This window comes from Mya arenaria, chromosome 9 (genome assembly GCF_026914265.1).
Source record: "Mya arenaria isolate MELC-2E11 chromosome 9, ASM2691426v1".
Taxonomy (NCBI): Eukaryota; Metazoa; Mollusca; class Bivalvia; order Myida; family Myidae; genus Mya; species Mya arenaria.
In genome coordinates, this window is record NC_069130.1 from 32,736,928 (window position 1) to 32,809,016 (window position 72,089).

General features: G+C 35.6%; 3 protein-coding genes across 5 annotated transcripts; 2 read left to right on the forward strand and 1 right to left on the reverse strand.

The window, feature by feature from the left end:
* Nucleotides 1-14,393: 14,393 nt before the first annotated feature.
* On the reverse strand, nt 14,394-36,135 carry LOC128202738 (uncharacterized). 3 transcript variants are annotated; one of them, XM_052903826.1, is made up of 8 exons: nt 35,803-36,135; nt 34,424-34,530; nt 34,098-34,209; nt 33,295-33,433; nt 26,499-26,636; nt 25,835-25,978; nt 15,496-15,600; nt 14,394-14,720 (listed from the first exon to the last, which is right to left on the reverse strand). In XM_052903826.1, exons 1-8 carry the CDS (start codon nt 35,917-35,919, stop codon nt 14,485-14,487), a joined length of 1,098 nt encoding a protein of 365 aa, XP_052759786.1. In that variant the 5' UTR covers nt 35,920-36,135; the 3' UTR covers nt 14,394-14,484. The 3 variants fall into 3 exon arrangements, with proteins under 3 accessions (XP_052759786.1, XP_052759785.1, XP_052759787.1); XM_052903825.1 differs by lacking the exons at nt 33,295-33,433; nt 34,098-34,209; nt 34,424-34,530; nt 35,803-36,135 and adding an exon at nt 31,151-32,027; XM_052903827.1 differs by lacking the exons at nt 14,394-14,720; nt 15,496-15,600; nt 33,295-33,433; ... (1 more) ...; nt 34,424-34,530; nt 35,803-36,135 and adding exons at nt 18,001-23,527; nt 31,151-32,026.
* On the forward strand, nt 17,361-24,476 carry LOC128202737 (uncharacterized). The gene is made up of 3 exons (XM_052903824.1): nt 17,361-21,433; nt 23,120-23,282; nt 24,331-24,476. The coding sequence occupies exon 1, from the start codon at nt 17,369-17,371 to the stop codon at nt 18,527-18,529; it is 1,161 nt and encodes a 386-aa protein (XP_052759784.1). The 5' UTR covers nt 17,361-17,368; the 3' UTR covers nt 18,530-21,433; nt 23,120-23,282; nt 24,331-24,476.
* Nucleotides 36,136-36,426: 291 nt separating the features above from the next.
* LOC128245343 (ATPase family AAA domain-containing protein 3-A-like) lies at nt 36,427-54,124 on the forward strand. The gene is made up of 15 exons (XM_052963469.1): nt 36,427-36,685; nt 38,745-38,821; nt 39,035-39,196; nt 39,989-40,058; nt 43,908-44,073; nt 44,627-44,696; nt 45,806-45,961; nt 47,137-47,193; nt 48,750-48,875; nt 49,411-49,535; nt 50,044-50,095; nt 51,058-51,128; nt 51,658-51,825; nt 52,391-52,499; nt 53,145-54,124. The coding sequence occupies exons 1-15, from the start codon at nt 36,490-36,492 to the stop codon at nt 53,361-53,363; spliced, it is 1,824 nt and encodes a 607-aa protein (XP_052819429.1). The 5' UTR covers nt 36,427-36,489; the 3' UTR covers nt 53,364-54,124.
* Nucleotides 54,125-72,089: the final 17,965 nt, after the last annotated feature.

Genomic DNA, 72,089 nt, shown 5'->3' on the forward strand with positions numbered 1-72,089 from the left:
TATCACAGATAGCTTCAAAGTATCAGTATTGCACCAGTTTGGCATATATCACAGATAGCTTCATACTATCAGTATTGCACCAGTTTGGCATCTATCACAGATAGCTTCAAAGTATCAGTATTGCCCCAGTTTGGCATCTATCACAGATAGCTTCATACTATCAGTATTGCACCAGTTTGGCATCTATCACATAAAGCTTTATAGTATCAGTATTGCACCAGTTTGGCATCTATCACAAATAGCTTCATAGTATCAGTATTGCACCAGTTTGGCATCTATCACAGATAGCTTCATAGTATCAGTATTGCACCAGTTTGGCATCTATCCCAGATAGCTTCATAGAATCAGTATTGTACCAGTGTGGCATCTATCACAGATAGCTTTATAGTATCAGTATTGCACCTGTTTCGCATTTATCACAGATAGCTTCATAGTATCAGTATTGCACCAGTTTGGCATCTATCACAGATAGCTTCATAGTGTGGCATCTATCACAGATAGTGTCATAGTATCAGTATTGCACCAGTTTGGCATCTATCACAAATAGCTTCATAGTATCAGTATTGCACCAGTTTGGCATCTATCACAGATATAGTTTCATAATATCAGTATTGCACCAGTTTGGCATCTATCACAGATAGCTTCATACTATCAATATTGCACCAGTTTGGCATCTATCACAGATAACTTCATAGTGTGGCATCTATCACAGATAGCTTCATAGTATCAGTATTGTACCAGTGTGGCATCTATCACAGATAGCTTCATAGTATCAGTATTGCACCAGTTTGGCATCTATCCCAGATAGCTTCATAGAATCAGTATTGTACCAGTGTGGCATCTATCACAGATAGCTCTATAGTATCAGTATTGTACCAGTTTGGCATCTATCACAGATAGCTCTATAGTATCAGTATTGCACCTGTTTCGCATTTATCACAGATAGCTTCATAGTATCAGTATTGCACCAGTTTGGCATCTATCACAGATAGCTTCATAGTGTGGCATCTATCACAGATAGTGTCATAGTATCAGTATTGTACCAGTTTGGCATCTATCACAGATAGCTTCATACTATCAATATTGCACCGGTTTGTCATCTATCACAGATAACTTCATAGTGTGGCATCTATCACAGATAGCTTCATAGTATCAGTATTGTACCAGTGTGGCATCTATCACAGATAGCTTCATAGTATCAGTATTGCACCAGTTTGGCATCTATCCTAGATAGCTTCATAGAATCAGTATTGTACCAGTTTGGCATCTATCACAGATAGCTTCATAGTATCAGTATTGCACCAGTTTGACATCTATCACAGATAGTTTCATAGTATCAGTATTTCACTAGTTTGGCATCTATCACAGATAGCTTCATAGTGTGGCATCTATCACAGATAGCTTCATAATATCAGTAGTGTACCAGTGTGGCATCTATCACAGATAGCTTTATACTATCAGTATTGCACCAGTTTGGCATCTATCACAGATAGCTTCATAGTATCAGTATTGCACCAGTGTGGCATCTATCACAGATAGCTTCATAGTATCAGTATTGCACCAGTGTGGCATCTATCACAGATAGCTTCATAGTATCAGTATTGCACCAGTGTGGCATCTATCACAGATAGCTTCATACTATCAGTATTGCACCAGTTTGGCATCTATCACAGATAGCTTCATAGTATCAGTATTGTACCAATTTGGCATCTATCACAGATAGCTTCATTATATCAGTATTGCACCAGTTTGGCATCTATCACAGATAGCTTCATAGTATCAGTATTGCACCAGTGTGGCATCTATCACAGATAGCTTCATAGTATCAGTATTGCACCAGTGTGGCATCTATCACAGATAGCTTCATAGTATCAGTATTGTACCAATTTGGCATCTATCACAGATAGCTTCATTATATCAGTATTGCACCAGTTTGGCATCTATCACAGATAGCTTCATAATATCAGTATTGCACCAGTTTGGCATCTATCACAGATAGCTTCATACTATCAATATTGCACCAGTTTGGCATCTATCACTGATAACTTCATAGTGTGGCATCTATCACAGATAGCTTCATAGTATTAGTATTGCACCAGTTTGGCATCTCTCACAGATAGCTTCATAGTATCAGTATTGCACCAGTTTGGCATCTATCACAGATAGCTTCATAGTATCAGTATTGCACCAGTGTGGCATCTATCACATATAGCTTCATAGTATCAGTATTGCACCAGTGTGGCATCTATCACAGATAGCTTCATAGTATCAGTATTGTACCAATGTGGCATCTATCACAGATAGCTTTATTATATCAGTATTGCACCAGTTTGGCATCTATCACAGATAGCTTCATAATATCAGTATTGCACCAGTTTGGCATCTATCACAGATAGCTTCATACTATCAATATTGCACCAGTTTGGCATCTATAACAGATAACTTCATAGTGTGGCATCTATCACAGATAGCTTCATTATATCAGTATTGCACCAGTTTGGCATCTATCACAGATAGCTTCATAATATCAGTATTGCACCAGTTTGGCATCTATCACAGATAGCTTCATACTATCAATATTGCACCAGTTTGGCATCTATCACTGATAACTTCATAGTGTGGCATCTATCACAGATAGCTTCATAGTATTAGTATTGCACCAGTTTGGCATCTCTCACAGATAGCTTCATAGTATCAGTATTGCACCAGTTTGGCATCTATCACAGATAGCTTCATAGTATCAGTATTGCACCAGTGTGGCATCTATCACATATAGCTTCATAGTATCAGTATTGCACCAGTGTGGCATCTATCACAGATAGCTTCATAGTATCAGTATTGTACCAATGTGGCATCTATCACAGATAGCTTTATTATATCAGTATTGCACCAGTTTGGCATCTATCACAGATAGCTTCATAATATCAGTATTGCACCAGTTTGGCATCTATCACAGATAGCTTCATACTATCAATATTGCACCAGTTTGGCATCTATAACAGATAACTTCATAGTTTGGCATCTATCACAGATAGCTTCATAGTATCAGTATGGCACCAGTTTGGCATCTCTCACAGATAGCTTCATAGTATCAGTGTTGCACCAGTTTGGCATCTATCACAGATAACTTTATAGTGTGGCATCTATCACAGATAGCTTCATAGTATCAGTATGGCACCAGTTTGGCATCTCTCACAGATAGCTTCATAGTATCAGTGTTGCACCAGTTTGGCATCTCTCACAGATAACTTCATAGTGTGGCATCTATCACAGATAGCTTCATTATATCAGTATTGCACCAGTTTGGCATCTATCACAGATAGCTTCATAGTATCAGTATTGCACCAGTTTGGCATCTATCACAGATAACTTTATAGTGTGGCATCTATCACAGATAGCTTCATAGTATCAGTATTGCACCAGTTTGGCATCTATCACAAATAGCTTCATAGTATCAGTATTGCACCAGTTTGGCATCTATCACAGATAGCTTCATAGTATCAGAATTGCACCAGTTTGGCATCTATCACAGATAACTTCATAGTGTGTCATCTATCACAGATAGCTTCATAGTATCAGTATTGCACCAGTTTGGCATCTATCACAGATAGCTTCATACTATCAGTATTGCACCAGTTTGGCATCTATCACAGATAGCTTCATAGTATCAATATTGCACCAGTTTGGCATCTATCACAGATAGCTTCATAGTGTGGCATCTATCACAGATAGCTTCCTAGTATCAGTATTGCACCAGTTTGGCATCTATCACAGATAGCTTCATAGTATCAGTATTGCACCAGTTTGGCATCTATCACAGATAACTTCCTAGTATCAGTATTGCACCAGTTTGGCATCTATCACAGATAGCTTCCTAGTATCAGTATTGCACCAGTGTGGCATCTATCACAGATAGCTTCATAGTATCAGTATTGCACCTGTTTGGCATCTATCACAGATAGCTTCATTATATCAGTATTGCACCAATGTGGCATCTATCACAGATAACTTCATAGTGTGGCATCTATCACAGATAGCTTCATAGTATCAGTATTGCACCAGTGTGGCATCTATCACAGATAGCTTCATAGTATCAGTATTGCACCAGTTTGGCATCTATCACAGATAGCTTCATAGTATCAGTATTGCACCAGTTTGGCATCTATCCCAGATAGCTTCATAGTATCAGTATTGCACCAGTTTGGCATCTATCACAGATAACTTCATAGTGTGGCATCTATCACAGATAACTTCATAGTATCAGTATTGCACCAGTTTGGCATCTATCATAGATAGCTTCATGATATCAGTATTGCACCAGTTTGGCATCTATCACAGATAGCTTCATAGTATCAGTATTGCACCAGTTTGGCATCTATCACAGATAGCTTCATAATATCAGTATTGCACCAGTTTGGCATCTATCACAGATAGCTTCATAGTATCAGTATTGCACCAGTTTGGCATCTATCACAGATAGCTTCATAGTATCAGTATTGCACCAGTTTGGCATCTATCACAGATAGCTTCATAGTATCAGAATTGCACCAGTTTGGCATCTATCACAGATAACTTCATAGTGTGGCATCTATCACAGATAGCTTCATAGTATCAGTATTGCACCAGTTTGGCATCTATCACAGATAGCTTCATACTATCAGTATTGCACCAGTTTGGCATCTATCACAGACAGCTTCATAGTATCAGTATTGCACCAGTTTGGCATCTATCACAGATAGCTTCATAATATCAGTATTGCACCAGTTTGGCATCTATCACAGATAACTTCATAGTGTGGCATCTATCACAGATAGCTTCATGGTATCAGTATTGCACCAGTTTGGCATCTATCACAGATAGCTTCATAGTATCAGTATTGCACCAGTTTGGCATCTGTCACAGATAGCTTCATAGTATCAGTATTGCACCAGTTTGGCATCTGTCACAGATAGCTTCATAATATCAGTATTGCACCAGTTTGACATCTATCACAGATAGCTTCATAGTATCAGTATTGCACCAGTTTGGCATCTATCACAGATAACTTCATAGTGTGGCATCTATCACATATAACTTCATAGTATCAGTATTGCACCAGTTTGGCATCTATCATAGATAGCTTCATGATATCAGTATTGCACCAGTTTGGCATCTATCACAGATAGCTTCATAGTATCAGTATTGCACCAGTTTGGCATCTATCACAGATAACTTCATAGTATGGCATCTATCACAGATAGCTTCATAATATCAGTATTGCACCAGTTTGGCATCTATCACAGATAGCTTCATACTATCAGTATTGCACCAGTTTGGCATATATCACAGATAGCTTCATAGTATCAGTATTGTACGTGTGTGGCATCTATCACAGATAGCTTCATAGTATCAGTATTGCACCAGTGTGGCATCTATCACAGATAGCTTCATAGTATTAGTATTGTACCAATGTGGCATCTATCACAGATAGCTTCATTATATCAGTATTGCACCAGTTTGGCATCTATCACAGATAGCTTCATAATATCAGTATTGCACCAGTTTGGCATCTATCACAGATAGCTGCATGCTATCAATATTGCACCAGTTTGTCATCTATCACAGATAACTTCATAGTGTGGCATCTATCACAGATAGCTTCATAGTATCAGTTTTGCACCAGTTTGGCATATATCACAGATAGCTTCATAGTGTGGCATCTATCACAGATAGCTTCATAATATCAATTTTGCACCAGTTTGGCATCTATCACAGATAGCTTCATAGTATCAGTATTGCACCAGTGTGGCATCTATCCCAGATAGCTTCATAGTATCAGTATTGCACCAGTGTGGCATCTATCACAGATAACTTCATAGTGTGGCATCTATCACAGATAGCTTCATAGTATCAGTATTGTACCAGTGTGGCATCTATCACAGATAGCTTCATAATATCAGTATTGCACCAGTGTGGCATCAATCACAGATAGCTTCATAGAATCAGTATTGTACCAGTTTGGCATCTATCACAGATAGCTTCATAGTATCAGTATTGCACCAGTTTGGCATCTATCACAGATAGCTTCATAGAATCAGTAGTGTACCAGTGTGGCATCTATCACAGATAGCTTCATAGTATCAGTATTGCACCAGTGTGGCATCTATCACAGATAGCTTCATAGAATCAGTATTGTACCAGTTTGGCATCTATCACAGATATATTCATAGAATCAGTATTGCACCAGTTTGGCATCTATCACAGATAGCTTCATAGTATCAGTATTGCACAAGTTTGGCATCTATCACAGATAACGGTACTAATTCAAATTCAAACTAATATATAACATACTGCAATATCGTAATAAGCCGCAGTTCTATATTACAGCCAGTGGGAAGGTTGTCTTAACGATAATCGAAAATTAAGACATTTAAGCTCAGGCTAATAAGTATGATATTGACACAGCGTTAACTTAGTAATCTGCACAATGAAGTTGCCAGGTTCAAATGGCAAAGACTTCTACCGTTGTTGTCAGTAGAAATTTTAAAAATGAACTGACACTGTTCGTTGCTATTGATGTTTAATATTTGTAAGAACAGCGTTTGACTTAAATCACATAACGCATCCCAAACTAGCTTTCTTTTAGCCTCATTAGCAGGGCAAAAACATAGTACGTATTCTGTAGCATTCTCCGTAAGCAAACCGCATTGGCTGCAGCGCATTACAAAGTGTTTTGAAATTAACTGTCCAGCAGCTTTAAGAAGTGAGGTGCACATTATCGTTCTTTTATTTTCGTTTCTCGCAACAGTCCAGAATTTTGAACAGTGGCCATCCGCAATGATATTTGGATTATCAGGCACCAGAGTGTTTAACAATGATGTTTTCACATATATCAGCACGTTTCTCTTCAGTATAATATTATGTTTCCAGGTCAACTTTGAAGGAAATGTCCCGCAAATAAGAAATTGTTCTAAAACATTATGCAGCACGTACTTGTTTAAAATTCTCACAATATCTTGTATAAAACCAAGGCGCTGTTGTTCGCCGTTTGAAAAGCGAACAAGACGATGGATAAAAATAACTTTCGCTAAGTAGTTATCCTGCAAACGACATAATTGGCCGAACATGAGCAGCTTTTTATGATCGATGTATGTAAACAATTTAACACATTTTGCATTTGGGAGGAATTAGAAATGTTTAATTCACTTGATTTGTCAGAGTTTACTAGAGTTTTACTGCATTCCAAAACAATAACAAGACGAGTGTTGATGTCAGGCATCAAAGACGCGGCAGAATGGGTTTTATTGAATATTAATATATATCTATTGATGTTCATGAAACATTTCCCTCATTCGGTATACAGTCTACATCGACAACCGTTAATGAGGACATGTGGTTGTGTTCGTAACTAAAAAAAGCCAATAATGTAACCAGAGCCATAGCGGTACATTGCATGCCATTGTATGGAGGAAACAAAGTTTGCCCTTGGTGAAAATGTCCTAAAACACCTCTTACCATAGTGAGTTTTCGCGCTTTCTTTCCCCGCAAAAAGATGGAGGAGGATGCTGTATCGTTGTGTCACGTGAAAAATACAGATACCCAATTGGCTCAATAAAGTCATGTAACAAGGAATGTCAAGGCCAACAAGCATAATATGGTGCATTTAACCGCATCCATGAAATGCTCAAAATGTTTGTAGTATTCTGCTTAACAACATAGGCTAAAGCATTGAAATTGAAGAGTTTCAAGTTGAACATTTCATTAGGGGTGTGGTACATTAATGAACACGACAGAATTAGGGTGCTTGTGCACTGTACTTTTTGTCATTGCCACCTATCCATATACCAAGTTTTATTTCAATACCATGAGTATTTTGAAAGTAATTGCTCTGGTCAAGAAAAAGAGGCAAAGGGCAATAATTCTGTAATTAGCTGAAATACAGCTATAGTCATTGTGCACTGCACTTCCTCTTGTTGTGCTTTACCATTGAATGATGTTTAATGAAATTCCAAAAAGTAGTTTTCTTGTTATGCTACAAACAGGAAAAAGAACAAAGGGATTAACTCTTGCAATTCGCTGAAATAGAGTTATTGTTCTTGTACACTGCAGTTCTAATCATTAAGGGGGAGGGGGCAAAGTCACCATGCTGGAATGACAACTTGATGGAAGAAAAAGTTTCCTGATTATATGAGGAATTCATCATGAAGAAGTGACATGAAATAACAATTTTTGTAGTACTTTAATAAACATTATCATTTCGTATGAAAGTTACAAACATAAATAGAACATAATTATTGAACTGTTATATAAAAAGAGAACATTGTTTACTAGATGAAATGCATTTATAACATAACATGCCTTGTTTTTAGCTGTTTAATATTACTAAAATATATGAAATTTGACAAATTGCATAAAAAACTGGTCAATGGAGTTATAAAGTTAACTTCTCCATTTACATGGTAAAGAAGAGTTGAAAATGGATGTTTTTAGTTGATAGTGATATTAACACAAAAATAGCATGTGTCTTATAGGACAATGGCAATTTTTTCAAATATGATAAAAATAATGCATACAAACTGAATAAGTATCAGACTATGCATGAAAGAAATAATACTGTTTCTATTTTTCACAAAGGATTTGAAATACAACAATGCACATATAAGCATAAATAGGCCAAATATGCACAAAATAATAGAAAACAATGTGTGAAAGTGATATTGAACAGTTAAAATAATTTCTTTGTGCATTAAATTAATATATACCAGAAAAGCAATACTAAATCAAGTCCAAAATGTATAATAACATGAAGAACACCCCTTTATGAATATCTTCATAACAAAGCAGAGTACATGTAAACAGTAATCATTTATATAATTAGTATCAAATGTGTCTACTTTAAAGTGTGTTTTCATTTGCATTAAATTATTATATACCAGAAAAGCAATTATAAAAATCCTTAAATGTATAAGAAACTGAAGACAACAAAGAATAACACCCATTTATGAATATCTCCAAAAACAAATCAGAGGTCACCTAAACAATAATAATTCATACAATTAGTATCAAATGTGTCTAGTTTTTGTGTGTCTGTTCATTATCTTTAAATGTGCATCTTTAAAGTGAAACTCTTATTTGAAATCAATACATATAACAGGGCTTCCATTAAGAATTTGAAACAGGAAGTATAAACTTCCTGTCCATCAATTTTGGAAGTTTTACACTGAAATGTGGAAGTTAAAATCTTCCGAATACAATATCTTTTTCCACTATTTTTCAATTAGAATGTTAAAAATCAAGTAATTTGTAACTTTAACTTGCCAAATTCAAAGACTTATATTATAATAAATCATTTTAACTTAAGACTGATTGAAATTGTGACCATAAAAGTAATATTGACACAAGGTTTGAATATTTTGAACTTCCAAGCTTTCTACTTTGGTGGTTTTCTTCAAACTTATGGAAGTTTTTGTACTTCCTAGAAGACAATTTTGAAAGTTTTAACCCATTTCTAAGGAGTAATATACTTCCAAACTTCCTTTAATGGAAGGCCGCCTGCATATAATTGTATTTATAACACACATCAAATTGACTGATTAAACAATAACTACTTACTAAATAATGCATTTACTGAAATATTGTTTACTGATTTATAACAAGCTTGTAACCCGGTTTTTAATCGCAGAAAGCATGACAAACATTAAATGATTGGTGATTGCTAAAAGATTTACTGTGGTCTACTATAGTATCACAAGGCAGAAATACCATGTTTTATGTTCATTCTTATTAGCAAATTGAACTCAAAATCCTTCATTAGAAACATTGTTGTTGACATCTATTAACCCATTTTGAAAAATCAAAACAATAATATTAATTGTGATAAGTCTTGTTTGGGAGTAAGAGTGCATCTTTAAAAATAGTGTGCGTTTTTTCAATTTGTATAAAATATGCACCAATTCAATATGACAAATGAGACAAAAAATTGAAGTTAGGAAATAGAAGTAGTAATTGTACATAATACAAAACAACAAAAAAAAATGACAAAGCTCAATATAACAGGAAATCTATATGAAAACAAAAATCATTAAAGGCCATAATTATTTAAATTGAATTAAGGTATTTAAGTAATACACACTTTAATAAAAGCTTTCACCGACAACATAGTTATTATCAATGTACACTATGGGACTTTTATCCAAATTTTGATATTTTACCGTGAATTAAAAAAGTTATTTAATTTTCATTACACCCAACCCCAAACTCCAAGGGCTACAAAGAGCGATAAGTAAATATTTTGTCTATATTTGAATCTTGTTTCACATTATCAGAGCTTATGAAATAAACACAACAGTTTCTGGTGAAATAAACTTCAGTTAACAGAAAACATAAGTTCAACCGAACAGCATTATTTATACACATGCAAAAAATCATTTTGATTGATCTTGTGAGTCTTCTGAACAGAGCAGTATTTCAATGTTTGAAAATATAAAGCAGTTTTATAAATTCTTAAAAAATAATCAATAATAAGACAACCTGCTGAAATCTCTTTAAATATTTTTCTATGATGTCTAATGAACAATTTAAAAGACAATTTATGATAGTTTACCGTTCAATTTTAAAGAAAATATACATATTGTAATGTAACCATACATTTTTATAGCTAATAAAATGCTTAAAAATCAACCCTTTTCTTGTAAAAATTGATAAAGCTTTATTGGACTTATTCATAAAATGTAATCAATTAAATAAATTAATTTTACGTATGATACTAACAAAAACAATGAATGTACATTCAAATTAAAATATGTAAAGAAACAAGAACACTATGTACATGTAGGCGGTAATGCCCCTCCAAAAATGTCAGAGTGAAAGTTCTCAACTAATTTGTCTTTTTAATATTATAACATGTAAACAGTCTCTGTAGGTAATCGATGTCTATTTGTTTTATTTTGTCAATGGTATTCTTACATTTAGAATTTTTCACAATAAGTCTTCACTCTTCAACATTTGAAGTTTGGTCTATTCCCATGCGTTTGTACTTGTAGTGTGTGCACAGATGATAATTACTCAATGCTGAATCAATGCTGATTTGGTTTTTATGCCCCTTCAGGTTCTTTACCCATCTAGAATGTTTAGTGCTGTAAAGGAAAAAAAAAGTACTTTAAAGGCCTTTCTAACTTATTAGTATAGATAAAAATACTGCCATACATATACAAAATAAAATAAACAGTTTAATATTTCTCGACATTATTTAAAAAAACAACAACAACAAGCTGATACATACATGTAGATAATATATAAAGAAAATTCCTAAATTTATCAATAAAATTCATCATCATCATCATCATCATCATCATCATCATCATCATCATCATCATCATCATCATCATCACCACCACCACCACCACCACCACCACCACCACAACTTTATTATTGAATACAGTGAGTTTATAAAACAACAAACACCAACTCAAATATGTTTTATATGAAATACTCACATCATCTCTATCAGATGTGACTGCCTTGTGGATGACATGGATGTCAAAGCTGTCTCAATGATCCAACATAGTATTTAATGCAGGCTGGAATTCTTCATAACCCCAATTTGTTGACTTAGTAATATTCAGTCATTTTCCTACCTGAAAGAAATTAGACTTCTGATTATCAACCGGCAGAAACTACAACTGTGAAAGACAAATGCACATGTATCAATTATACATTCTGCACTAATATCTGTTTTAGCCAAGAGTAAGGGTTGGTAGGCACAAATGTGTAGTTGTTGTGCATATGGTTGATAATGATTCACAACAGTACGGGGTTTTAACGAGACCTACACCAAGCAAATGAATGTCGCTAGTGTCAAAGCTGTCGTGGCTTCCAGCCCGAAACCATGTACGTCTTTTCTTACAGGTTTATTTTGAAAATGTGCAGTTTGTAAACAAATAATGGGTATGTTAATGTATTATGGTATGTTAAAATAGGTTACATACCAAAACACATCATTTTTAAACAAAATTCTAAGTCTAATATTTTTCTAAGATAAAACAATCAAATAAAAGATTACATACTCATATCATATACATAAATAATGTGCATAAGTACATTTAAAAATATGAAACATGTACATAATGCACCAGTCAATTGTAACCATGGCCCCCAGGTCCGGGGTTATGCCGGGGATAGCCAGGGAAACGGGCTGTGTTTTACCTTTCAGGTGGCCCTGCAGTGCCGTGTGAATGCGGTGGTTTTGTCTTCGAGCAAAATATAGCGGGGAATATGCCTTACCTAGGCTCCCTGGGGTGCGGGGGCATATGGCAGGGATTTGACCATCAGTTCGACCTTGCAGGACGAGGATTTTACCTGGGGTTGGCTGGACCGAAAGTCAAAGTCCCGGCTATTCCCCTGACCTGGGGGGGGGGGGGGGCGTGGTTACAATTGACTGGTGCATAAGTAGATGTAGCATGTATATTTATAATAATATATAATTATAGTACATGTATGTAAAAATATTAACACGCTGTCTTAACATTTAGCAAATAAAAATGATTTCAGAATTCCAAAGATAAATTAAAAAACAAACATTTTTGAACACATCAACGTACAAAACTACTCAAAGATACTTACATACATAGCCCTTTGATACGAATATCCCAGTTCCATGCCGATTGTTGACATTCGTTTTTTCGACAGAAAATCTTGTCTTACGCGTATAATTCACTTATAATCCATGTTTTACTGTAATGACTCAAATTGTTAGGTGTATCGTAATCAACTGTCAGTGTGCACTTTTAGTGTTTACTTATTTTAAACGTATATTCATGATAAAATCATCACCCGAGTTTCCAACTACTACGATGTAAAAATTCCATTATTGACCTATGAATAGCGGGGAAATACCTTCTGGTTCTAAAAATAGCAACATCCGGTATGTGTTACAACTCGGGGACAATCGTAATAAAATTTTACTAATGTCACCTTCAACACATTAACAAATAAAGTTAGGTGAACATTTAATTCCAATATTGATTAGATTAAAGAAAAAAGATTACCTCATGGTTTTTCAATGCAGTAAACATAACAAAACAACATAAAACATAATTATTCCCATTCACATAATTACCGGTCCACACATTTTACATTTCCGGCACATGATATTTCAGATAACCAATCGGAAAACATAAACGAATCGGGAACAGTTATTAAACTTATTTGTCGTTCTTCCGAAATAATGCTTTGAAGGAAAATTGAAGACTATCTATTCAACCATAAAAAGCATTTTTAACACTCATGCAATCGCCACCCATTTGCATTTTTTAATCATTATAAAATAATAGTAAAACCCAACTGTAAACCAACTTAAAAACCGCTACTACCACTAACTAAAAAAAATTCCCATTCCATAATAGGCGCGCACTTCAGTGCGGCGCCAACAATTGTTAACATTCTAAATAACACGGACATAGCCGAACTATGACGGTTTAATCAACTTTCTAGATCGTAGTTACTCGGTCGTCTCCGGCATGGGTAAATTATTTAGACTGGTACCTTGCATTATCACCGATAAAATTATTGGTGTCGGGTATCATTTCGGGCTGATCCTTTTCGGCCTACTTTTATTCATTAATGTTTGTTTTAAATCGTGTGAATACCGCTTTGAACTTTCATTTTATATCAGTTAAATTTAATTTGTGTTAATTTCGTTATTGCGACTTATATTTGTTAGTAAAATCGTGAGAATTAGCTTTGTACTTCCATTTTATATCACTTAAATTTAAAAAAGTCAATTAATGTCGTGTTAAGGCACTTATATTTGTTATCAAATGCATAATTTGAACTATTATTCACAATATGCCAGTAAATTCTCACATGCTTATTTACTACCACAGCGTGTATATAAATCGTTTTCACAGAAAGTAAATTTCTAAAATAACGAACTCGTATGACCGGCGACCACTCAATACAAAAACACAAAGAATAACTTTTTTTAATTTCCTTTTTTAAACATTAGGCTTATTCATTTTATATGACGTTTTGGAAGTTTTACACGCGTCAAAACAAATTTTAAGTAAAGTTGAATAAGAGTTGATATCATTAACAAATATTTTTTTCATAATTAAAACTTATCCGTATACACTTCCCCATTGACTATTGCAAACATGTATCCCTATAGACGCCGCGTCTAAATACAGGAAGTTATACACGAGCGACATCGATTTTACACAACCACTTTCGATTTTCGCCAACATGACATTGTCAGCGCCGGTTTATCGATTGTACTCGATAATCGTTTCACCACTACATATAAGTACATGCAATTCGAATGCAAAACCTTAACAATTAGCTGTAACTCATGCGTTTTCTTAACCATTAAAATGCATGAGAGTTTTTCTCTGTGCCGCGGTATAAAAATTCACTAGTCATAATAATAAAGGCAAGTAAATTATCAGTATACACAGGTAAAACACATAAAATGTCCAGATTGAATCTGAAAATAAACATGTAATCGTGTTATGTATCAACATGTTTGTCCAATATTTCTCCATCACAAAAACTGTCAAAGTAAGAAACACCATGTTCCTGGTAATCTCGTCTTGATTTACAAAACTCTGGAAAAGTACTCAAACTAGCTAGGACTGAGCCACCAAGCCAAGTGGATTTCTTGCGTTCCGGTGGCGCTACAACAGTAATGCCGGTGCCAGAAGTGACGCTTCGTCGTAGCGATGATGTTATTGTATCGACAACACCTGTAATTAAAACGGTTTCATCATTTTTCATCTGTTTGCAAGTGGAATCGAAATTTTAATTCATGTATATGAACAATCTATTAAATAAAGCCTATTGCTACCAGGAAACAACATGTTGAAATCAAGGCTTTACAAATGGGCATAGCGGAAGATTCGAGGGTCATAGATAAATGGCTATTTAAACGCTTTCATAACTTATATGAGCTATATTTAACGACGCAATTTCTTTATCGAGCAACGATTTAAAGGGACTAGTCACCAGATGGTCCCCAAATCGACAACTACAGAATTTCCTTAAAACAAGCCAAGAATTATCAGCACGAGCTAGTATGAGGCCGATAATACATATTTTTACATGATTAAAATAATGTTTTGTCGCTGTTCAGCTGAGTTCGCCCGTTTAAAAGTAGCGAATAATGGTTTCCCAGTTTATAGTGTGTATATTTAGCATGTGAAAGTCACGTGATTACTACAGATACATATACCGACACTATTGTTAAACCTAATGGGATTTACATGGTAGACAAACCAAGTAAATTTAAAAATGGCAAAATACGCAAAAACTGCGAAAGCGATTGATACATTAGTAAGTAAGATTCAATGCGTTGTTCTTAACGATAGTAGTTTTTGACAATATTCTTTTTTTTTTTGCAATAGCATCGTCTGGTGTCTAGTCCCTTTAATTTTAAATAAAAATGAACAAACTGAGGACTCAGCAAGAATACGCATACAACTAGCTATATAAACGTAAGATAGTATTTGTTTTAAGACATACCGAGTGGCATGCTTGCTCCACCGGAAACGATGACATTTTTTAACAGTTCTGGTCGAACGTCATGGTCACACGCGCTGATGACGTCATATAGAATTGATTTTATACCTGCATATTTATATATGAAATAAATAACTTATACATACATTCATAAATACGAACCAAAGTTATAAGTATGAATACTTGTTAAACTAATGAAAATATTTACTAGTCACACGATAACCCTGAACAAACAAATGTATGCGTATTTTACAACGTTTAATACTGGTGATTTTCGAAAGCGGTCGTAATACGATTGAAGTGTAATATCAAATCGTAGGAGTATCAAAACGTTTATAACATTCATTGAATCCATCATGAACAGATAGACAACGCAGGTCCAATATCAAGCCTTGTTGGTATAGTTTTGTTTATCAAAACTGGCTAAACATTATTCAATTTTAACGAAGGTACTCTATCATTGTGAATATAACCTGGTTAACAATTAAAATCGTAATTGTGCATGCCATTCGACCACGTTCATAGGTCCTTGACCGTTTGTTATAACATTGTTCTGTTCTATGCTCCAAACAGGCTAACACCCCCATGTGTACACTAAGTACACACCTTACGAGACCGATAACGCGACGCCCATGAAAAGTCTTGTTGCGTCGCAAGGTAAACGTACACACCAAACTTATCTCTAAAAAAGCGACCGTTCAATAAATTTTGTTTTCAATATAAGAAGGAATCTGAAGAGAACGACAATCAATAAATAAGTTCAGGGTTAGTTGTTTACAGTTCGCCTTTTATCATTTACAAGTTTGAATCGAACATCTACCTGTACGCCAATAGTACGGACGAGAATTGTGTAATGTACACCAATAGTATGGACGAGAATGGCGTAATGAACACCAATAATATGGACGAGAATGGCGTAATGTACACCTATAGGGTGGACGAGAATGGTGTCATGTACACCTAGAGTATGGACGAGAATGGTATAATGTACACATATAGTATGGACAAGAATGGTGTAACAAAAGATTAAGGTACGCACGAAAATGGTGTAATGTACACATAAAGTATGGACGAGAATGGTGTAATGTACACATATAGTATGGACGAGAATGGTGTTATGTACACCTATAGTATGGACGAGAATGGTGTTATGCACAAATATAGTATGAATGAGAATGGTGTAATGTACACCTTTATTGTGGACGAGAATGGTGTAATGTACACCTATAGTATGGACGAGAATGGTGTAATGTACACCTATAGTACGGACGAGAGTGGTGTAATGTACACCTAGAGTGCGGATGAGAATGGTGTTATGTACACATATAGTATTGACGAGAATGGTGTAATGTACACAAATAGTATGGACGAGAATGGTGATATGTACACATATAGTATGGACGAGAATGGTGTAATGTACACATATAGTATGAACGAGAATGGTGTTATGTACACACATAATATGAACGAGAATGGTGTTATGTAGACCTATAGTATGGACAAAAATGGTGTGGTGTACAGCTATAGTACGGACGAGAATGGTGTAATGTACTCATATAGCATGGACGAGAATGGTGTTATGAACGCATATAGTTTGGACGATAATGGTGTAATGTTCACATATAGTATGGACGAGAATGGTGTAATGTTCACATATAGTATGGACGATAATGGTGTAATGTTCACATATAGTATGGACGATAATGGTGTAATGTTCACATATAGTATGGACGAGAATGGTGTTTTGTACTCATATAGTATGAACGAGAATGGTGTTATGTACACATATAGTATGGACGAGAATGGTGTAATGTACACGTACAATATGGACAAGAATGGTGTTATGTACACATATAGTATGAACGAGAATGGTGTAATGTTCACATATAGCATGGACGATAATGGTGTAATGTTCACATATAGTATGGACGATAATGGCGTTATGTTCACATACAGTATGAACGAGAATGGTGTTATGTACACATATAGTATGGACGATAATGGTGTTATGTACACCTATATAATGGACGGGAATGGTGTAATGTACATATATAGTATGGACGATAATGGCGTTATGTTCACATACAGTATGAACGAGAATGGTGTTATGTACACATATAGTATGGACGATAATGGTGTTATGTACACCTATATAATGGACGGGAATGGTGTAATGTACACATATAGTATGGACGATAATGGTGTAATGTACACGTATAGTATGGACGAGAATGGTGTAATGTACACATATAGTATGGACGATAATGGTGTTATGTACACATATAACATGGACGAGAATGGTGTTATGTACACATATAGTATGGACGATAATGGTGTTATGTACACCTATAGTATGGACGAGAATTGTGTTATGTACACCTTTAGTATGGACGGTAATGGTGTAATGTACACGTATAGTATGGACGAGAATGGTGTAATGTACACATATAGTATGGACGATAATGGTGCTATGTACACATATAGTATGGACAATAATGGTGTTATGTACATACATGTATATAGTATGGTCGAGAATGGTGTTATGTACACCTATAGTATGGACGAGAATGGTGTTATGTACACATATAGTATGGACGAGAATGGTGTAATGCACACCTATAGTATGGACAAGAATGGTGTAATGTACACGTATAGTATGGACAAGAATGGTGTAATGTACACATATAATATGGATAGGAATGGTGTTATGTACACATATAGTATGAACGAGAATAGTGTAATGTTCACATATAGCATGGACGATAATGGTGTAATGTTCACATATAGTATGGACGATAATGGTGTTATGTTCACATATAGTATGAACGAGAATGGTGTTATGTACACATATAATATGAACGAGAATGGTGTTATGTACACCTATAACATAGACGAGAATGGTGTTATGAACACATATAGTATGGACGATAATGGTGTTATTCACACCTATAGTATGGACGAGAATGGTGTTATGTACACATATAGTATGGACGAGAATGGTGTAATGTCACATATAGTATGGACGAGAATGGTGTAATGTACACGTATAGTATGGACGAGAATGGTGTAATGTACACATATAATATGAATGGGAATGGTGTTATGTTCACATATAGTATGGACGAGAATGGTGTTATGTTCACATATAGTATGTACGAGAATGGTGTTCGTACACATATAGTATGGAGAAGAATGGTGTTTTGTACACATATAGTATGGACGAGAATGGTGTTATGTACACATATAGTATGGACGAGAATGGTGTTATGTACACATACAGTATGGACGAGAATGGTGTTATGTACACATATAGTATGGACGAGAATGGTGTTATGTACACATATAGTATGGACTAGAATGGTGTTATGTACACATATAGTATGGACGAGAATGGTGTTATGTACACATATAGTATGAACGAGAATGGTGTTATGTACGCATATAGTTTGGACGAGAATGATGTTATGTACACATATAGTATGGACGAGAATGGTGTTATGTACACATATAGTATGGACTTGAATGGTGTTTTGTACACATACAGTATGGACGAGAATGGTGTTATGTACCCATATAGTATGGACGAGAATGGTACAATGTACACCTATCGTTTGAAGGAGAATGTACATCTATCGTTTGGAGGAGAATGGTATAATGTACACATGTAATCTGGACGCGAATGGTGTAATATATACCAATAGCCTGGACAAAAATGGTGTTATGTTTGGACGGAAATGGAGAAATGGACATATAGCCTGGACGAGAATGGTGTAATGTACACCAGTAGCCTTGACAAAAATGGTGTAATGTAAAACTCAAGTATGGTCAGAAATGGAAAACTGGACATATAGTCTGGACGAGATTGGTTACGGATGGTGTAATGCACAACAATAGTCTGGACGAAAATGGTATTACATAATTATACTTATAGTTTGGTAAAGTATGGTAGAACAATGTGTACTGTACACCTATAGTCTGAACGAAAATGCTGTTACATACACTTATAGTCTGAACGAGAATGGTAGAATGGTGTTTGTAATGTACACCTACAGGCTGGGCGAGTATGATGCAGTACACACTTTTTGTCAGATCTAAAATTGTAGAATGGTGTAGTGTACACTTATAGCATAGACATAGATAAGAATGTTGTAATGTACACAAATGACAAAGATAAGAATGTTGTAATGTACACAGATGACAAAGATAAGAATGTTGTGATGTACACAAATGACAAAGATAAGAATGTTGTGATGTACACAAATGACAAAGATAAGAATGTTGTGATGTACACAAATGACAAAGATGAGAATGTTGTGATGTACACAAATGACAAAGATAAGAATGTTGTAATGTACACAAATGACAAGGATAAGAATGTTGTGATGTAAACAAATGACGAAGATAAGAATGTTGTGATGAACACAAATGACAAAGATTAAGATGTTGTGATGTACACAAATGACATATATTAGACTGATGTAATGTACATAAATAACATGGATAATAATGGCATAATGTACACAAATAACATGGATAAGAATGGCGTAATGTACACAAATAACATGGATAAAAATGGCGTAATGTACACAAATAGCATGGGTAAGAATGGCGTAATGTATATAAATAGCATGGATAAGAATGGCGTAATGTACATAAATAGCATGGATAAGAATGGCGTAATGTACACAAATAGCATGGGTAAGAATGGCGTAATGTATATAAATAGCATGGATAAGAATGGCGTAATGTACATAAATAGCATGGATAAGAATGGCGTAATGTACACAAATAGCATGGGTAAGAATGGCGTAATGTATATAAATAGCATGGATAAGAATGGCGTAATGTACATAAATAGCATGGATAAGAATGGCGTAATGTACACAAATAGCATGGGTAAGAATGGCGTAATGTATATAAATAGCATGGATAAGAATGGCGTAATGTACATAAATAGCATGGATAAGAATGGCGTAATGTACATAAATAGCATGGATAAGAATGTCTGTTTACTGTTTACAAACGAGTCTGTCTGTAATATGTCCACGATATGCGTTTTTGATCTTTTCATGCAGTTTTAGTTTGTCAAGTACAATTCGTCGCTGTCACAGCTAAGTCGCCCAGGTTATATTATGCGTGTGAAAGTAACGTGATTATTACTGATATAACTACTGACGCTATTTTTAAATTTACTGAAATTGATGTGGTAGACAAACCAATCAAAATTCAAATTTGAAAAATACGCAAACAATTGCGATAATAACTTGTGTCGCAAGCAATCTGATTTATCGGTAAGTAATTTTAATCCGTAATACACAACTATAAAAATATTATGTAATCTTGTGACAATTTTTTTCTTGCAAATGTATCATCTGGTGTCTTAGACTAAGTCCCTTTAAAGAATAAATGTTAACATCAAAGGATATTTCGATTTACATCTGTTTTAATGACAAAATTTTACTCTACGAACTACTGATTACTGATAACTGACTACTACGTTGTTCCAGAGCCCATAAATTAACGATTAGATTTTCACAAATGAATCAGTAGGCCTTGCTCTGTCATCGCTCGTCAAACAATATTCACGTTTACACAAACGGTAATCTGTGGTTTATAGATGACAGTGTCATAAGTGTATACACCAATGAGACGTTAAACACGATGAACGCATTAGCAACCGAACAAGGAAACGTCAATGGAACTCACATAGTATAACGTATACGTAAAATACGTACGTTGGAAAATTAACATATGCGCATGCGCAGATTGTTAATTATTATCGCAACAATATTATATAAAGACAACGGTGTCTAGTCTAAACAAGGACATTTGTATTATCACGTTAAAAACTAAGTGATTAAGTGCAGGACAATGGCATCTAAACTTCTCGTCGCACTTTTCGTTTGTACTCTCCTGGCTGTATCCATCACATCTGTTGAAGGTAATTCGATTGAATACAAATTCTCAAAACACACATCGGTTAGGCTTTCTATAGTCGGGATATTTTTACATAACGTAAGCAAATATCAACTTAAAGCAGTTTGCTATTTAACCTAAAAGAAATAGAAAATGTGTTTACAGGTATGAATTAATGAGTTTTGTGTAGTTTGTGATTGCTATTTATTGGAGTGTTTCTTTCAACATGCTTAACTGTTAAATACTGAGAATACTAGCATTTGAGAAACGCTCACAACTAACAAACGTTCAACGTTTATTATGAATATTGCGAGTACAAACTATTGTTAACGTGAACGTGAATGCTGGGACCGGTAGCAAGCCTTGCCATTAGAATGGGACTTACCATTTACCTCATCAATTGTCAATAATCAATGCTCAATAATTAACGTAATGACATCTGCGACACTAACTGAAGTAGTTGAACAGCTTGTGTACTGATCTCAATGTTTACATACTGATCTCCGTGTTTACATACTGATTTCCGTGTTTACATACTGATCTCCGTGTTTACATACTGATTTCCGTGTTTACATACTGATCGCCGTGTTTACATACTGATCTTAGTGTTAATAATCTGATCTCAGTGTTTACTTACTGATCTCAGTGTTAATAAACTGATCTCAGTGTTTACTTACTGATCTCAGTGCTTACATGCTGGTCTCAGTGTTTACTTACTGATCTCAGTGCTTACATGCTGGTCTCAGTGTTTACTTACTGATCTCAGTGTTAACATACTGATCTCAGTGTTAACATACTGATCTCAGTGTTTTGCGTTATCTCACAATTGATAAGTTTTGTCTCAATCAATATACTTGAATATGCCCCATTCGACGAAGATAAATTGTGGTTTGTTAAACGTTATTTTCACGCTCTTTTGAACACCCATGTTAGCTAACGTGTTAGTAATATTAAGATACTAACGTAATTTACAACCATAACAAAGCAATAATGAAACATTATTTTTACTGACCATATGTGTCACGCAATGCTTTTCAGTTGGTGTTTGTGTCTATCAGAGATGCAAACGAATGGTAACATTGGTATTCGAATATTCAGTACTTTTAGTGGTGTATTTATTGGTGTAAATGTTAGAAGTTGTAGTAAGGTATTATTAATGGCTATAAGTCAAGTATTAGCAGGAGCATTTTTACCATGCTTTGGCGTAGCCTGTATCCGCGACGTTCCCTGATTCCCCAAATTAGTCTCTGTTATTTCCCATTTTCAGAGAAAATCCCAACAAAAACAATTGAGTTTGAAAAACCCCGATGTATTTCAATACCACTGCAAGCATTGTAAAATTAGTTTGGCGAAAACTCCCGGCTGAATGACGTTACGACATTACCTTACAGGCTCTGAGATTGACCTTGACTTATATAACCATGGAAAACCAAGCCGACTCTGGAACTTGTAAAATAATAAAACGAAAACAAACGTGGATTTTAACTTATCTATTGTACAACAAAATTCATGCAATTCTTTACTATGTAGTTTATTGGCATTACAGTTTCTGGAAGCATATGACTTCTCTGTCATGTACAACACACACACACACAAACTATATCCGATTTGACAATGAACGGGAATGCTCGTTTAAGTCCAGACCTCAACATTTGAATAGAAAACGATTTTTGTACCATGACTTATAACGACAATCTAATGTGTTTTGTAGGAATATGTTACGAATACCATTGCGCGCGGCAATGTCACCACCGGCGCCCGTTTTACGACGAGTACGCCTTTAAGTACCTGTGGCCGAACGTGTGTGGAAAGGTTGCAGTAGAGAGGTTCAACATGAAGGCATGCTGTAGGACCTTTGGACGGTATTAACAGAGGTACGTTCATTATTCCTACTATTATTATTTTTTGTAGTATATACACGCATTGTCCGCTTACACAATAGACGAGTAACAATTAATATTGGAACAATGTGCAGCATTTAAGCTAAAGCTGTACGAATACATCACTTGCTGAAGATCACCAACCCGTCTATAATTGCGAACTTTATTTTGGCTATATAAACATCTACCAATCAAATCTGATATCATCATCAATGTGGAATATTGGGTTTTACCGTATTCTGCAATAAAAGAAGAAAGGGATGACATATGGTGTGGCTTAACGTGTGAACCCTTTAGTTGAAAGTACCACTGAAACCAATATCAAAAAAGGGATCGAAAACTTTAAAAACATTCGTGTTTTGTTGAAATGTTCCTGAAGGGATTTTTTATAGCATATTATGAACTAATTGGTCAAAAGTGTGTATAAGCATGGAAATATATATATATATAAGGCATATATATCTTCTTTGGAACTATTGCAATGTCTTGCCATGTCTGTTTACGTATTGTGATAAATATTGTATAACGTCAAGGCCAATGATTTTGCAACCTGGCGTTGCACTAATGTCAGAGTATGAAGAGAAATTTGAAAATAAAAAAAATAATGTCAATAAGAAATAAGAAAGAAGAGGGCAATTTAATTATTATTTAAATGCCATGGTGTATGTCGCTTTGTACTCCATTATGCTTTGGCAATGGATGTCATTTTACCATACTACATGTACTTTGAAGTTGCATGAAAGGTGACTTAATCGTCTGTTAAACACTAGATTTAACTTTCTATGTAAACAATCATTTATATTTATCAAAATGACGAAAACAGCTATAACAGATGACACTCGGCTGAGCATTGTATCAATATTAACTGTATTAAGGCATATTCATATCATCATGAGTGTTGAGGCTACTGACTCTACATGGCTAGGAACAAAACCTTGTATTAAATATATTTTTCTACTGTTATAAGCTTGTTTTTCTATAAAACAAACCTATGAGGTCGGAGATGTTTTCCGTAATACAGTGATTAATTACTCTGTTTCAGGTATATTTCAAACCAAAGCCACCAATCCATCATTGACGCACTTGTTATTCACATCGATACGTTGGCTAAGCCAATGACAACTTTATTGTTTTGTTTGTAAATGAAAGCTTTTGTTATTTAAACTGAAATAAAACAAAAAAACAGCCGCCATTGTGTTATACATGTATCGGTATTGTTAGGCAGTGTTATCCTTAATCTACTCACTAACAAAGATTTCCTTTACCTGCCTTTCATTATTCACTACCAAGGATAAGCAATATTGAGGGATTTATTTCAGCAAGCTTTGAAATAAACTAAAATTCAAGTGTGTAGTATTGTACCAGAAGAGATGTGTTGATAACAAAATTCACAGTTATTCTAAACTGGCAAGATAGAAATATGGTCATTCCCTGTGGTTGCAGCCGAGGGCAACACATAAATGTTAAGAGTTAATTTTTGGGGAAGTACGCACGCTCTATTTTCTGTAGATCGTCAAAATTACTCTCTTATTATATGTTAGAGTACATTTTGACAATCTACAGAATGGAGCTAGCGCAGCGAAGCCACAGGCCGAGAAAGCACGCGCTCTTTTCTGGAGATCGCCAAAATAAACTCTAACTTTTTTGGTGTTCGTACTTAATTAGCCGATAATAAAAAGTTAAACCATCAAGGCGTTCGTTTTATTTAATGTGAGTCGGTCGATTGTAAATGTCGCGGCTTTGTGAAAATGTTATAAAATTGATTGATGTTGGTGTAAAAAGTTGGAAAAAGCACCGAACAATGAATTTTATTGCACTTTTCGTTTAGAAACCAACAAATTGTTGATACTAAGCTTATTAGAATTACCTTAGTTTGTTTAAAGTACAGAACATTACTGGGACGACCTCGTAATGTTTTTTATTCATTATGATCTACAAAAGATTGCACATTTTTGTACTGAAAAAGAAGGATGGTAAATGCTTAATTCGTATTTGAATATTGTCACATGAAATCAAAATCTTTCATAAATCTGTTTACAAAAAATGAAGTTATAAATCGACCACAAACGCAGAGAGCCGAGATCCCCGTGATTTGTAGTGAGTCCGGACCCACTAGACGGTAAAATATTACTGAACAGAGTTCAATGAAATCTTTAAACAATTAAACATTATTTGTATTTGGGGGGGGGGGGGGGCATTTCTAATGATTTGAGCAAAGTGTTTAACTCACTTGATTTGTCAGAGTTTACTAGACTTTTACAGCATTTCAAACGATAAATTCCGGATGTTATACAAGAGCGACATAGATAACAACTTTCGATTGTCGCCGACATGACATTGTAATTCGCTGTAATTCACGCGTAATCTTAACCATTAAAATGAATGATTATTTCTTTTCTGCGCCGCGGAATAAAAATACACTAGCCAATATAATAACGTCAAGTAAATTATCAGTACACACAGGTAAAACACATAAAATGCACAGAACGAGTCTGAAAATAAACATGTTCTGTTCTATTCATAAATGTTAACAAAAGGGGATTTACCTTGGCAATGATAATGTGACATTGCACAAATATTTCTTATTTCTTCGTCCACCTCTACAGCTGTGCCATCAGGTAGCGTGTGTTGTGTACTCTCTCCATATATGCAAACTCTCTCTTTCAAGTATTCCATTTGTAACAGGCGTCCTGCAACATTGATTAACCAAAAGCCTATGACTACACATCGTACAATAGTGAGGAGAATGCTGTTATGCCTTTTTGGTACAACGGTATCACCAACACGACGACTGTGACGATAATGTACCTCCTATTAACCAGATATACACAATTTATAGAAGGGAGAGGGGACCAAGTTGAATTGGGCTTCTTGAATGCTTATAAATTCTTAACTACATTATACTGAAAACTGTTGACAAAAATGATATCTTGGTTCTTAAGAACATGCATATGGACGTCACCCGTATGCAAATGAACATTGATATGTTGAAAAAAGTTAATGTATTCTTGACACTTGCCAATTTAACTATATATATATATATATATATATATATATATATATATATATATATATATATATATATATATATATATATATATATATATATATATATATATATATATTATAAAACAGTCTCGGTTGCTTATATGTTACGGCCCGGGAAAAACTAATGGGCATTTAGAAATGGCACACAGCTAGTTGGCATACTCAACGAAGATGAATATGAGGTTCCACATCTCGCATCCACAGTTCGTGCCAGAGTTTCCGTGACATCATGTCCACCAACATTGATTCTCTGCATAGCCGTGGTGTTATTTGCATCGTCAAAGGTACTACAGATTTTACCTGAAATTAATCATGATGTAAATGCGGGCAATCTTTTGGAATATGCGAAAAATGGCAATCAAAATAAGTTTTCGTTACCGAGGACCATCGTGGGTCTAAATCACTCAACTGAGTATCTTTTATATCTTTTAAATGTCTAGATTGCTTCAAATTATTCCAAATGATATTGTGAAACTGAAGCTTTTTCTCCAGCAATGAGTTATTGTTTTACCAGTTGACAACACAAATAAAGCCTATTGCTACCAGGGAACGACATGATGAAATTAAGGATTTTCAAATGGGCATAATGGAAGATTCGCCGGTCGTAGTTGCATAGCTTGTTTAGCACTATCATAACTAATATGCTTTATACTTTACGACGCAAAATTGTTAGCGGGGGCCAAATTAAAGGGACAAGCTACCAGATGGTAAAAAAATCGGCAAATGCAGTATTTTCTCAAGACTAGCCGAAAACTGTCAATACAAGCTAATGTAAGACAGATAATACATGATTTTACAATAAATATTTAATAAAATACAATATTTTTTTTTAATATTTTGCCGCTGTATCAGCTTAGTTTACCCGTTTAAATTTAGCGCATGATAGTTTCCTATTGAATGCAAAAGTCACGTGACTCGTACAGATACATACGTATACCGACGCTAACTTTAAATTGACTGGAATTTACGTGGTAAACAACCCCAGTAAATTCCGAATTTGGAAAATACGCAAACACTGCAACAGATACCCGTATCGTAAGCGATGTGATACACCAGTAAGTTTCAATGCGTTGTTCACAACGATATCAATTTTATGCAGTTTTTGGATAATTTTCTTCCTTTCTTGCAATTGTATCAACTGGTTTCTCTTTTAAGTCAATGTCTTCAAAATTAAGACTGGGTCAATTCTTCAATGCTTGTAAGTTGGTCAAAAGGTCACGTTTAACATCATCAACTCACACTTTAACGAGTTTGCCAAACTACACATTGTCCAATTGACAATGTTTGAGCTAAAAACAATCGGTCAAAAGGTCATGACCAAGGTCATCCAAGGACAGAACTACAATATGTTTGCAAAACAGGACAGTTCCTGTGAAACTATTTTGAAATTGGAACAGATGTTTCAGACAAGATTTTATCTAGTACATACATCGATGTAAAAAGGGCTGTCTGCCTTTTCTAACTGATCAACTTGAAGTAAGCACTATTTGTAGAGAGTCACTCATTCATACCTTCTGTGACACGATTTTGAATAGTTTCAGACTTTTTTTTAAAGTTCTTTCCAAAAACATTTCCCAACATTTATAAAGGTTGTCATTTAAAGGTAATTATTTGATACAGTACTAGTAGTAGAGGGCGGTACCCTAGGTACTTTTTTTACTATATATTCAATAGAAAGCCGTCATTTTGTCTTGAGGAGTCATTTTTTTTACTATATATTCAATAGAAAGCCGCCATTTTGTCTTGAGGAGTCATTTTTTTTTACTATATATTCAATAGAAAGCCGCCATTTTGTCTTGAGGAGTCATTTTTTTTACTATATATTTAATAAATAGCCGCCATTTTGTCTTGAGGAGTCGATTACATTTTTATTATATATAAGATTTAAAAACGCAATTTTACTTTGAGGAGTCATTGTTCTACCTGCATAAACCAATATATGTAATATATAGCTGCCTTTATATATTTAGGAATCACTTTTTTAAGAGTATAGGTACAAGGGGACTTAAAGACCGCGCACACCTATAGTGGTAGTCTGCATACGTAATATTATTTCGAGAACTCGTGGGGTTTAGCATGTGTCCGTCAGAGCCCCCCGTTCAGTTTGTCATTCGATTCTTAACCAGATACTGCTTTGTTACAAGAACGCAACTTATCGTTGATTTAGAGATATATGATGTAATAATATGAACAATAGATAAGTTTTTTATTTTTATTTACAGATTTACAACATTCACATGTTCGCATGAAAATAGTATTATATTATTTCATACATAACACATTATAGAGCACAACAAAGCAAAGTCGATTCAATAACCGTAGGGGTATGACATGTATCCATCTTTGATTACTCTTTTATCGAACACCGGTCTATAATCTTTCTTTTGAGTTGTAGTTAATAGACGGGCGGCATCTCGATCGCGGACAATTTTAAATTGGTCAGTTACTGTAACTATATCGTCTTTGTCCTCCGTCACCATTCTCTTTATTGTATTAAAATTAATATCCAGACAGTTCTTATGGTTGAGAGTTATACCACGAACTTTACAGTGTGTTGTCTTTCCGTCCTTGTCAGGGCTAACCAACTGGAAGGCATAATTTTTAGGGCCTCCCGTTACAAACACCTTTATTGAATTCCCAGGTGTCTCGTCAGTCAAGTCACCTAATTAATCACCCAGGCTAGGTACCCATTCTCATGGATTTGTCGAAAAGACGATTGAATCCGTATACGCGTACAGGGCACGAGAACCAAGCCGATCAAGGTAGGAATATAGTTTTAAACGTGCCTGCGCCGTAGTATAGGCAGCTATGACGACATTTGTTTTCTCTGATATTTCAATGAACTTTTCCTTATAGTTCCATCTTATTTCTACCATGTCCTCAGATACAAAGTTCACGCCCGTCACATCCTCTCGGTCTGAAGTTAGCTGTCAAAGTATATGGAAGGGTCGTCGATGTATTCAACCTGAGACATGTTGGGCCTTTGACCAAATTTTCCCCAGAACGAATTCAACATGAGTTTGGCCAGAGCACGCATTCCGGGATTCTTTTTTATGTTGTTATAGTCCAACAGAATACCTTCTTTATCATAATATAACTGGGTGTACTTCTGTTTATCGTCCTCTGTTTTACACCAGTCAGGGCAACCACTGGCTTCCTGTTTAATATTCAGGAATGTATTAACGTACTGTGTGAATAGACCACCGGTTTTCGTTTCAGCGTCATATTGGGATATCTGATCAAAATGCCATATATATACTTCGTATACATTGAGTACACGATACCCCTTTTCAACAGACTTTTTCAATTCATCAGTAACCCATGTACCAATAAAACAACGCTCACTGTCTGTGTGTGTACATGGATCTTGTAGTTGCGTATCGGTACATGTCCTACATAAAGCAAACATTAACTTCCCATTCATTTTACAAGGTAATACGGGAACAAAGAGTCCTCTGGGGGGTAGGACCTTACATTTTATGAGACCTTCGTAGGTGTCGATACCTTTGAAATCTTCAGTGATTATGGTAGGATGACCTAATGGTATTTTCCCCGTTTTATTGATAAACGGGTACAGTGAAGTGACGTCATAGTAGTTGAGTGTTTCACCCCGACTTCGTTCCTTAAACAAGGTAAAGGCTTCTGTTCTTCCTCCGAAAAAGCATCCCTCGGTTGTAACTGCGTTACGTGTTCTAGGTCGTGTACAAAAGCAGCCATTTCCTGATTGTTTTTCATTTGCTGTTCAAATTCAGATTCCCAGATAGATTGGTACACGTAACCTCTGTCCTCTAGATATATTTGTTTGTCTAGTGTCTTTTGATAGAGATCACCCATGGTTAATTTACTGACAGGATGGAGTGTAGAACTGGCATACATTTTTGGATTTCCATGCCAAAAATCGCCATGAAATTCAAGAACCACGTTCTGACCATTTGCCTCATAATACCCGTCCACTTTGTATGGTCCAATGACTTTCTCTCCACCGTTTCGAGCGTGTTGAATACGTACATCCATTGTATGTGATTGGTATTTAAGCCACTGGAGAGCTTTTATAGATTGAACTTGTTCAGGATTGTAACCGTGCGATGGAATCAAACCTATAGTGTCCTGCTGCAGAAAATTAGTCCGGAAAACACGCTGACAAGCCGAAGCAATAGTAATACTTTTTTCAAAAGGATCCACGCCGGTAATATGTATAAAATCCTGCCTAAAACTCAAGGCACTCCGTCGTAATATGTCTACGTCTGATGTACAGTACTTGAGAAGTTCATATTGAAAATTGAAAGTATTGTGTTTGTTTTCGTTATACCATTGTAAGAATAAGGCTCTATCGTCAGTTTTCATAGCATCTAGGTTGTAATAGGTCAAGTCAGGTAAATGGTCCAAGACAATAGTCTGATGTTCCTTCTTATTGTAAAGGTGTGGAAAATATCCCTGGGCTAACTCAGAAAAGCCAAACATCTTTGGGAGTTTGGACAATGCCATTGGCAGAAAGTTTAGAGAATCGATCATCTTGACGTTGCTATTAGGCTCAAACAATGACATTATTTTAGCCCCATTGGGAATTACACTTGGTAATATTCCATTTGTGTACAAATATTTTAAATATAATAATATAATATCTTCTGAAAACAACCAGTCACAAAAAGCATCAATTGTATCAACACCTGAAAACACGAATTCATTCTGGCCACACAAATTACATACACTTGTGCTGGACACGTTTTCACTCCGAACACACTTTATGAGCTAACATAGATTTGGCATGTGTTCAAAAGAGTCACATGTTGTCTTTTTACAATGAATACACTTACCGTTTTCCCCAATTTTAAAACCGCTTTCGCATTCCACAATGTCTTCTTGGGTACACTCAAAATCGAAAAATATATATGTTTGTTTATTGTCTTCTTCTTGTTCATCTGATTCTTCAATTTTCTCTTCTGGCTTCATATAACACTGATGTTCCTTTTCAACAGTCTTTACATGTGCCACAGTATTTTCCACCGCATTTATGTTTTCCTTTACACATGGATCTGTTAATAGTTTAGAACAATGTACACAGCGATGGTAGGTTTTGCAGGTCAAATTTCCCTTGGCAGTTTGATTTTTGTGTAAAGTATAACACTCTTGTCCCTTAAAAAATCGATTACAGTAAGCGCAGTGAATCCAGTCATCCTTGCTAGACTCGTGTATTTTATAACAGGAATGACACACATTGTTACATTTATGTTTCTCCTTGTGATCGTATCCTTTTTGACATTCTGTACAAAAATAGCTCCTTCCTAGAAATGCTGGCATACTCGTGATGATGTCATAATGTTGGTCATGGTGATACAAGAATATCTTGTTGTCCGAGTCAGGTCCCTTGTAAATTATACCATTGGAATGGTTTTTGAAATCACGTACAGTTGGTAATTTGTTAACACGGCCTGGAACTTCTTGACTTCCTCAATTCCACAGGCTTCTCTTGACACGCTGGCATCACTGTGTAGTTATGCGGCCAGTAATCCTTGTATGCTGGAACCCTTACGTATACTCTCCCATTTTTCGTGTTTATCTATTCTAGCTTTCGCCGTGACAATGGCTCTTGCACAGCATAGCTCATCGGTGTTTTTTATACGTATTAAACACTGTCTCGACGGATATATGTTTACTCACCGAACGAGACGTGATGCAGGTCACCAGAAAAGCGTTTTATCGTAATATTTCATTTATTATATACCTGCCTATTTAATTATTCCTTTTTATTTTTCGCTTTCAATTTGATTTAAATTTACCACCATCTGTCAAATGCGCGTATGAATTCGAATGTGTTACGTAGTTTTGTGTAATGAAGTCAAGAGAGGCTACTACAGCGAAACGAAGTCAAAAGTTACAGAATTAACTTTATTGGGCAAAATAAGAACGAAATATTTTGTGTTTAAGCAAAATTAACTAATTGCTAATACGAAATTAAATGTCACAGCATAAAAACAACAACCACAATGGTACTTATTTTACGAGTATACGCTAATCGTCATTTCCTGTAGACGTATCCACAGGCATCTGAATCATTAATTGTTTGTCACTAAAATATTGTTTAAAACCATTTTGGGTACATACAGTGAGATAAACAACACATCTGAAAACACAGAAGAAACTTTTTTGTATATCAAAGACACTAAATATCTTCAGATGTGTTGTTTATCTCATTGTATGTACCCAAAATGGTTTTAAACAATATTTTAGGGACAAACAATGATTCAGATGCCTGTGGACGTATCGCGGCCATTTTTAACAAAGTAAATATTCGTGGGATATTTTGACGATCTTACTATGCAGAATTGAGGGAAGTTCGTGAGTCAGTCGCTATTTCTATCGATGACGCGAATAATGTCAAAATAATATGTATGCGAAGCTTCAAATGCACGTTCATTTGCATTTAATGCAGCCAGATAGCAGTCAGATAGTTTATCTAAGATTCTTACCACTTTTTCCATTATGTCAATACATATTTACTATGTTTTGAACTTATTATAAAAACATAATAAAATCAATATCATTTGTAAAGTGAACATACTCTATTTCCTTTACCTTGTTTACCTTGGGTAAACTTATAATATATTTCATATAAGAACCATCCTGACTATGTGCGATTACCTTATGTCTTGTAGTTTGATTTGTTTAAATGCATTTTATGTCACAATTTATTTATGTGAATCAATATCATTTGTAAAGTGAACATACTCTAGTTCCTTTACCTTTTTGAAATGGGGTAAACTTACAATGTATTTCATATAAGAACCATCCTGACTACATTGTATGTGCTATTACCTTATGTCTTTTATGTAGTTTGATTTGTTTAAATGCATTTTATGTCACAATTTATTTATGTGAATAAAAAACTATTCTGTTCTGTTTTTAACAGACTGGAAAGGACGGCCATGACCCGTGCTGGAATTTTCGATCCAATTATTACCGTTTTTGATGGCCACAGCATGCGTGACCGACCCTCCAATGTCCAAAACCGCACCTGTGAGGCGACCACTGCTGTATAAAGCCAGACACGCCGGAATCGCAAGATACAGAGCAGGGATGTTAAACTTTTCAAACATGAGCTGGAATAATCATGCGTTGTCAATTAAAACATTGATCAGCAACATATAAACATGCCAAAACATTCGAAAATACGAACAATATTTGTGAGCAATATAAGTATATACTTTTACAAGCGTAGCAAAGCATTTTGATAATGTATAAATTCATGACATTTTGCCACGCAATTATATTTGTTCTAGTCCTAGAATATAATACACTTTGTGTAACATGTATGGACAGAATAGAGATCAATCTACTTGAAATCATATACCAATTTATACGCTGAGCCATTATCAAGTACGATCCTGCTCTTAAGTCAGATTGGAATATAGAGACGGGCTGACGTAAGAATTAAACATAATATAATATACACTTTTGCCGCTGATTCTTGTCACAGTTAAGCAGTAAATTAAACAGAGGATATTTGTTTCGTTCCGAGTACTATCGCAATATATCTTACTGAGTTGGCTCCAAAAGTTATATATCAAGGGTGGCGTAGTAATGTACATGTACATGTAAAATTTTCAGTTAAGTTAAAGCGTGTAGGCTCGCCCATACTCGCACAAATCACTTTACTCGTGCTATCGTACTTGTCATTCTTATACGCGATACACAAAAAGAAGCCCACATGTACAATCAGGGTCTCACTACCTATTTTATAAACATTTTCAAAGGAGCACTTGCCTCAACAAGACTATGTCTGTTGCTCTGTTCATTGTTTGGAACCTCCGTCACAAGCATGGAACAGTCCGCGATACCACTCCGTAACTCCTTACTAAAGACGTAGTTCAAAAATCTGAAAGGTGACAAACACTTACGTTGTACGAATATTATACAACAAACAGCCCATGTCATAAAGTTCGCGGTGATTTAACTACAATGTACTTTTTAAAGGCGGTACATGAATACAAATAGAGAGAAGTTTTCCAGTGAATCCGTGTCGCATTCTTCCTTAAATTCATTTCAATTCCTTATGCAGTTCAAGTTAAATATGTGCACAAGTAGCATACCTTTCCATATGCTCCCAGTCGGTCACCGCTCCTCTAGACATAGGACATGACAGTTCATGTTCTTCACCGGATTGCAAGGCAGCGGTCCCAAAACATAGCTGATCAGGCTGTGACAGGGTGAAATATAGTTGTTTAAAATCACTGACAATTATAACACTTAATTATTGATATTACCTTTGGAATGTATTATAATTACCACTACGTATATGTTAAGAGTTTATTTTGGCGATCTACAGAATCTGGAGCAAGCGTAGCGAGGCCGCAGGCCTATAATGTTTAACTCGCGCTGTTACTTTTGTTTTTAAACGGATCGGCTTCATCACATCTGCCGGTGTACTTTTACTATAGCTTAGGAAATTTACTTTTTGAAAACGTTAAATTTCCGAACAGTAATTAGCTAGCATTGCACTCCTGTGTACACCAATAGATTCGCTGGACGTGTGCTGTTATAATCAATCAATGAAAAATATATGCGTAGATTTTAGTAGTTGTTAGATGACATGAAGTAACATTTTAATGATTAAGAATTGGCGTAGTGAGCGAAGTACGTCAGGTCATCTGTCTTAGAATACTATCTTATTGGCTGACACATTGCCAACGCAAGATCTAACGAAGGGCCGCGAAAGTTCAAAATTCTTCATGATAAAGCCTAGTGTAACGGTCCGCTGTAGGCGGCGGATGTTCGTTCATAATAGTATTCCGTATAAAACGGAAGTACGTTCGTAATACGTATGTAAACTTGGTTAGTAATATGCAAATTAGCAAAACCCGGTATCTGTTAGAAGTTAGTGTTTATAAAGACCAGTGGACCACTTCACGGTCGAGCATGCTTTTCCCTGATGGGATCTGTTGGTGTTTATTTGGTCTCACACGTTACACTAGTACTAATTAATTGGCTATCTGCAATGTCATTAACATGAATGTTAAAGAATCATGTAACATAACCATATATTTGGCGGTCGTTTTCGTCAAATGCCGTCTTAATAACTAAATCGATATTCTTTTGACGGTCTCATAGATATATCAGTTACATTTTGGGTGTGTAGAGTGTTTCTACCACTAAACCAATAGCCCACGGATCCGTCACTGGAAGTGACATCCATAAAGTCAAACACGTAATTATACTAGGGGGAGGACGTAATTTCGTTTCATGCAAACATTAAGTGAGAAAATTGTTTCATGGCAAACAAAATGGCGGATTTAGAATGAAAAAAAAACCGATTCTGGTACCAACTTTTACCTGGTAAGTGGAAGTTTTTCTTTAAATTTTGTATATATATTACTCAGCTCGATAGATCAGACCAGAGACTTTGACATTTCTCGGAATAGTTATTTATTAATTTACACCATGGACCAACAACTAAAACGACCACACGCACCTGTGCTTTGGCAACTAGTGTCCGTTCATACGCCTGTGCAGTTTTATCCCCTGCGTATCCAGCCTTGCACATCCACGTACCAAGATCAACAACCACTGGTTCGATATCACCGTCCATTTTACCGCACTCCCCAAATTACGCGTAAGCTATACAGATAGGTATTGTTTACAAACTAAAGTAAGTTTACGTCGCAGAAAAAAACTGATAACACACTTAATCCGACTGATAACGTAACGCATCGCCTTGAAAATAAACTGCAACGAAAAATAAATTAGTTATTATCATAAAATGATATACATTTAGCGATTTAAGTATAATTGTCAAATTGTTGTTGGTAAGAATATTCAACACTACCATAATGAAATATGTATTCGAGAATTGGCTAGTGTTGTGTACATCGAACTGTCAGTTTCTTTTAAATATCTTATCAGTGTCAGTTTCATTCATTCATTTGTTCCATTCATTTTGTTGAAAATGGTTAAAAGACGGCATCTAAAGGGGGATGAGGGTAAAACATTAAAAATAACAACAACAATTCTTCAAGTTAAGATTGCAGATTTGTGATTAAAGCTTCTGTACATTGACCTACCGGCATTGCGGTTTTTACGACGTGTAAAAATTTCAAACACCCACACGTGCGGGCAATGCAGAACTGTCAAAATTAAATATTTTCTTACGTAAATTAAAATGTCCTGGTTATTTGGATATAACAATGCCCCTTCAGGTGGTCAGATACCCCCGGGGATGATTCCCCCTGGACCACCAGGCGGCGGAGGAGACGGAGGTGATAAAGACAAGGGCAAATCGAGATCGGATGCCTACAGTTTTGATTCTGCAGCTTTGGAGAGGGCAGCAAAAGCTGCGCAAACATTGGAAAGATCACGTATGTAGTTAATGATTTACCTGGGTAGTATTTGTATTATGTATGTTCTGTTTAATTTATTCATAAGGAAAGGTATGCAAATTATTTTGAGCTTCTGTAAATCTTTTAAAATGTTGAAGGTCACAGATCAGCTGATTACATCAGATTCTTGTGGCAGTGAATAATGAGTGATATTATTCATTTGCAATGAAAATATAATTTGACAATATTAATTCTAAAAACTTGCTTTATGTTTAATGCATTATATCATCAGATACTTGCATTTTGCGAGCTTTAGATCGTGGTAATGTGCTTAAACAGTCTTGCACCAATGGTGCTACATGTATTTGCCTACATGTATAATTGGTGTTGAATATGTCTCCGAAGTCTGAGTCATATAGAATTGTGCAAGAGCATTTTTCCTAAACTATTCATAGAAATATATTTATAAAGTTGTAATAAATCACTACAAATCTGGTCAATTTCAGCTGCCATTATGTATTTCAAAAATAATCAAAGCTCCCCTAATGAATATTTACTAGTAGTACAGTACACGGACAGATATCACATGATCCACAAATTTGTTAATAAGATGACTAAAAATATGTATCCTATAATCTAAAAGTGAAATAACTAAAAAACAATTATCTATTATCCGGTTTTTGATACTTGCTGTTTCAATTAGTTCTGGTTTCAACCATTTCATCACACCACAGGGTCAAGGTCAATCTTGTTTTACAGGAGTAACTGAATCAAAGAAGTTGATTAACATGAAGTTAAATATAGGGATTTTCATCATTTTGGTATTTTAAATAGGTTTGCAAATGTTAAAGGGTACCTTTGATAAAATTTCTTTTACTCTATCATAGTGTTGTGCCGATGATTGATTATAATCGACAATTGATAGGAAAGGCCTACGTCGGCGGCAATCAATAGAGAAAACTCGATTATAGAAACAAGGGACGTAACTGCTTCCAACTAATTTTCTTTTCTTGGTTAATTCTAGTTCATATTGAAACGTTAAGGTGTTACTATGTTAAGTTATTAAGTCATATTCTTATCAAGCCAGTATATCACTAAAGTACCTTATTACAAATTTACTTTGTAATTTAACTGCTAAAGGATTGGTTCTCAACTTCTCATGTTTGTGGTTTAAAAGTGATTTTTAAAACATGTTCCCATTTACTTTTTACAATGTACAAATTCAGTTTGCTGAATTTTCTGAAAGGACATGTTCTTGTAAAATATATAGAATAATCAACTGCTTGTTGTACTTGTTACTGACTCATTATTAAAAATAAAACTAAATGTAGGACAAAAATCAGAGCCTGTTGTCTCATGTTCTGTAATAGTAACTTGTAAACACTAAAGGACAGTTGCGTTTTAAATAAATAATGTAATATATACAAAGAAATGTACAAACAATATTGCATAGGAACATTGGTGCTTTAAACTGGTGCATGTACTGTATCTGCATGCCTTAAATGACCAAAGATAATTAAATAATAATTAAATCGATTAATAATCGATCATTGATCGGTTTCATAAACCGATTATTGATATAGTAATTTTTCTGTCAGATTCCCGACACTACTCTTTCATTTAAATGAAATTAATCAAATTAATTTCTTTGAGATAATGATACACAAGGGCAAAGCATGTCAGCACTTTGGATTGCATGGCTACCTTGCAGGGTTTGATATTTATTGCTTATGCCCATTTTTTAAAGTTTCCATGTTTTAACATATGTTTAACTCATAAAAATAATCTGCCATAATGTTTTTAGGTTGAGTCAAGTCATAGCTATAAGTAAGCCTATTTAAAAAAAAAATTGATATCAAGCTTTAACTTATGCAATGAATGGAAACCAGAACTACATTTTAATTTGAGGATAAAAATAAACCCAACTAATTGAATGACAGACTATTGTGTCTGTAATGAAATAGTTTGGGCTTTGTAGTCTGCACACTGTATTTGATGGAAATCTTCATAAAAATTGAAGTTCATTTCTTATTGTCGCCTTAAAGTAGTAAAGTTGGTGTTGTCAACTGTCAAAAAGTAATGTTTCATTAAATTTCAGCTCATGCAAAAGATGCACTTCAACTTTCAAAGGCGCAGGAGCTCACATTGCAGCTTGAACACCAAGGCAAAATCAAGGTAGACATATATGCAATCTGTGAAATATTTCTTAACTTGTCTTTTTCTCAGGAATTGTGTCTTTGTGTCATCTTCTTTGACATAGGGTTGAAAATAATATATTAATGTTTCTCCTCCTTCAGTGACCCAAAAAACATAATTTTTGAATATGCAAAATATGACTGTTTAAATTCTGTTTGGCAGTTTAATAAAACAATTACATTACATTCACAGGAAACGGAGGCTCATATTGAACAGTTGAAAATGGAGCAGGCTCGGGTGATGCAGGAGGAGAAACGGAAGACGCTTCAGGAAGAGACGAAACAAAACCAGCAACGGTCACAGTACCAGGACCAGCTGGCGAGAAAACGATATGAGGATCAACTAGCTCAACAGGTTGGCAGCCATAGTTTTAGCTGTTTTATTGTTTAAAAAGAAAATATCTGAAGATTTGTCATTGGCTCAGTATCATTACACTTTGTTTCTTTTTCTATGTTTGGAAATGGACCTGGATTCCTGATTTTGGTTTGCATGCGTGGATGATGGAAATTGACTCAAACATTCCAATGATTTCAGGCTGTTAAAGTATGAAATATAAATAATTGCTCAGTTCATCTAACTAATAATTTACTGTCATTTATTTAATGCCTGTGTCAGTCTATTCTTTTTTGGACTGAACTTGGCTGCACTCCACTTTCCCCCACAACACAAAACCTTGCACAACATAATGCCAACAAAAGTGACTAAGCATAAGTTCATATAACTTCCTTCACAATTGTTAAAGTAAAAACTAAAAGTTATCTTTTGTGCCTGATGAATGTCAGATTTTTCATAAGTACAAACCGTTAAAAAGTCAGACTATCATCAAAAATGTATCACCTTAAAATTCATCTAGGTTTGCAAACACATAAATACCTATACATTTTATAGTGTAGAATCATTTTGATAAACGCTAGTAGAATCATGAAGATGATTTCATTGATTCTTTTTTTGAAAATCACCCATTGGTGCAATATATCCCCTTCCAAGTAAAATAAGGGCTGTGCCAGTATACATGACATACTTTAATCAGTAAGAAAATATTATGATAGCCATATATGGTTGGATAACTCAGTCCATTCTAGTCGTAACCTTTGACAAACAGTCTTGGACAACAATAGACCTGGCAAGTACTAATTTACTTTGCAGGCCCGATTGAATGAAGAAAACTTGAAAAAACAAGAAGAGTCCATACAGAAACAAGAACAAATGAAAAGATGTAAGTATGTCAGTATTCTCTCTCCAAGCTTATGTACATCAAGTATGTCAGTGTTCTCTCTCCAAGCTTATGTACATCAAGTATGTCAGTATTCTCTCTCCAAGCTTATGTACATCAATTATGGCAGTATTCTCTCTCCAAGCTTATGTACATCAAGTATGGCAGTATTCTCTCTCCAAGCTTATGTACATCAAGTATGGCAGTATTCTCTCTCCAAGCTTATGTACATCAAGTATGGCAGTATTCTCAGTCCAAGCTTATGTACATCAAGTATGGCAGTATTCTCAGTCCAAGCTTATGTACATCAAGTATGGCAGTATTCTCTCTCCAAGCTTATGTACATCAAGTATGGCAGTATTCTCTCTCCAAGCTTATGTACATCAAGTATGGCAGTATTCTCTCTCCAAGCTTATGTACATCAAGTATGGCAGTATTCTCAGTCCAAGCTTATGTACATCAAGTATGGCAGTATTCTCTCTCCAAGCTTATGTACATAAAGTATGGCAGTATTCTCTCTCCAAGCTTATGTACATCAAGTATGGCAGAATTCTCAGTCCAAGCTTATGTACATAAAGTATGGCAGTGTTCTCTCTCCAAGCTTATGTACATCAAGTATGGCAGTATTCTCTCTCCAAGCTTATGTACATCAAGTATGGCAGTATTCTCTCTCCAAGCTTATGTACATAAAGTATGTCAGTATTCTCTCTCCAAGCTTATGTACATCAAGTATGTCAGTATTCTCTCTCCAAGCTTATGTACATCAAGTATGGCAGTATTCTCTCTCCAAGCTTATGTACATCAAGTATGGCAGTATTCTCTCTCCAAGCTTATGTACATAAAGTATGGCAGTGTTCTCTCTCCAAGCTTATGTACATCAAGTATGGCAGTATTCTCAGTCCACGCTTATGTACATCAAGTATGGCAGTATTCTCTCTCCAAGCTTATGTACATCAAGTATGGCAGTATTCTCTCTCCAAGCTTATGTACATCAAGTATGGCAGTATTCTCTCTCCAAGCTTATGTACATCAAGTATGGCAGAATACTCAGTCCAAGCTTATGTACATAAAGTATGGCAGTGTTCTCTCTCCAAGCTTATGTACATCAAGTATGGCAGTATTCTCTCTCCAAGCTTATGTACATCAAGTATGGCAGTATTCTCTCTCCAAGCTTATGTACATAAAGTATGTCAGTATTCTCTCTCCAAGCTTATGTACATCAAGTATGGCAGTATTCTCTCTCCAAGCTTATGTACATCAAGTATGGCAGTATTCTCTCTCCAAGCTTATGTACATCAAGTATGGCAGTATTCTCTCTCCAAGCTTATGTACATCAAGTATGGCAGTATTCTCTCTCCAAGCTTATGTACATCAAGTATGGCAGTATTCTCTCTCCAAGCTTATGTACATCAAGTATGGCAGTATTCTCTCTCCAAGCTTATGTACATAAAGTATGGCAGTATTCTCTCTCCAAGCTTATGTACATTAAGTATGGCAGAATACTCAGTCCAAGCTTTTATACATCAAGTATGTCAGTATACTCTGTCCATGCTTTTATACATCAAGTATGTCAGTATACTCTGTCCAAGCTTTTATGTATACTCTGTCCAAGCTTTCATACATTAAGTATGTCAGTATACTCTGTCCAAGCTTTCATACATCAAGTATGTCAGTATACTCTGTCCAAGCTTTTATACATCAAGTATGTCAGTATACTCTGTCCAAGCTTTTATACATCAAGTATGTCAGTATACTCTGTCCAAGCTTTTATACATCAAGTATGTCAGTATACTCTGTCCAAGCTTTTATACATTAAGTATGTCAGTATACTCTGTCCAAGCTTTTATACATCAAGTATGTCAGTATACTCTGTCCATGCTTTTATACATTAAGTATGTCAGTATACTCTGTCCAAGCTTTTATGTATACTCTGTCCAAGCTTTCATACATTAAGTATGTCAGTATACTCTGTCCAAGCTTTCATACATCAAGTATGTCAGTATACTCTGTCCAAGCTTTTATACATCAAGTATGTCAGTATACTCTGTCCAAGCTTTTATACATCAAGTATGTCAGTATACTCTGTCCAAGCTTTTATACATCAAGTATGTCAGTATACTCTGTCCAAGCTTTTGTACATCAAGTATGTCAGTATACTCTGTCCAAGCTTTTGTACATCAAGTATGTCAGTATACTCTGTCCAAGCTTTTGTACATCAAGTATGTCAGTATACTCTGTCCAAGCTTATGTACATCAAGTATGTCAGTATACTCTGTCCAAGCTTTTATACATCAAGTATGTCAGTATACTCTGTCCAAGCTTTTATACATCAAGTATGTCAGTATACTCTGTCCAAGCTTTTATGTATACTCTGTCCAAGCTTTCATACATTAAGTATGTCAGTATACTCTGTCCAAGCTTTTATACATCAAGTATGTCAGTATACTCTGTCCAAGCTTTTATACATCAAGTATGTCAGTATACTCTGTCCAAGCTTTTATACATCAAGTATGTCAGTATACTCTGTCCAAGCTTTTATACATCAAGTATGTCAGTATACTCTGTCTAAGCTTTTATACATCAAGTATGTCAGTATACTCTGTCCAAGCTTTTATACATCAAGTATGTCAGTATACTCTGTCCAAGCTTTTATACATCAAGTATGTCAGTATACTCTGTCCAAGCTTTTATACATCAAGTATGTCAGTATACTCTGTCCAAGCTTTTATACATCAAGTATGTCAGTATACTCTGTCCAAGCTTTTATACATCAAGTATGTCAGTATACTCTGTCCAAGCTTTTATACATCAAGTATATCAGTATACTCTGTCCAAATTTGTATACATGAAGTATGGCAGTATGCGGTGGGTGTCTGTTTATATTATATTACGATGCCACTGTCCTACCCTTGGGGTGTCAATCCAAGGGCCTTATTAGGTTTCGCGTTGAAGTGCACCGACAAAATGTATCCCTTGGTAGAGCTTTCCTGGTAAAGCGATTAGTACATACAGTTGTGAGACACGGGATCTAACCTGTGACCCCTGGGTTGACAGTCCAGTGTGTTACCACTAGACCACAGATTTGCTACCATCATCGTCCATTATGGTGCAATCTAAATGAATTTACATTGTTAAATATTAACAAATTAGTTGTATTTTAAGATGTTCACAGTGACCAGTATAGATAGGATTCAAAATGCTTAATTATATTACTTGTTAGTAACAGCATAGTCTTTTAGTTCTGCAGTATTTGATAATAACTCTATTTTCCCGGGATCCAGGAGAGACACTACCAGTTGGAATCAAATGTCCCATCTTGAAGTCAGATGTCCCTCTTGTGTAATAAGAAATGCTTTCAGTACAAATCATGTGTATATGTAATTAATTGAGTTCGCATTGTTTCATGGTTTGCACAGTCATCAAAATTAGGCTTTTGGACGAATAAGCCCAAATTCTTATACTATTGTTTGACATCAAATTTTTTAACAAGCCCCGTTATATAAATTCAGTATTTGAGCAAGCTCGGAAGACATTTTACCAGTGCAGGGCCTGTGGGCTTGTATTAATTTCGACCACTGTTTGCATACCACTGTACTATAGCTATAGAATGATCATGTTTGTGTTTTTTAGACGATAAAAATCTAGTATATGCAGAAAGTAATGTCGTCCTGACGAGATACCGGACTTTAAGGTTCTGGTGTCCTTCAATAAGATTTGGTGTCCTTGGGACCTGGGACACTATTAATATTTGAACACTGCTTTTTGCTACATCCAAGTATTGTTACATATTACAAATAATTTCAATTCAATGGTTGAACAAGAATATAATGTCATGATATATTTCTGTTTTAGCAACTATGGACTACCAAGCAGAATTGAATCACAAAAATGACATGAAGCGTATAGAGGCCGAGTTGCGAGGCAAGGCGCAGGTTGAACGAGAAAATGCTGACCTCATCAGAGAGAAAATTAGGCTTAAAGCGCAGGAGAATAGACAAACCAGACTGGAATCAATCAAGTAAGCCTTTCAGTTGATAAATTTTACTAAATAAGTGCAGTTTGTAAATTGTGGATTATTTTAATGTGAAAAAAATGTGACAAAGCCCAAATTTGGATAACAAAATCGAAATGAAGCCCTTTTTCACAAAAAATGTATCATTTAATCCATTTATAGACAGTTTTAAATGCAATTGGGACAATCTTTTTTTAATACATGTAGCCAACGGGCACTGGCAGACCTTTAAACATTTCAGGTTTTACTACTAGCCTGCTTATAGCCAGATATTTGAACTAGACATCTTTTATGGGATATACTTTACACAGCTTTATAACAGTGATTCATATTCAAATCTGCCGGAGTTTATACATTGCGACTTGCAGTATTATATAAGCATGGGTCCTGAGTAAACACCTGAGAGTCTCAAGCAAAGTTTTGTGCACGTATTACTATGAAATACTCATCCTGCTGTATCACTGCACTATAAGGTCCTCCTACTTCTCCCAAGACTTGACAACATATTGGAGTCATAGAGTGATTTGATCTATTAAAGAGATTTTCTTCTACGTTACAGGACAGCCGGAGCTGTGTTGGGTGAAGGTTTTAGAGCTCTTATCTCTGACTGGGACAAGGTTACCGCCACTGTAAGGAGTCAAGATTATAAGTATCTCCCATGGCCGAGAGTGTAAGATGGATTCATCCCGACCCAAGTGTAGGGTGTTTTGCGGAAACGAGGGTTGGGATGATTCTATCTTACACGAGCGGCTATGGTAGATGCTTTTTCTCCCACCTCAGTTAAACAAAATTAAGTAAAAATGTATTTTTTGCTGGAACTCTTTTGTTCATAATGAAAATAATGCGTATGGATATTTGATAGATCGTGGTTGTCATGGATATGCGCGCAGTGATTCAGATTATGTTTATAGTCAACATGGGAGGTAACTCCAATGTGATGACCATTAAAAAGGAGTTCCATACGGGCATCTTAGCCCGTGGGCAAGATAAGAATTTCTAGCATGGTTAAATTATTGGATCTACTTATCTGAGGTGGGAGAAATATTTTACCGCCACTTAAGTAGTCAAGATATATTTTACCGCCACTGTAATTAGTTATGTTATATTTTTTACCGCCACTGTAAGTATTTAAGGCCACATAAAAAAAAAACCTACCTACCTTAAACCTACCTACCTTAACTGTTTTTAAAATGGATGTAACCCTACCAAACCATTTTTGTTTTTTGCCTGGGATCAGTGTGTGTATACTATGTAATAAATTAAATAATAAATGCTACGTCGGAAGGCAATATTTTGCTTTAAGTGAAGACTTTAAACAAAGATAACTTAAAGAGTTAAGTTTGTTAAACACTTCGAAAAACCTTTTCACAAAACTGCAGCCTGATGGAGCACTGTCAAAACATTGTTTTGGAAACAGGTTTGTCAAAGTGTTTGAATGAGGCAACTGATCACATAATCAAACTCAGGTAATGAAACAAAGTCGGGGGTCTTTAAGCGGCATAGACTGCCCTTTGTTTCATTTAAATGGTGAAGATGAAAAAGTTACCTTTGTTTAAAGTCTTCATTCGAAGCAAAATGCTTCCTCCGTACGTAATAAATCATGTGATATACACACACTGAGGATGTTGGAGTAGCTGCACGATTAACTGCAAGGCATGATCTGAAAAAAAAAAATGACAAGTTAGGTTTAATAACCTTTTTCTATCATTTAATATCTATTCTATTATGTATCTGATAGGTTGCTGGTCTAACAATGGCGGCTGCGGGTATTTATGGATCAAAATATGGTATTGGTGTGGCTGCAAGGTATACCGAGGCAAGATTGGGAAAACCATCACTGGTACGAGAAACATCGAGAATTACTGTGCTAGAAACATTGAAGCACCCCATACAGGTATAAATCTTTCCGTCACAACATATTTGAAGACTTGCAGTTACAAATGCAGACAAGAATTACATTTCCAACAGAATGATGAAGAAATTGTCATTATCTATATTATTGGGATATTGTCTGAATGTTTTAAGGGCTAATAGCATATGATTGTTAACCTGGTTTACACATAGTGAAACCTGGTTATTAGAATGGCAAACGTTGTTGTTTGGGCGGGCGGCGTCAAACTCTCGTATGAAACTGAATAACTTAAGTAAGGGATGACATATCTTGACTAAACTTGGTGTACAGGAAGAGTTTATAGATACCTTTCATGGGATTGCGTTTGGGGTCCCTAGGGTCAAGGTCACTGTTACTAAAAATAGAAAAAACAGTTGAAACTGAATAACTTTAGTAAGGGTAGACATATCTTGACCAAACTTGGTCTAAAGGAAGAGTTTATGGATACCTTTCATGGGATTGCATTTGGGTCCCTAGGGTCAAGGTCACTGTTACAAAAAATAGAAAAATGGTTCAAACTGAATATCTTTAATTAGGGTTGACATATCTTGACCAAACTTGGTCTACAGTAAGAGTTTATGGATACTTTCATGGGATTGCATTTTGGGGTCCCTAGATTCAAGGTCAAGGTCACTGTTACTAAAAATAGAAAAACAGTTGAAACTAAATAATTCTAGACAGGGTCTACATATCTTGACCAAACAAGGTATAAAGGAAGAGTTTATGGATACCTTTCATGGGATTGCGTTTGGGGTCCCTAGATTCAAGGTCAAGGTCACTGTTGCTAAAAATAGAAAAATGGTTGAAACTGAATAAGTTAAGTTAGGGTTGACATATTCTGACACAACTTGGTATAAAGGAAGAGTTTATGGATACCTTTCTATGGATTGCATTTGGGGTCCCTAGGGTCAAGGTCACTGTTACTAAAAATAGAAAAACAGACACAGGCTGAAGTTCTTCTGTCAATCATTAAATACATCGTTTCGTTGCATTGCGGCGTTTCTTGTTGATTTTATATGATACTTGAACATTGTTGAAATTGTACAAAACCTTTCTTTGAGCCAGGCAAAAGGACACCTCAAATATATATTCCTTTAATAATTTAACACTCGACTTGTATAAAGCCAAAATGAAGATGATGAAATCTCCTGGCAGTATTATTTGTTTCTACATTTCAGATAGGAAAGAAACTTTTTAAGAAGAATGAAGAGGTGTTAACGGGAATTATTCTTAAAGTAAGTACAGATGCAGATATTCTACTGTTATAATTCCTGTGTATTGATTATGGTGCTGTATGTTATAGCACGTTCACAGAAGGAAGCTCTTTAGTGTATTCAGCTATTTTAGCTATTTAAGGAACATTTGGAAATTTTACATAATTGCAAAAAAGTTACAATGTGCATTTCTGTAGAAATATCAGTAATCTCCTGTTATTCATTATTTTAAAAGCAACATTTGTCTGAAGCATTATTTTAAAATCAATTCAACAGTAATATTAAAACTTGCAACATTGACAACTTGACTAGAGTTGTTACACTTGGAACCGCGGTTACATGGTTATGAAGTAATGAAAGTGTTGTTTTTTTCCACTTTTAAAGGGAATGGTGGTGGGGCCCTTTGATAGGAGAAAACAAGCACCGTTTTGCCAAAAAGGGGAAAATACTAACATGATTTATAAAATGTTCAAATTGTTTTCAAACTTTTTATTCAACATATTGATATACTCATCAATGGCACTTTATTGCTATGTTTGCTAAATTTTAAGTGGTCAATCAAAAAAGAAAGAAAGTAGGGGATATATTTTACCTGGATTGGGGAAATTACATACTTTTTCAGGATGGGAATGGGGCAAATTTTGGACCCCAAAAAGGGCCAAAACAAGTACTGTAAAAGCCTCACTCAGAAACCATTGAAGGGATTATGAAAACAAATTGATAAAGTGAATTTGTGCAGCACTTGCACCAGTAGTTGCAAAGTTATTTCTCTTTGTACCTTGATTTTCAATTCAATTCCTGTTGAAAACTGGAAACTTAAAACATTGATAAGATGGCAACATTATCATGTGCACAGCACAAACATGATTATTCTTGGACCAAATATTGCAATTTTGTTTCCCCTTGTACCTTGATTTTTCTTTAAACAAGTGTTATCGAGTTTTATTCAGAGCCTGAAGCTCAAACACTACTTATTCAGTGTAACTAAGAATGTTGATAGATGACAACATTAAATTTTGCACAGAGTAAGAAAAATAAATCTTGGACCAGTTATTGCTGCTGTACATTGATTTTGTTTTCAATTAGACATAGGTGGCAATGGGAAATTTTTGAATGTGCATGAATTATGACTATTTGGCACTGTTGATTAGTTATAACCCCATATACTATTTGTCTAAATTCTTTGACATTCATTTGCTTTTGAGATCAGTACGCCAAAGGTCAAGGTTTTAGATAACATTAATTTCGGATTTTTTTTCTGGACAAATACTAGGGATAAATTGTTTGACTTAAAACCATATATGGAAAAACCATGGTATGTTGCCTTTGACCCCTATTGTTTATGAGGTCAGTAGGTAAGAATCGTCTTCACTTTTAAAAAGCTATGTGCAACCATTATAATTCACATGCTGTTGTTTTTAAGTTCCTTTATTTAATGACAAAGCAGCTCTTAAGGGGCATAATGTTTGACATCTCTTGCTTTTATTGCACATTTCAAATGCTTTCACTCAGGATCTTATATTAATAGGTTATAAAGGTTGATGTCTTATATTTAAATATTGTGGGGGGTTTTCCAGCCTACCTTAGAAGAGCGTCTTAGAGATATCGCCATAGCAACTAGACACACAAAGAAGAACAGTGGTTTCTATAGAAATCTGCTTATGTACGGTCCCCCTGGAACTGGTAAAACTATGTTTGCAAAGGTATGCAATGTGTGAGTTGTTCTATACTTTAAATTTAAGTAACTAGTACTGTTTAAATGAGAGCTTTTTTATTGAAAATCAATAAAAAAAGTTCTGTATTGGCTATTAATGGTAGAGATTTTGTCATATTTTGATTTAATTGATTACTGAAAATTTATATCCCTTTGGTCGATCTTTTCATGATCTTTAACCATTTCGGCCATTAGTAAAACTGGGTCAAATTCTTAACACCTTAGCAATAACTCCAGGGACCTCACTCAAATCTATAGATTAAGTTGTATTTTAAAGAATATGATCATATTCTATAAGTTATACTTGTAAGTTTGCTAAGTAATTCAATACGTTGTGTCACACGTATGTGTGAAGTATATTATCTGAGTATGCAAAAACTGCCTCAGTGTGTGTGGAATTATAATATATAAAAGTACAACCTGAATTACTTGTGATGTCAAACATTGCTAATTGTTGATGATTTCAATAAAAGGTACCCATGCAAAGATAGTGAATTGTTACAGGAGTCCATTCTTTTTTCTAGAACTTAGCTCGTCACTCTGGTATGGACTATGCCATTATGACCGGTGGTGATGTCGCCCCAATGGGTAAAGAAGGAGTTAGCGCCATGCATAAAGTCTTTGACTGGGCACAGACAAGCAGGAAAGGGTTAGTTCGTTTTGCGGTATATTACTATTTTTATTAAGAAATTAACTAATACCTCTGCAGTTGTAAACAGTGCTGATAAACCAAAGATTGGTAAATACTGGGTAATTAAGCGCCATGCATGAAGTCTTTTTCAGAGCACATTCATGCAGTATAAATTGATAACAAATATTCTATCACTCTGGCGTTAAAGTGGATTTCATGATAATCACTCTGGCAGAAAAGTGGATTTCATAATTAGTAAATATGTGTTAATTTTTCATTTGAAATGACATTTGTGTCACTGTGTTGTCATGACATCAAACGCCTTAAAGTTAAGAAAATAGTTCACTATTCAGGATGACTTGTTTTAAGTTTCAAAAATGGCTCACTGTCCAAAAGGGTGTAAAAGATGTAAGATTTTATTACAAAGCAAAGGGACTGTTAGAAATGAAATATATGAAATTCATTTCACCGTGATGAAGTACGGGATATGAGTATATTATTGAACACTGTATGAATTACTTTACAGAGTGTTGCTGTTTGTTGATGAAGCTGATGCCTTTCTCCGAAAAAGAAACCGGGTTAGTTGTTCCTTAGGATTTTTCAGATGGGAGTCCTTAACGGACCACACAGGTCCCTGTATTTAATTCTAGTTAAGCTGATTTGCAGGATTTTTTTCACTTTAAAAATCTAAATGTCTCGAATTTTCAGTATCCAAATTTTCGCATTTGGAGAAGGAGGTACATGTATACAAGAATTATGCTACAAATAAAGCAAATATCAACTCTTAAATGAACTACAGTTGAACACCGTTTACCCGAAATCTTAGGGACCCAAAAAATTATTTTGGAATAGCGATATTTCGGATTAACAATTTTCAGAAAATGACAGCGTTCGCGAATTATAGATGACATGAAATACTAAGTCATGAAGATTGCAATGTTGGTTACTCATTACCAAATACGATACATTCGGTTTGAGTGATCTTTCGTATACAAAAATATTTGTAGATATATTGTTTAATAAACGACAAATAGTTCGTTATAATACTTCTTTATTAAAACAACATAAAACATTTAAAACAAAATGACAGCACATGTACGCATTCGGAACATAGCACGGTTGTTCGGTAGCAGGTCGAGTAAGCAATGTGGCAATCGAATCTGATGAGATAGACATTTTCGACTGATAATCAGGTTATGTTAACCAGCAATTAAATACACACTGCATCACCCAAATGGATGGCTCATTTTCTGACATCGATGTTTGTAACATACGCGTGATCAATGTCATTCTTTAACAAGTGCTTCTTGTGGTTCATTCTCACCTCAAGCCGATGCCCTGAGTGCATTTGAAGTATGGTGTGAAAATTATGACATGATCAAGTTCGAAATAAGAAATGATAAATAGGTGTGAAATACCAAATCGGAACCATCATTTTTTACTTCGGAATAGCGATTTCGGATTAAAGATTACTTAACAGCCTTGAGATGATAAGCCGCCATATAGCACTATGTTAATCTATCATCCCTGTATATTTCAGGAGCTGATTAGTGAGGACATGAGGGCCACATTGAATGCCTTCCTGTACAGAACTGGGGAACAATCAAATAAGTAAGTTATGCACATTCTAACATCAGGGATCATGACATACAGCATATCCCAATCTTGGAATTCTTAGTTTAGTATTAGGGGATCAGAGCTAATGAATGGTAAAGGGACTTTACCTGTTTAAATTGTTTCCAAAGCTAACAACATATTTAATACTGTATCATATTCTGATTTGATTGTATGTGTTTTTTGAAACACTTACAAAGGGTTCTAAGCTCCTTTATCCTGCTTCAGGCATGAATCTCTCCAACTTAACAGGACCTAGGTTTTTCACAAGTTCACACTTTCACACAACATCCAGCCAACAAGTTATTAGCATATTTTAATCTAACATTCATTGTAAAAACAACAACAATAAACTATTTTAAGCGATTGACAATTATCGTCTGTTTAATACCCCAGGATAGTGGAACATTAATTTTGAATCAGTTTGACTGCGCCATCACAGACCATCTAGATGAGAGACAAAGTCAGATTCGTTAATCATTTAACAACTTCACAGTTTTGGTCATCTTTGTTATTTTTACTTCAGATTCATGCTGGTCCTTGCCAGTAACACGCCGGAGCAGTTTGACTGGGCAATCAATGACCGTCTGGATGAGATGGTAGAGTTCATCTTGCCGGATCGAGAAGAGAGGCAGCGTCTTGTCAGACACTACTTTGATAAATATGTTCTGCAGCCAGCATTTGAAGGCAAAGGGTAAGGGGTGGTGGTTTTCACACAAACTTCAGCTAGGCTTTTAAATATAATGATGAAACTTGTCATTTGTAACGAGTGGAGTTAAGGTCAAGGTACTATGAACTGATTTTTGCTCAGTAGTTTCTGCTCAATAACATGAGTTTGGAATATAATAATAACGCTTGGTATGTTTCGTGCTGATTTCCAGACCAGTTTGGGAAAAATATAGAAAAACGAAAACTATTTTCTTTGATGTAAACTTTGATTTCTTATAATTGCACCTCATTACTTCCGTAAACAATGCATAGGCATTTTGGTGTAAAGTTCAAACATTTTGATTTAAATTTTTAATTCTATGAAAAATAGAAGTGGTAATGCAAGAAAAAATATAAATCAAGGCATGATGCGTATTTGGTAACCTGACAAGTCCCTTCACCGGCTTTTGCTCTCTGCACCTCAAACACATGAAAGACACTTATGAAAGATATTGATCTACCTTGGAGGTGTTTGATTATGACATGACAGTCCCAATAGCAATGTTTCTAATTTTATATCTTCTAAAATGTGTAATTCTTTTACTTTCCAGCCGTATGAAGATCGCAGAATTTGATTATGACTTGAAATGTACGGAAATTGCGGATCGTATAGAAGGCCTGTCAGGGAGAGAGATCTCAAAACTGGGTGTGGCGTGGCAGGTAGGTTGTTTATAATATAAGGGGTCAGATTTATAGCACTGTTACTCTCAAAATAGAAAGGTATTCAACTAGTGCCTAGCATTTAGAATCTAAATAAATTGAAAGGCGATCCCACTTGTGGTGAGCTCAACATAGATGTAAGAAAGGTGGCTCTGTGGTTGAATATGTGTCGATGAGGTTGTTGAACCATCTATCTGATGTTGGCTTGTCTGGGCTGCAACTTGGCCATGCATTGGGTGATTTAAAAAAAACAGGGCACAAATGTTCACCATCAGAAGTCAGCTCGTCACCATGAACATGAAGGCTGATGTCTGTAAGTCAAAGATCTTGGTCATTGGTCAAAATTCAGGGTTTTCTTGTATTTTGGCTTGTTTAAACATGGGCAGCTGATTGAAAATTCATTGGTTAGTGGTTTGAAATGTTTTGAACCCTTTTAATATCAAAACAGTTTTACTATTTGCCTTTAAAAAACATGTACAATTGCAAAACATGTACAAATTCAAACTTCAAATGAAAGTTATATTAAGTAATTTTCAATTTGAGAAAGTGGCTTGATTATTAAAATGGAATGTAATTCTTGCTGTATATTATTAACAAGTCTTTAGTTTTTGACTATGTCTAATTTATTTATTCTTTTACCCTCAGGCATCAGCCTATGCTTCGGAGACGGGCATTCTCACAGAGGAGATGATTGACGAGAAGGTGAATGATTCCCTCATAGCTCATTCCAAGAAGGTGGTCTGGCAGGAGGACCAAACCTTGTACTCCTATGACACAGTGAATCAAACCCACAACATGTCCAAGAAAGGGGCTTCAATGGCCATACCAAAATCAGGGTCATCAGCTCCCGAGACCGCAACTTGATGTGATAGCTTGTATAGGAGTTAGCTTTTAAACAATGTGTGTTTAGAGATGGACCATGTGCTCTGTAAAACCGGTACATGTAAGGTTTCATGGCATGTGTGTTAAAACATGTTTTAAGGGTACATGTGTGCCATTTAATGAGTATATGTCAATGGTGATCAAAAAGAATGGAATGTGACAGTTGGACCTTTTCATAAAAGCATAAGAGCACCGTATTAGGGCCAATGGAGTGTTCTGTTCAAGGAATACTTCTGTATGTGAATAGAAACTAGGAACTGTTGAAGAAGTATCACAGTAAAAATGTATGTTGTAGTGCCAAGTGTTTTGGTAAAGAAATGCCATCGTATGCGGAATCTTCATTCAAATCATGTTTCCAAAAAAAAATGTTTCTTATATGCCTGTTACTGGTATATACTAAAACCTTAATTTTCATTATGCTGCATACGTATTTGTTACTTTGTGCATAGTGTAGTAAGTGTCTAAACTGCCCTGGTACTATGGTTGGACAATTCAGTAAACATTGACAAATCCATTATGGCATATGCATATACAAGAATTGACTGTCCACATGTAAGTTTGAAGGGGATAACATTTGTTTTGAAAGTATCACTATTTATATCCAGACTACCACTGCCATTTTCTAGTAAATATGTTTTTTAGGTTAGAATTTAACAAATATTCAAGTCAAAGTGTTGTTAATGATTGTGTCACTGACATGTTAAATTAGGTTTTGCATTTATAAAATAATAAAGCAAGATATTAAACAATGTTGCTTTTTCTACTATCTCGATCCTTCTAAATGACACTTGCTAGAGCGATGATGCTGTGCCATAATATTGTCAAAACTCTGATGAATGAGAATGTACGTTTAAAAAGAGAGCAATTTAAATTATGTTAATATGTGAATAAAATACGCGATCTTTTTTGCTTGCGGAAAGTGACGAACATGCACGATCTTCCTTGCTTACGGGAAGTGACTAAATGCATACCTTCCCTGCTTGTGGGAATTGACGAACGTGCACGATCTTTCTTGATTGCGGGAAATGACTGAATACAGGATTTTCCCTGCTTGTGGGAATTGACGAACATGCACGATCTTCCCTGCTTGCGGGAAGTGACTAAATGCATACCTTCCCTGCTTGTGGGAATCGACGAACATGCACGATCTTCCTTGATTGCGGGAAATGACTGAATGCAGGATTTTCCCTGCTTGTGGGAATTGACGAACATGCACGATCTTCCCTGCTTGCGGGAAGTGACTGAATGCACGATCTTCCTTGATTGCGGGAAATGAATGAATGCACGATCTTCCCTGCTTGCGGGGAGTGACTGAATGCACGATCTTCCCTGCTTGCGGGAAGTAACTGAATGCACGATCTTCCCTGCTTGCGGGGAGTGACTGAATGCACGATCTTCCCTGCTTGCGGGAAGTGACTGAATGCACGATCTTCCCTGCTTGCGGGAAGTGACTGAATGCTAGATTTTCTTGTGTGTGGGAAGTAACTAAAATGCATGACCTCCCCTGCTTAGAAGTGACGCAAGTGCGAGATCAGCCTGGCTTTTGTGAAATGACTTAAATGAACGATCTCCCTTGCTTGTGGAAAATGACAAAAAAGTGATCCATCAGCCTGGCTTTTGTGAATTGACTTAAATGAACGATCTCCCTTGCTTGTGGAAAATGACAAAAGAGTGATCTATCAGCCTGGCTTTTGTGAATTGACTTAATTGAACGATCTCTTGCTTGTGGGAAATGACAAAAGAGTGCCTGGCTTTTGTGAAATGACTTAAATGTACGATCTGGGGATCCCTTGCTTGTGGGAAATGACAAAAGAGAATGGCCAGCCTGGCTTTTGTGAAGTTACTACAATGCACGATCTTCCTTGCTTTACATATATTCGTTACTTGTGGAAAATTCCTTACTGTGTACTATCTTTGTTCCTTTGGAGATGGAGAATAGTCATTTGTATTAGTCTTTTAAACTGAACTAGGATTTGTTTGTCGTAAACATTAACAGTCAAACAGTCATTAGTATTTACAACTTTGCAATCAATAACAGCTTTATTTTTTTTTATTTATTTCATGAATCATAAACAGAAAACATAAGTGACAAACGAAACATTTCCAAACTTAAACACATGTGAAATACGTATTCAGAAAACCGATTAAAGTACTGAAGCAAGAGAAAGAGAAATCAAAAAATGTAATTTCTAAAGCACTCTCAAAGATCTCACACAGTGTGTGTATACCACGTGATAAATTGCGTCAGAATTGCTACGTCGGAAGGCAATATTTTGATTTGAAAAAAGACTTTAAACAAAGATAACTTCACTATTTCTTCACCATTTTAAATGAAACAAAGCGCAGTCTACGCCGCTAACGGAGCCCTGCCTTCGGCATTTACCAGAGTTTGATTGCGAGTTTAATTTCTTTAAACACTTCGACAAACCTTTTCACAATACGGTCGTCTGACGTGGCACTGTTAAAACATTCTTTTGGAAACAGTTTTGTCGAAGTGTTTGATGAAACTAATGACTTTATCAAACTTCGGTAATAAAACAAATGCGGGGCTCTTTAAGCGACATAGACTGGCCTTTGTTTCATTTAAAATGGTGGTGTAAAAGAAAAGATATCTTTGATTTAAGTGTTCATTTTAAGCTAAATGCTGCCTTCCGACATAGCATATATGACGTCATAAATCACGTGGTATATACACACACTGTAACAGTTTACACCAAATATCCTTCGAAATTTGAAACTGTTAGCGCAAATCCCATTCATTGACCAAACCAACGATTATAATATGGTCACTGATGACACGTGACATGTGTGTTGGTTTGTCGCCTGCTTTCCACACAGGCATCTGAATCATTGTTTGTCACTAAAATATTGTTTAAAATCATTTTGGGTACATACAATGAGATAAACAACACATCTGAAGATATTTAGTGTCTTTTGTATATCAAAGACACTAAATATCATCAGATGTGTTGTTTATCTCATTGTACATGTATGTACCCAAAATGGTTTTAAACAATATTTTAATGACAAACAATTATTCAGATGCCTGTGCTCAGATTGAATTTAACATCAAGATTAGAAATTAAGTGTTTTGATTGGCCTGTATATTTGGCTGACCAATAGGCTGAATGGAATCACTGAAGCATGTCTAAGAATAAGGATAAGATTAATATTGAGTGCTGCCTATTGACCAATCAAAAAGCGAGTTTTGTGCGCTAAACCTACACATGATCTGTGATTTGGTTTGTCGCCTGCCGCCCAGGACTTGGACTTGATCCGGAATTTACGCAAGTCGTCCGCGTACTCCTGTTGTAACATAGGAATGTAGTTCTGGGGAAAGCACTGGCTCTGAAATTATTTGACATGCATGGTTATCATCGAGTTATACGAAACTAAAAACTGACAGAAGTGTGACATTAGTTTTCGTATAACATGTGTTGATCCTTATTTTTCTGATGTGAGCATGCCACTATTTTTTTAATCGACCTTAAAAGTACATGTACTTTTAATAGGTAATTTTAGAAGTTAAATAGCGATCGTACGCGCTTGACTTGAGAGGACGTTTAGTTTTGCGAGGTCAATACATGTTATCTGCAGGACAGTAAGTAACATTAAGTATATGTATTGTTATTTGCCTTAATTTTCAATGTTGCATAAAATGGAAACAAAATAGTTCTTTTAACAAACCCACACCTGGTATTGAAGATAAAGAGCCTTGTATCCACCCCTCCAGCAGGTATATCTCCGGGAAGTTCAGACGCGGGTAGTTGTTTTTGTTAAGTTCACGGTCCAGTGATCTAAGATGTCGATACATCTTTGGGCCTCGTTCTGATGAAAACTCGCAATGAAAGATAACCACGTGATTCTTTACTGGTGATGTCACAGTCTCGTTCAGAAAGCTCCGGATGGCATTCTTCGTGAAGAGATTTATGGCACCCCTAATATGCCCCCCTGCGAACTCGTATGGGTACCTGCAGTCTATGACGCTCAAGTGGTCAATATGGTGGTTGTAGACTCCATTCAGTACCGCAGACGTCTAAAATAAATGATTTCAGAATGATAGCGGCCTTGCGAGAGTAACATTTTGCCATAATACATGTACTATAAAATGAAGGTCAGTTTGTATCCACCATGAAAGAAATGGTAAAAGTAACTCGAGAACAAAAATCTTTACATTTACAAACTTATGTTACAAACTCTAAAAACACTGTGACAATCAACACACAGATGTGCTTCAATTATGCATTTGTGCTAATAGTGCTATTTTTTAAAACGTACCGTGCCCGGTGAAATGCACTTGAGATCTTTATGTTTGCCAGTCACGGTGGGGAGTGTGTTGTCCCGTGACCCGTCTGCCACGAGGTCAGAATTCGTTGATAGTCGCTCAACCGCCCGGATGACGTCAATCATAGGACAGTGGATCTCGGTTGTGTTGACGTCATCAGTTTGGTTGTCTGTTGTAGTGACGTCAGAGGATCGGCGCCTTTTACGATCTTGTTGAACGTCGACGACGACTTGTTGACGTTTACTCAACGTCTTGAAGAATATTTCTCTAATTTCAAAATCGTCCGTTTCAGGGTTGGCGTTAAAGGCTAACTTCTTTCTGCAAAAGGGATCATTATTATTTTTATTATTGTAATTATGAAATACAATACGATATTGACATGACATATAAAGCATAAAAGCACGAACTTTAGTAGAAAGATAAATGCGAGTGAAAGATGAGTAAAGGCAATTTTCACAAGAATATTTGTAAATTATACAGCATGATGATTAAAAAAATACCACAAATTTTAAAAAGGGATTTCGACGAAACAATTATTGTAATTAGATCGCAGTTCTTTCAGTGTCTTGTAAAATTGAAATCTTGAAATGCCACTTTATTTTCCGTTAACCTTTATTCAGAATCACAATGTTATCATATTCTCATTTTTATTAAGGAAAAATATTGCAAAGTAGTTCAACTTACTTTGCAGCACAACGCCGTGCTAGCGGTGACACCGAACACAGATCCAGAGTTTGTGGAGGCATGCTTTGTTGAAGGTTTACTTCTATATGTGGCTTTAGTAACCGAAGAAATATTGCAAGTCTGGTGAAATATGGAAAATCGCCGAGTTTATATACGATCTGTGTCAAAGGCCTTCGGAGTATTCAGCTGTTCATGCAAGCATGAAGATTGGAGCGGTAGATGCTCTGAGCTGCTCAAGACAGCTGAACACCTCAAACGTCATCCAATTAGCCGCTCATCAAACAATTAGTATTGACCATTGGCAATCTGATAATTGATTATTGTTTGGCAAAATTGTTTGTTACATTTCATTAAACCCAGAGCAATATTCATGGCGATATTTTGATGAAAGGTACCTTTAATGAGATAGCATTGTTCAACCAATTGGTCGTATCTTGAAGATCTAAGACAGCTAGACAAATACATGTATACAGACACCCGAAATTAAAGTGACATATTTAACTCTGAGGGGTACCTATTTGTATTAAAAATGTCTTGAGGCAGATTTTAGGTAACAGTTTTGTAATTATGTTAAAAAATATTCAACTTTTATTGATTTGCTATAATTTGGCCTCTTGTTTGTTTCCACCGATCCCTTAACTGGAAAAGATCGTCTGCCCAATGGCCCCCACCCATTTATTAAACAAATTATTTTATTGACTATGGGCTTCACACTTTCTTAACAATTTAAGGTGAGTAAAAAAACAATGCGGTCATACTAGAATGTTTATGTTTGAGCCAAACTCAATCGCAACGTCAACAGGCATACTATGCACACACCTTCTGCCAGATTGGAACATTCACTATGGAGTTACGAACCTTCAATTCTAAAATTTGAGCTTTCCTACTATATATTGATATTACTTATGTCGTTAGCTTGGAGCGTCCACTGCTTGTTTGAACCGTGATTAAACATGTATAAGAGTAGAAGTTTGAACAATCTCGAGCATGTCAAGGCATAGGCCTATTTAATGTTGTTTGAGCATTATTTGCGATGAGAGGCCACTTGATATAAATGCAGATCTAAAGAAAAACATAAATGAATCGTATAAATTGGAAAAATGTGAATAAGGATGTTATTATGTTATAGTTCTATATTTGTGCATTTAAACTGATATTGAAGTACTTAATAATTCGTTATTGAATATTACGGGCGTTGATCTCGTTCATGAAAAAGTTTTTGATGCATAAATAAAAAAGTTATTCCATTTTGAAGAGTTTTTCCATTTTGTATATATATTATGTATATACACTGGCCGGATATTTGTACTGTGAAATAAAATAAGAACTAGCAGCCATTAATTTTTATTTTTTTTAAATCAAATTACGTCTATGAAGAGTTGACTGATATACATGTGTATAAAGTATCATTTATGACATTTGTGAAACTGTGGATAGATTGAGATATTTAAGGCTTGTCTATCAAATGGACGGCTAAAACGCCTTTGGCCGTAATATAATGCATTTTGTTTCTGTGAAGAATCTAGATCTAGGCCCTTGCATCTTTCTTATCCCCAAAAGTGTTTTGGGACAGATATAATATACGAGAAATGCCACGTAAAGCATACTACGCAAGTGCTATAAACATATACCAAGGCTAGCCAACTCAGACGCTTTTAGACATTGACTAGTAATAATACAAAAATGCTCTACTGTACAGAGAAAATCAGTATTATGTGATTACAACAAAGCGATTTCGCGTTTTTGTATGTAGTTTGTATGTTATTTGCTTAACACCGTTACTTTTTGAAGTACCCTCGTACGTGTGGATGGGAACGTGCCTAAGGACATCCATGTGTCGCATATTAGGACACACCAGGGGCTTGTATTGGGACAAAATATTGCACAATCTTTGCACGCAAGGTGGTTCCGTTTTTGGACGAAATATTTCCTAGCTTATTCCACAGGATAACACCGTGTTATTATACACTGTAGCCCCTGCTTATAAGACCTGCATTTGGATACAATGCGGGGCCATATGAGGCACAATATATCCTCGTCTTAGGACACAAGGTATAGGACTGACCTAGGGCACTATATTGCCCGGTCTCTTGATATGTGGTAAAGCCGTCTTAGGACACAAGGTATAGGACTGACCTAGGGCACTATATTGCCCGGTCTCTTGATATGTGGTAAAGCCGTCTTAGGACACGAGGTATAGGACTGACCTAGGGCACTATATTGCCCGGTCTCTTGATATGTGGTAAAGCCGTCTTAGGACACAAGGTATAGGACTGACCTAGGGCACTATATTGCCCGGTCTCTTGATATGTGGTAAAGCCGTCTTAGGACACGAGGTATAGGACTGACCTAGGGCACTATATTGCCCGGTCTCTTGATATGTGGTAAAGCCGTCTTAGGACACGAGGTATAGGACTGACCTAGGGCACTATATTGCCCGGTCTCTTGATATGTGGTAAAGCCGTCTTAGGACACGAGGTATAGGACTGACCTAGGGCACTATATTGCCCGGTCTCTTGATATGTGGTAAAGCCGTCTTAGGACACAAGCTTACCCCGACTTAGAATCCACGTCTTATGTTACAATGTGTCCAGGACTTAGCAAACACCGAAAACCCATCTGATGACACAAGGTAGCCCCGTTAAAGGACACAAGGAAACCCCGTCATAGAAAACAAAGTTACTTCGTCTTAAGACACGATCTAGCCCCGTTATAGTACACACTATAGTCATGTCTTAGGAAACAATACTATTCCGTCTTGTGAAAAATATTGCCTCATCATAGGGTAAAAGGTTAGCCCCATTTTAAGGACAACAGTTTGGTGTGAAATAACAAGTCACTAAGTATTGCTAGCAAAACAATTGGTCCGCGCCTGATTGAATGCAAATCAATTTATATGCTAATTCCAATCATGCCTCAAGTGGTAGTGTATGCATTAAGTTAATCTACCATCACCGTCGGTTGTGAGAACAGATAACTAAGCATAATTTATAATTGTTTCGAAGTGTGTATTAAGGAAAGTAATATAAAACGTAGAGATAATACATAACGTATATATTGTCAATCACATGTCATATATTACATGACCATTCATTAAAAATTACATACATGTGTCTTATTCGATCTAAGTCAGCTATCATTTGGACGCAAAATATTGGATACAAGTAGGAATTGACGCCTTTCGCTTGTCATTTTCTGGAAAAAAGTAAAGTAGTCTAACGAATGAATGATTTAAAGACAATTTAGAATGGCCTTTGATATAATAGATTATCGCAGAAATGGACACGGAGTATTAAGGATTCATTAGGAAATCAGGATAGTATGACACATCGCGAATACTGACCGAGGCATCGCGAATACTGACCGAGGCATCGCGAATACTGACCGAGGCATCGTTTATTTTTCAAAGAAAGTATTTTACAAGAGTGTCCCGGTTCTTCACCTCAAATGTTTCTTTCTCTCACCAAAAGCTACTGTCATTCACATCACACCCGAACACTAGGTGCTCGAGCTTACGGACGCATGACCGTTGGCAGCTGCTGCACTCCGTAAAGCAGGCTCTAGGGACGATATCTCGCATCGGACAATATGTGCTGGTGAATTCGGCGTCCGAACACCTGCAGTATTCTGTATGAATCAATATTTTTTTTTTATTGAAAAACATAATTTGTGTGCGTGCGTGCGTTTGTGTATGCGTGCATACTTAATTGTTTGCGTGCGCGACGATGTGTATGTGCCTGCTTTAAACCCTAAATAAAACGAGCCTATTGAAACTATTCCATGTGTAAATTTATTACCAGTGCGATTCTGATTGAATCATGTCTACTTTTCGAACGTCAACGGACAAACGAATGTTGAATTATCTATCGTACGTAAATAAACAATTACTGTAACATTAACAGCTGAACTTTCTTCTAGAGTAGAAACTGCAGTTTTAATTTTGAGTATTGTTTCTATTTTTGTCTTTGGATTTTTCTTTGGAAAACGTTGACCTTATTGCTGCTTGACCGTCTATGAAGATATGAATAACTTTTCGTTCAATGTTAGTTAGTTCACTAGCAAAATTAAGGGCCGTCTCTATCCCAATTTTCTCCCCGGCATAGTTATTACTCAACTTTGATGTTTTTTTTTTTATCTGTATTGATGCTGAAATGTAGCCATCCATATTGTTGTTGTTGTTCGTCTAGTTTTTCGGCTATGTCGAATGGCTTGGTTGTCGCCTATGGTCTCCTTGTACTTTTGACGAATTAATTCACCGTTATCATCGCAAGGTACTAATTCTCTATGTACTTATACACTTGATACTTGTTAATTTAGTGACAGGCACTAAAACGGATGATGTTTACATAATTAGTTATTGTTTATTTGTTACAGTATTTATTTTTTTAATCTCTTCTTTTTAATCTTTCAAGCAGGTTCAAAAATGCTGGGCACTGCCTATAGCTGGATTTGTGATCCCCAGAACAGTTTTTACACTTATGTTTGTTTTTTGCATTTCCCTACATGATGTTCTGCACAGTTTTCACAGAAATTGACTTTTTTACAGATTGCAGGTATGTGTCGAAATTCTGGGCACTGGAAGCACCTTGTAGGAATATTCCTCTTGTTTCTGTATGCCTGTACCAAAATTGTCTTCTTTCCGACTGTGAAATTACTTTGAAAAAGTTTTTGTTGGTCTTCAAAAGACTCGCACTCTACAATTACAACTGGCAAGGGTTTATGTGTATCTCTGTATCTCAGGCGCATGAAGTTTGCTGCTACAACTGTTTGTGTTTTAACTTCTTCACCAACTGAGTCTACTTGTATGTATGTTGAACATTTTTAAGGACACACAATGGTTTAGGTTTGTTTTCATGAACATTCAATGAATCTGTATTTGTTTTGAATGAGCCCTCTGGCCACCTTTGAAGCAGTTTTTCCAATTTCACCTCTTGATAAGGGATAAGCGTATGTTGCTTTCACCTTCTTGTGTTTTATTATTTCCTTTTTAATTTCTCTGCTGTCTTGGAAATCTGATGGTGCTGTTATTCTATCAATTATAACGAAATAGTCTGTGTTCCTCTCTGTATCCAATAATGTAGGCTTGTTCACCTGACACACTGTGGGGTGAACATAATAATGACGTTTTATGTATTTCTGTCTTATAACTAAATAACATGGGCATATACATACAAAATGGTATTCATCTTCAATATCAAGATGGTTACAACACATACAGTAGCGTTCATTACGCGGAGTATTATTTCTGGCATATCGTCCAGTTTGTATCCTTAATGGATGTACAGATAATCGTAATCTACAAATATAAAGTCGGTATTTCCATGGTAATATATTCAGATATTCTTCATACTGGAATGCATTTTTAAATACATTATGCATATCAAGAACAGAGCTATTAGATAATGAACCATGCCATTCCTGATTAAATGTATCTATAACTGTACATTTAAATTCGTGAACAAATGCGTTTACGTTAACATTTTGTATATAATCGAATACACGTGTAAAGCCATAATCATTAAGAAGTTTTTAACATTGGTAACCCAATTGGAATATCCTTTATTACTATCAGCTACTGCTTGTAGATATACAACACTAAACAATATATTATTAGTATTAGCTATTTTCAACCAGTACTTAATTATACGTAAGTATCTAGTAATACATTTGTATATTGCTTAACGCTATGCCTCTATAATTTTTATACTTACTCGCGTCACCACGCGTTCAGTTATATATTGGTGGTTTTATTACCCTCTCTCAATGACTCCGGGTATTCTGCGTTATTTAACATTATGTTTTACAATTTGAGCAAATTTGGCGGAACTCATTGCAAATGAATTCTTAAAAAAAACGCCATTAACATATTGTTGCCGGGGCTTTTTCGCTATAGAAGATATATAATTCTTAAGTTCTGATTCCGATGTTATCCCATCTAGCAACTCATATGCCTTAAAAGGCACATAGAATTCTTTTTCATTATTCGCAGCACCAAAAGGTTTTTTAAAATGCTTATACAACTCATCTATAGATAAGCCTTCTGATCTGGGTATACATTTCTTGTACTGAGTTTTCAATTTTTTCCAAACTGTTTTGTTTTTTTATTGTCGCCCAGGCAGGCATTCAATAAGGACATATGAGTCCTGAACTGAACAAAGAATGATATCCGCCTACTTGTTACCGCGCTAGAAGACACAGTATAGGGATATACTAGGCTTGAACTAAACAGATTGTTGAGAAGAAATATAGTTAGAACAGACTAGGTCGAACTGATCATACAGTGTCATCCTGGTTATGCCCGACGCCCAAGCATATGCATAAAAGAGACTTACTAGTCCTAAACTGAATGTATAGTGACTTCCGGCATGACCTTGGACCATAGCTTATACTAAGCCTAATTTGAACATATGGTGACCGCCGCCTACTGGTTGTCCATCTAGTTTACACATATAAGGGACATACTAGACATGAACTGCATGTACTTAGGCCATAACCCGGGACCCTTGTTGGCACATATAAGGGACACAAATAACCTGGGAAGAAGGCTGGAAATATAGTAACCACCTCCAGCTGGTAGTCCACCCATTAGGCACATGTCATGAACGTATTAAGCTTGAGGTGAACCTTTGAAGACCACCGCCTGCTTGTTGTCGACCTAATACTAGTAAGCACCTAACAGGGTCCATACTATGAGTTTAACCCATAGTTACCTCAACAAACTAATTGTCGACCTTTTAGGTACATACTAGGGACGAGACCTCATGTGAACTAAGCTCTGTGTTCTTTACATTTTGTTTCGAAATTATATACCAATTGAATGGATTACATGGAACTTCGAATTATTTTTTTGACCGCGTACCAAATAAGACGTTTTTAATTATCTATACAGTCGGACCCCGTTGGGATGACATTTTCATTAACAGATGTAGAGCAACATTAAGGATATACTCAAAAAAATGCTTGTAAATAATTTTGAAAGTATTTTGACAAATACAACCTTTGGGTAACATCGTTGCGACCTTTGGGAGACATTGAAAATGTTCATCAGAAGGTAATTTCTTCTTCTCGCTAATAGTCAATGCGCGTTTAATAATAATATATTATTGCGAACGTTTTTTATGTAACATGTTTTATTATCCCAGTTGTTATTTGATAAGTATATCTGAGTTTGTTTGTTTTTAACCAACGTTCTGATAAAGTGGCTACACGCGTTTTTATTCGGAGGGAAATTGATTTTTGCTTTTTTAATTTCCTAGACATCACCTTATTAATTCTTTACTTAGGACTTTAAAATAAGGCATCGTTTATTGTAACAAACAAATATGAATTACATGGTACTTCAAATTAAACTTCTTTGACGCGTACCAAATAAGACGTTTTCATTTATCTATACAATCGAAACCCGTTGGCTCGATATATCAGGGACTGGCCATAATACTTCGAGCCTCACGAATATTGAGCCAAGCGATATTACGTATTGTATGTGTATGTGCGACAACATCGACAAGACAGTTACTAGGATAAACGCAAAGGTCATAGATCTTGAACAAAAAGTGTCGGACCTGGATAAGCGGGTAGACATAATAGAAGCGTCCTGCCAAACCATGAGCGACATAGTAGAACAAAATAAAACTATTTTTACAGAGGCAAAAATTGATCTAAAGAAACAAAAAAGAACATTAGCCATATAGAAAATGGTCTTAAATCTATGCAAGAACAAATGGACGACTACGCAAATAAATCGCTTGAAAACGAGGCACGAGCAATGAGGGACAGCTTAATGCTCTATGGATTTGAAGAGGACCCAGGGTTGGCAAAGAAAGACGAAGGTCTCAAATGCGAGCACTTAGTTAAGGCTTTTCTTAATAAATATATGGAAGAAGAAAGGGTCCGGGAGATTGTAGTTGGCAATGCATATAGGGTAGGAAAGGATTCAGCACGAAAACCACGGCCAATAGTAGTAAAATTCCATTATTATAGACAGAGAGAGGACGTTAGAAAAATGGCGTACGAAAAAAGGGACGACATTAAAAAAGCCGGTTACGGAGTGGGGATACAACAGCCCAAGGAAATCCGGGACGCCAGAAAAGCATTGTATCATATACAAAAGGAGGAAGAGCGGAAGGGAAAACGGACATATTTCGTTGGTAAAAAGTTATTCGTAAACGAGGAGGCGTACAACGGACCGGTGTCACGAGCCACGGACGCGCGCGCCGGGGGACAGCAGACGAGAGGGAGAGCCCAGACGACTACACACTAGGGGCGTCGTAGGGAAGATATTAACATTATATCATGGAATTTAAATGGACTTGGTAGAAAACTTGGTGATACTGATTTTTGGACATTATTTGTGAATATGATATAGTTATTTTAACAGAGACATGGTTATCAGAAAAGCACACTATATAAACCTAGACATATGAAAATTTTATCATGAGCATTTATTTGGTACTAAATCTAAAAATACAAGAAAAGTTCGCTATAGTGGGGGTATCTCCATTTATTTTAAGGAAAGTTTAAGAGATAAGATTTCGATTATTGAAAGGCATAAAAATGGTATTTTGTGGATTAAGATATGTAAAAGTATCCTTTCAGGAAACGAAGATTTATATATATGCAGTGTGTATTTACCACCAAGTAATTCTATTATTTTAAAACAATTTGATATAGATTTGTTCGATCTAATTGAACAGGGAATCGAAAAATATAGCACCGATGGAATAGTTGCACTAAATGGCGATTTTAACAGCCGCACTGCGGACGAAATTGACTTCTTAAATTTTGACTATTACATAGACAATGAGGAATTTGAACAAATGATGACAAAAGTTCCAAATAGAATAAGTAAAGATAAATGTTTGGACAATCACGGCAAAAGGTTACTAGACTTATGTAAGGCATCAAACCTTCATATAGTAAACGGTCGATTACATAAGGATAGTAATGTAGGCGACTTTACTTTCCATAATACTAACGGAAATAGCCTGGTAGATTATTTTATAATAAATTATCGATATTTATCTCATTTGAGCGATTTTGAAATACTCCACCCTACCGAATTTTCTGACCACTCGGCAATTAAAGTATGTTTACAGGGTATTTGTTTACAAACGGAAACTAAATCACGTGATCTATCGGATATCCCCAGTATACCCATCGCGTGGGAGGACGATAAGCGTGATTCATTCATAAATTTGCTACAGTCGCACAGTAACGGATTAGTCGCATTGTGTGACAATATCGACAATACAAACATTGATGACTCAGTTAATTCATTTACTGAAATACTGCTAAATTGTGCAAAAAACACTATGGGTAAAAACCGAAATACGGTTAATGATTGTAAAAATACTACTACTACTATTACTAATAATAATAAGAAGAATATAGCAAACAAAAAGAAATGGTTTAACTCAGAGTGTTACAATGCTTGAAAAGCATTTAAGTAGGCTCGAAATAGATTCGTAAAAAATAAACATAATATCCAGTTACGTCAGGAACACTTTAATGTTAAAAAACAACAACATATAATAGGATTAAACGAAAAGAAAAGAAACTCTTCCTTAAAAATGAGGGTGTTAGAATTGCAAAGCTGGCAAAAACAAAACCAAAACAGTTTTGGAAAAATATCAAAAACCAGTACAAGAAAAATATACCCAGCTTTGAAGGTTTATCTATTGATGATTTGTATGATCATTTTAATAACCTTTTTGGTGCTACAAATAATGAACAAGATTTTAATGTGCCCTTTTTGGTGGATGAATCGCCGGATGGGATTATCTCGGGATCGGAACTAAAGAATGCTATATTTTCTCAAAAAAGCGGGAAAAGTTCCGGCAATGATATGTTAATAAGGTGTATTCTCGGATAGTATTAAATAGGCTGACTAAATGGGCAATTAACAATGAAAAAATAAACGATTCACAATTTGGTTTCCAGAAAGGAAAATCGACTATTGATTGTATATTCGTGTTATTCTCTATCATTGCTAAAACCCTTAATGGTGGTAAAAAACTGTATTGCATTTTTGTTGATTGTGAAAAGGCATATGACAAAATCGATAGAATTAAGCTTTGGACAAAGCTCATACAAGAAAATGTAAGCTCTAAAATAGTACTTTCACTTAAGGCGATGTATTCTGCGGTCAAATGTTGTGTTAGATACAAACAGTCAAGATCAGTCTGGTTCGAATCTGGCACTGGCCTGAAACAAGGCTGCCCGAGTTCAAGTTTATTATTTTTATTCTTCGTGAATGACGTCACGTCTAATATTAACAGTAATCGGGAAGGAATATTTACTATAAACGACATAAAGGTATTTCTCCTAATGTTTGCGGATGACGCAGCTTTATTTTCACATAACCCAAACTCTCTACAATGCATGTTAAATAATCTCCAAGATTATTGTAACACCTGGGGGTTAAAAATTAATGCTAAAAACCCCGAAAGCTATGATTTTAGAAAAGGGCCGTCACACAGCCTACCAATTTTATCTCTACGACGCCGAGATAGAAATGGTGACTTCCTTTAAATATATTGGGACGCATTTATATAAGAACAATAACTGGAACAGAACACAAAAGCGATTAGCACAACATGCCTCATATTCTATGCATAATTTGTTTATTGTATTCAGCCAACTGCACCTACCTATAAAAGAAAAAAAAAGTTGATAGTCTAGTGACACCAGTTCTTAACTATTCGGCAGAAGTATGGGTTTTCACGATGCCAAAGATGTTGAAATGATTCATACTAAATTTTGCAGAAAATTATTATGTGTTAAACGATCAACAAATTTAGAATGTTTGTATGGTGAATTAGGAAGGGTCCCAATGAAAATTAATAGAACGATTATAATGATCAGATACTGGATAAAAATGCTTAACTCCCCAAATAATAGCCTGATCAAAATAGTATATAATATGCTACGTGATGACGTTAACAATGATACTACGTATAACGGTAATAATTGGGCTTATCATATACAAATCTTATTGAATCGCCTTGGGATGACTAACATTTGGCTTAATCAAGATACGTTATCTATTGATATAATACCTATAAGGCAAAGAATAATCGACAATTATGAACAGACATGGTATGGACAAATAAACAACCTACCTAAACTTTGCTCATATTCATTAATTAAACACGAGTTTGATCAGGAAACGTACCTTAGTGATATCACTGAAAATAAATTTAGAATTGCTTTAACCAAACAAAGAACTTCATCTCACGATCTACAAATAGAAATAGGCAGATATACTAATACGCGTCGGCACGAAAGATTATGTAATAATTGTAACATGAGAACTATTGAGGATGAATACCATTTCCTTCTAGTTTGCCCTAAACACAGAGAACTGCGAAAAAAGTATTTAAGCAATTTATACTGCAGATGGCCAATATTAACAAAATTCGAAAACCTTATGATAACTAAATCGCCAAAATTACTTCTAAATTTATCAAAGGTTGTTTATTTTTCATTTTGCAACAGAAGTGGAAATTAAATATTCTTCTTCTGTGTAAAAGTGTGTGTTCTTGTGTACTTGTATCACTGTTTTTCATTGTATGTTATTTTTTGTATGGCTATGATGTTGCCACAACATTATGGTAATAAAACTTATTTTATGTTATGTTATGTTATACGTTAAAGAAAGACTTGTTAACCTCGTTTGTTGTTTGCTACGTTATCTCATCAAGAGTATTTATTACCGTGTGCATATCGTACAGTTCACAATATGACAAATTTGATAATATGAAATAATTTGATTCTTTTTTTAAATTTATTTACTCTATAAAATTATATAAATCCATCCATAGAAAACATAAACAACTAATACGTGCGAATAGCTTAGGTTGAACGGAGTCCTCTCAAGATTGCTCACCATTTGACAGTTGTATTAATTCTTCCATTTGGAGAAACCTTCAGCGCAATAATTTTATCTGAAGACGCCTGATCAAAACACAATCAGATTTATACCTGTACTGACATTACCATTAAAACGCACATTAGATGAGTTTGGACATACATACATGTGACATAATGCAAATGTTACGAAAGTTGAATTGGAGATGTGAATCCAACGTGTTTATGAACAATGCGTACTTTGTTGGTTTCAAGATGTTAATAATACTATAAAGCTAGAAACGTATGTACGTATGAAAATAAGTGTTGTATGTGAACCCAATCTTAACTATATTAATATAATCAAACATAGAATAGCATTTTCATTTCGATTCAGGTGTTCTTAACATAAACTTGATTAAGGTAGTTAGAGAGGCATCGATATAGCAGAAAGACTGTGTAAAACAGAATAGCATGTTCTACTAGCTGGTCTGAAACGAGGCTCAGGTGTTATGGCCGCTCAAAATTTGGCTTGTGAAAAAAAAATTATTTGTAAAATACAGACACCATAAAGGAATTCAAAACTTTTAAAAACGATACAAAGTGACTACTTAATGACTATTGATAAACTTTGAACTGCTAAAAATGTCGGAACAGGCTAAACAGAGCAAGAAAACGAGTAAACAAGGAGCAGTAAAAATGGCGGGTTCATAGAACAAAGCGGGTGGGGAAAATAACATCAACAGAGACCAGCTATCAGCTCCTGCAGGAGCCATACCAAAGCCAAAGTCAAATGTTCAACAGGGTACGTACGATTACAGCAATATATTTGAACAAATGTTGATAATCATCCCTATGGCTTCAACCCTGCCCCTACAACACCACCACCGGGACACCCTTTGATGATGCCATACAGTATGCCATCAACAGCAGACCGTAATACCCAAATGCTCATTGATCTAGTCAGCAAAATGAAAGGTAGACTGTCAGTGATTAAAAACAGCTGTTCTAAACTGTCAAACATAGAAACAAATGTATCAAAAATGAGCAGAGAGATTACAACACTCAAGCAATGTCAGCATGATTTTACCCAAAAACTATCTGATGTGGAAAAATCTATGAACTTTATCTCAGATGAAACGTATGATCAAAAATCTGAAATTAAAACCTTGCAACGAGAAAATCAAAATCTGTCGACCAAGCTGAATGACGTATCAATCTCAGCTGAAACTATGCAAAACCATTTAACTGACCTTCGGTGTAAATCCCTCCAAAAGAGCCTTGTATCGCAGGCATCGCAGAAGATTCCGATAATAATCCAGATGGCACACCAGGCAAGGAAAACTGTGAAACTACACTTAGAAATGTTATCACAAACAAACTACAAAATGACACAGAGGTAAATGTAAACAAGTTTGATTTATCAAACATAACTTTCGAAAAGGTGAATCGAATTGGAGGCCCGAACTATCCTAAACGCCCGATACTGGCAACTTTTCAAAGTTTTAACGATAGAGAGCTCATTCGAGAAGCAGGTGTCAAATTTAATATGAAAAAATGCAATATGTATGTAAATGAAAATTTTCCATATGATGTTGATCAGAAGAGGAGGAAGCTCTTTCCCGTGATGCGAATACTTAAACAAAAAGGTTACAAAAGTTATATTGTAGCAGACCGCCTCTATGTTAATGGCCAATTGTATGATGTTAATAAAAACAATTTGCATCTGTACGAAGATCCCCCACAACAAAGCAACGTATTTGCCAGACCTGTCGCACCACAATATGACCGCGGGCGATCTCGACAAAGAACCTCGTACGCAAGATCTACGGGTCCTTTGAACTTTGAAACTCCGAACAGATACGGGCCTCTCCGTGAACGTAGCCATAGCC

Excerpts from the sequence above, each read along its gene's own strand:
- LOC128202737 (XM_052903824.1), top strand. The coding sequence starts at position 17,369 with ATGTTCACATATAGCATGGACGATAATGGTGTAATGTTCACATATAGT.
- LOC128202738 (XM_052903825.1), bottom strand. The coding sequence starts at position 31,634 with ATGCCAGCATTTCTAGGAAGGAGCTATTTTTGTACAGAATGTCAAAAA. Across the intron at positions 15,601-25,834 it reads GTCACATTATCATTGCCAAG|GTATAAAATCAATTCTATAT; the intron begins GTAAATCCCCTT and ends ATAAATATGCAG. Across the intron at positions 14,721-15,495 it reads TGGAGCAAGCATGCCACTCG|GTGTTGTCGATACAATAACA; the intron begins GTATGTCTTAAA and ends TTTTAATTACAG.
- LOC128245343 (XM_052963469.1), top strand. The coding sequence starts at position 36,490 with ATGTCCTGGTTATTTGGATATAACAATGCCCCTTCAGGTGGTCAGATA. Across the intron at positions 44,074-44,626 it reads ACCAGACTGGAATCAATCAA|GACAGCCGGAGCTGTGTTGG; the intron begins GTAAGCCTTTCA and ends TCTACGTTACAG. Across the intron at positions 47,194-48,749 it reads TAACGGGAATTATTCTTAAA|CCTACCTTAGAAGAGCGTCT; the intron begins GTAAGTACAGAT and ends GGGGTTTTCCAG.